At 36.2% G+C, this 62,867-nt stretch overlaps 1 protein-coding gene across 3 annotated transcripts; it reads left to right on the top strand.

The window, feature by feature from the left end:
- The first annotated feature begins 30,962 nt into the window (after positions 1-30,962).
- LOC121371155 (protein sel-1 homolog 1-like) lies at positions 30,963-57,031 on the top strand. 3 transcript variants are annotated; one of them, XM_041496829.1, is made up of 20 exons: positions 30,963-31,093; positions 37,160-37,407; positions 38,047-38,100; positions 42,472-42,537; positions 43,356-43,419; positions 43,634-43,796; positions 44,299-44,352; positions 44,822-44,881; positions 45,439-45,520; positions 46,152-46,306; positions 46,847-46,903; positions 47,263-47,331; positions 47,817-47,894; positions 48,672-48,822; positions 49,290-49,438; positions 50,918-51,083; positions 51,770-51,865; positions 55,412-55,584; positions 55,954-56,079; positions 56,843-57,031. In XM_041496829.1, the coding sequence occupies exons 2-20, from the start codon at positions 37,203-37,205 to the stop codon at positions 56,972-56,974; spliced, it is 2,100 nt and encodes a 699-aa protein (XP_041352763.1). In that variant the 5' UTR covers positions 30,963-31,093; positions 37,160-37,202; the 3' UTR covers positions 56,975-57,031. The 3 variants fall into 3 exon arrangements, with proteins under 3 accessions (XP_041352763.1, XP_041352762.1, XP_041352761.1); XM_041496828.1 differs by having other exon boundaries at positions 38,047-39,636; positions 51,791-51,865; XM_041496827.1 differs by having other exon boundaries at positions 38,047-39,636.
- The last annotated feature ends 5,836 nt before the right edge of the window (positions 57,032-62,867 follow it).

Raw genomic sequence — 62,867 nt, 5'->3', positions numbered from 1 at the left:
AACCTAAAATAGCCCAATGAGCTCACCGACGGGGATCGATCCCAAACCGACCGCGTATCAAGCGAGCGCTTTACCACTGGGGTATGTCCCGCCCCAACATTTGGTAATTCTGAAATACAGTCTTCGAAAGAAAACCTGCTACATTTATCCATTAGTTGCAAAGGATCTTTGATATTCACCATCCCACAGACAAGATTGCACATATCATGACCTTTGATATACCAATCGTGGTGCATTGGCTGGAACGAGAAATAGCCCAATGAATTGCTGACGAGGATCGATCCAAGGAGCGATGGCGCATTAGGCGAACGCTTTTATTTAAAAAATGAGAAGTATATTGTTCTTATTTAAGAACCATTTTGTTTTCGTCATCCTAAGCTGATACTTTAAGACAGTAACCAGTTATTTTTTCTGTACAGAAGCCCAAGCTGTGACAAGTATCCAGCATTAAAAGGCGAAGAATGTGTTTTTTTATGATTCCATAATTGTCCAGGCATGTAAACCACCTTTCTAAAGTGACAGTTTATCACGTTTCCATGGGCTAATTGTGTGCACTTATCCTCATATAGAATACCTCATATCAATAATTTGATATAATATCAGTCGTGGAGCAATGATAATACTTACAGGGTGAATACCACCAAATCAAATCGCATAGACGACAAAACTACGATGTGCGACTAAAACGGATACATGCAGCGATTCAATCAACATGTACACCATGGATATAAATACTATCACCTCTTACTCTTAAAGTAAATCAGAACAAAAAATTACGGTTAAGCTGCTTTTTCAGACTACTCTAGTTCTGAAACAAAATTGCAATCCCACGTTTAGAAGGACCCTCACATGTTTCAAACACAATCATTTGCCACGAATTCAACTTAAATTACAGGAATTTACTGGCCAGATTAGAAACAACATTTTACTATTTTATGATAACAAACCATGTTTTATTTATCACAATGGCAGGACTGGCAGCGTTAACATGAAAGCTGAGTACATCTCGAACTTTGACCCGCTCAGACACTATTTGGTGAAGTGCTACCAACAACACTCTGGTTTCCATTGGCCACCAATTCAACTCCGATTAGAATTCAGTGTGATATATCCATGGGTATAAAAACAGAAATGGTGATGACCATCATTATCATATAACATACATATGCCTAAATTCAAAGTAAATACCCTCATGATTTTATCTTCAAAAGCGAAGTTAAATTAACACGTCAGGGTGGAAAGGAAACCCGCTGCTACTCTGACATAGTACTTTCTTTATAGACAGGGCAGCACATAGCCTTTGACATATCAGTAGTCAAGAAATAATACTATCTGCAATGCATTCTGTTTCTTAATGAGTGCGCTTTGTACTGTAATAATACTACAATATGACGGCTATCTTTTTTTCCAACGTTTTCGCAGAATGTGAAGTTTAATATACGTCTCAAGCTTGCCTTAAATTAATTCCTTATAAATTAGTCTATACATTTTGCATGTCTGCTATAAAGCATACGACATCCCCTTTCATTGTTAATTTTCAGGCCGTAGATGGGGGTGGTAAGGGACACCTGCGCCCCCTCTCTTTAAATTACTAAAATGACCTTCTTCCAGTTTAATGCAACCCTTTTTATAATTTGTGGAAAAAAACTATATATTAGCGTGCCGTGATTCTATTTTATTATTACTGTCGCCTAGTTACATTAGGCTAGTACAGCTTCTGCCAGACATACATACGGTAGATATCCATACTCCATAGCCCAGATTGAGCACGTGCCGAGTTTAAAATCAATTCGTCTTCTCTGCCAGAACGAGAAGCGAGAGTGAATCTGACGTTGAAACTAGCCAACATATCAGTTATTCACATTAATAACTTCCTATTAGTGATTCTACTCACGATTCTACCACATTTATTATGGCTGGAATGGGTTATAGCATCTGGAACTGCTCGTTAGTCTACTGAGTTGCACTAAAACCAACACACCACGTGGATAACAACAAATAGGTTTTTTGCATATTTGATAAGTGAATAAAAACATCACTAATGGTATTGACGGGTTATCGAACTCCAGTGACGTGTTTACATATATTATATGAACTGACACAGGCGGGCTTTACTCACGAGTCGGAAACGTTCATCGTAAAATGTTTAAAGGTAAACTACAGTCTTTGTTCTGAAATGTTCAATTTTCTAATCGATGAGGAGGCGAGGTTGCCTGTCCAATTTAAAATTTGTTTTTCTTTAACGACACCACTAGAGCACATTGATTTATTAATCATTGGCTATTGAATGTCAAACATTTAGTAATTATGACATATAGTCTTAGAGAGGAAATTCGCTAAAAAGTGTCCATTAGTAGCCAGGTATATTTTATTATGTACCATCCAAAAGACAGGATAGCACATACAATGTCCTTTAATATACCAGTTATGGTGCACTGGCTGGAACGAGAAATAGCCTACCGACGAGGGTCGATCCTAGACCGACAGCGCATCAGGCGAACGCCTACCACTGGGCCTCGCCTGTCCAAGATTCCCGTAACCTATGTTTATTGTAGAGAGTTTTTTCCCCTGACTACTAGTATCTAACCAATGGACTCTACCCATAATAGACTTTTGTAAGTAAGATATTATGATAGGACCGTGGGGACGATATCTGAAATAGGGAGGGTAATCTGTAGTGGAAGGGGAGGGGCACAGTCTCTAGTGTGGAGGGAGCACAGCCGCCCCACCCAGTTCCTACAGGATTATATGGTCGTGTTGGATTCAAACTGTCAGCGTCGAGACCATGTGAAGAAATTGTCCATCGGGTTTCACTATAGAACGATACTACTTTAAAACACTTAAAGGGACATTCCTGATTTTGATGCAATTTTTAAGATGTTATCGACTAACAGAGACTTTTTAACGATTGTAATTACATATCAAATATATTTTTCTGCATAAAATATTAGTGGCTGTATATTAAACGTGTTTCTGGTCGTTCTAATATTTGTACTAGGTTAAATTTCATTTTATTTACTCAAATATTGTATTTTCGTACGTACGAAATTATTTGAAGACAAAATCCAGTTTGGGCTTCGTAAGTTTAATCGTAGAACTATTTTATTAGTCGGAAACATCTTACAATGCAGCAAACTCAGGAATGTCCCTTTAAAATAAAACAAGACTTTCTAAACCTAAAGTCGGTGAAAGTACATAAATTGTTTATCTTCCAAGATTAGTCCACGCGAAATTCAGAGAGAGAGAGAGAGAGAGAGAGAGAGAGAGAGAGAGAGAGAGAGAGAGAGAGAGAGAGAGAGAGAGAGAGAGAGAGAGAGAGAGAGAGAGAGAAAGAGTGCGTGCAAGATCACAATTTTCTTTGTACAGAAATAATCATGGAACGAGCAAATAGCGAGACGAAAAACACGTTTTCAAATGAATAATTTACACAGTTCTGCAAATTATCCTTGTTTAGTAGATATTTACTCATCTGCTGCCCAAACATGGATACGCATCTTTAATATTTATCCCAAAAGTTAATAACACGCCATTGATCACGAATAATATAATTATGTTTATCTAATGGACACCTCAGTACAGAAATAATTAACTGTAAACCTGGTGGTGAAGGTGCGTCCACTGTTAGTGTCTTAATGCATATTATAATCAGTGTTCCGCGTTGCATCCACGAGGGTTCGCATCCAGGTACCGGCTCCCACCCAGAGCGAGTTTCAACGACTTAATGGCTAGGTGTAAGGCCACTACACCGTGTCACAAGTCAAGGTTGTGATCTAGATTAATTATGTAGTTGGGGGTCTCTTGTGACAAGAGGCAGGTCTATCTGTATATTTCCAGGTATAATATGTACATTGTGGGTTTGGACTTGTGGCAAGTCTATCATTATTTTGTTAGCGTGTATTATGTACATTTCTCCAAAGTAAAGGAGTACTGAGCAGGAAGGTTGGGTTGCACGGGCGTATCGCTTGAGGCAATCTTGCTGCATTGCAGATAGTGGGTTAGCCAATGGGAAAATAGGTTGGGTTAGTCCCAAGGTATAAAAGTAGTTACAGTATTAGGGTAGAGCACCAAGCCAGATATTATATGCCTATAAGAAACTTGGCTAGGAAATGGCTCTAGTAAAAAAAAAAAAAGTAACTGAAAAATTCAAAATCCCAGGTTACACAACCTACTATAAACATAGAGAAAATAGCACTAGAGGTGGAATAGCCACACTCATTAAAAGTACCATACCACATAGTGAAATTAAATACAAAGCCCTAAACCTAGAAGTCCTAGGACTTACCGTACTAAATGATAAAATGCCTATAGATGTCATCAACGTATATAGCCCACCGGGAACAGCTCACAAACAGTTAACTATTAATGATTACAATAAGCTTATAAAACCAAATAATAATCTAATCCTAGTAGGAGATTTCAACAGCCATAATCCACTGTGGGGAGGTCAGCACTCCGACGCACAAGGAGACATATTGGAAGAATTCATTAACATAAATAACCTAGTATGTCTCAACGATGGCAGCACCACCTTCTATCACGACCAATCACCAATCTCATCTGCCATCGACCTTACCATAACTTCCAATAACATAGGGGCAAACGCCCAATGGGAGGTACTAGATTCTCTTAATAGCGACCACCTCCCTATCCTAACCAACTATAAAAGTAATGTAGAATATGCAGAGCAAGAAAAATTCATACCCAAATTCAAATTCAGTAAAGCCAACTGGGCAGGCTTTACAAGCGAGTGCAGCAAAATTAAACTAGAAGCTAACATAGTTATCGATGAAGCTACCACTAAAATTACCAACGAAATAATTAAAATAGCGGAAAAATAATATACCCAAAATTAAGCAACCAAATAAAAATAAACCTGTTAGTTGGTGGACGGACGAAATTAAATCAAAATGCGGCTTCAGAAACAGGATGCGAAAACTCTTTCAAAAAACCCAGGTAAACCAGAATACCATACCAAATATAAAATAGCAAAAAGTGAGATAGGCAAACTAATTATCGAAGCTAAACAGACCAGCTGGCAGACATTCTGCGGGGAAATTAATAACAGAACATCTATTACAGAAATGTGGAAAAAAGTTCAAGCTATACAAGGACAACGCACGATCAACACAGTCCTTCAAAATAATAAAATAGCTACCACAAATAAACAAAAAGCTGACCTTCTAAGTAAAACATTTAGTAAAAACAGCAGTAACGAAAACTTCCCTAAACAATTTTTTGATAAACTTAAGAAAGATAATGCCTTACCAACAACCGATACTAAGATAGATAAACAACCTAACACGGATAACTTAGAATTTAATAAACCATTAACACTAACAGAACTAAAAGCGGCCATTAAAGCCAAAAAAAGCACCGCCACGGGGCCGGACCAAATTAGCTATACTCTACTAAAACACATGCCAGATGTAACCCTAGAAGTAGTGTTATCGCTCTATAGCAGAATCTGGGAGGAGGGCCAAATGCCCACGGCATGGAAACATGCAGAATGCTTTAGCCTCCCTAAAGCGGGAAAGGACCACTCCCTCCCGGAGAGTTATAGACCGATAACACTCACATCGCACATGTGCAAAACGTTAGAAACCATTAGTAATAAAAGACTAAACAACTACCTATTAGAGAATAAACTAATTACAAACGTACAAAGTGGATTTAGATCTAAACATTCAACAACAGACCAAATAGTCAGACTCCAAAACAGCATAAACGACGCCTTCCGCAAATCTAACAAAGTATTAGCAATCTTTATAGACATTGAAAAAGCTTTCGATATGGTATGGCGACAAGGCCTACTCAGTAAACTAAAAACTAACGGTATTAAAGGCAATATGTTCAACTTCATTAATAACTTTATTCATAACAGATCAATATCAGTCAGAGTAAATGGACACTACTCAAATAAAACCGAAATAATTAATGGTATTCCACAAGGATCGGTCCTATCACCAACCTTATTTAACATATTCATTAATGACATAAACAAAGCACTTAATGCTAAAAGCAAAATTAAATCAACCACTCCGTTAAACACAGCACTGTTTGCCGATGACTGCGCCATTTGGCGCACAGGTAGAGTGATCAAAAATCTATTTAGCCTAATGCAAAATGATATGAATAAACTAAATAAATGGGCCCTGGACTGGGGCATTAAACTATCGGAAACTAAAACAGTTTGCATGTTATTTAACAAATTTAACTCACCAGATAACCTCCAAATAACCTCAAATAATAAGCCAATCCTAAGAGTCAAAAAAATTTAATTCCTAGGAGTCACCTTCGACTCTAAACTAACCTTCAGTGAGCATATTAACAATATTGTCAGACAATCTAAAAATACTCTAAACCTACTAAGAGCAATCTCAGGCACCAGTTGGGGAGCGCAAACGGAAGCAATGCTTATGGTTTACAAAGCATGTATACTATCCAGGATAGACTATGGAGCCCAAGCTTACAGCTGCGCCTCCCCAAGACTTCTGCAAAAATTAGACATTATCCAAAACCAAGCGCTCAGAACAATAGCCAAAGTTCCAGCTAATACTAGTGGTCAAAGCCTAGAAGTAGAATTTAACATCATGCCACTTAAATACCGCCGCAATATTCAACATCTCAACTACCACCTTAAAATCCATTCACTTAAATTAGATCACCCAGTTCAGGAACTTACTCCCATAATAGCTAAACCAGGACTAGAATTTAAAACAAATAAAAAACTTAATGATTCGTTTGCCACTAGGGCCAGTAAACTTGAAATAGAGGTAGGAATTAATAATATACCAGTGGCTCTATACCATCTCAACCAACCTATGGATTGCCACACTCCATATCTAATTAAAAAAGCCACCGACCAAACACCCTTTCCGCCATTTAAGAAAGTCCTGTTTGAAGCCGCAGCCAACGAAAATTACCCCGAGCACATCCATATCTACACGGATGGCTAAAAACCCCAGATAACGGTAGGGTTGGCTTCGCAATAGTTGAAGAAAAAATATCTAAACATTCTAAACTTGTTAAATACGCTAGGCTGTCAGACAATCTATCAGTCTACACAGCAGAACTGACAGCCATTTACGAGGCACTAATCTGGATTAAAAATAAACAATATTCTAAAAGTGTTATCTTTTCAGATAGTCTCTTCAAACTAACAAATCCACCAGACCAGACATCCTCTCAGTTATCCACAATAAACTCCACGAACTAAACCAACTTAACCTAACAGTAGTATTTGAATGGGTCCCAGCTCATGTAGGGATAATTGGCAATGAAATAGCAGACTATGGAGCCAAAACTGCACTCTCAATCACTAGTACAATTACTGCACTACCGCTAGGAATAACAGAACTAATGTCAAAAGCAAAAAAACACTACATTAATCAATGTCAGGCTAACTGGGACCTCTCAACCAACACATGGCACTATAACATCAAGCCACTAGTCAACTCCATCAGACCTAAACACCTAAACCCCCATGTGGATAAACTAATCACTAAATTACGACTAGGTAAATCCTCACAGCTTAATAGCTGCTCCTTTACCAAACTAAATCCTGAATGCGATTGTGGCACCCGGGAAGATATGAAACACTATCTCCTGGATTGCACGCTACACAACAGTCAGTAAAAACTAATGTTAGAATCAATAATCGAAGCCAACCACAGTAAACAAATCACGCCTAACTTCCTACTCAACCCGGATAAATATTTAAAACATAAAACCTTCAAAGCAGTTTATCAATTCGTCCAGTCCACCAAACCAAAGCTATAAATATGCGCCACCGACTTACGCTTCTCGATTCGCCTGTGACTCCCCGGAAGGAAGAGCGACCTTATGCATTCGACCACGAACATTCACTCCAACCCGGGGAGAGAACGGCGCAACGACAAAAGCATAAATATACCTATAAACAAGAACAATAATAATAACTTCCAACTACTCAAAACCGCCCGCCTGTACACCCCTTGGATGGAAGAGCGACCTTCAGCAATCGACCAAACAGGCACTTCAACCTGGGGGTCAACGGCGGGAAGGCAAAGTAGTAGTATAAACCACTAGATATAAACCAAATTAGCAATCATTCAAAACCACCCGCCTGTACATCCCTTGGATGGAAGAGCGACCTTAAGCACCCGACCAACAAGCACTTCATCCCAGGGATCAACGGCGGGACGGTAGCGAATGATAATAACAATAATAATAACTTCCAACTACTCAAAACCGCCCGCCTGTACACCCCTTGGATGGAAGAGGGACCTTAAGCAATCGACAAAACAGGCACTTCAACCTGGGGGTCAACGGCGGGAAGGTAAAAAAGTAGTAGTATAAACCACTAGATATAAACCAAAATAGCAATCATTCAAAACCACCCGCCTGTACATCCCTTGGATGGAAGAGCGACCTTAAGCACCCGACCAACAAGCACTTCAACCCAGGGATCAACGGCGGGACGGTAGCGAATGATAACAACAATTAAGAGTTTTTAAATGTAAATATTTAATATGTTTTATATGTTCTAAAAATCGTGTTTGGCAATTGGTACATAACACTCCCAAATGTTCTAGTGTTCGAGATTGCAGCAAATCAATTGGATAATCAGTTAACCAATCAACTTAGCCAAGCAACCAACCAGGATAAGACCACTAATTACCATCTTCTCTTTTACAGCACGCTCATTGGTCCAATCCAGCCAACCACGATCCAGGAAAACCACATGTATATACCGCACAATTCATGCACTCGCACCATGCACTTTGTTATTAGTGAATGAAATTAGCAGACCACGGTAAGTCACCTAGGGCAGAAGAACAGCTGAACACCAGAGAACCAAAGACAGACCAAGTAAGACAAATAAGCCAGTATTAAGGGGCATAAGCCTAATAAATTACTCCATACTACAAACAACTACCAACATAGATACTATTCATTTCACCCAATCATTTCATTTCCATAAAATAATACTATTTAGGGGGCGGGAATCAAAAATAACTCTTACGCTAGGAATGTGTGTGTCGCTCGAATGTGTTACTGTGGCTAGATTGTTCATTAATAATAAAGTTAACCATGCCAAGCACTAGACTTTTTAACCAATACATACACTATAAGGGCTCGCCCTTCAAATTAGATACCTAGATTAGTGTAATCCCCCCCCCCCCCTGCCATTGTGTTAATGCTACACAAAGACGGAGGGGGAGGGGTGGTCATGATGACCGTTGGATTCATTAGAGTAGGGACGTAAGACAATAAGTACAACCTTAACACCAAACTAGGATTACATACAGACTACACGCTCACCGCAACAGTACACAGGATGCATTGACTAATGATAACAATGCATCCGCCCCCCCCCCCCCCCCCCCCCCATTTAATGGCCCAGCACGTGCTCTAATAAGGAACCGGACAAGAGAATACCAGTTCCGAGTACACAATTGCAATGCACCCGGGGGACAAAAGAATATCAGCCTCCCCCACCCAATCCCCAAATACTTGCTGCTGGAAACTTGTACTTGGTGCCACTAAGGAGAAAATGGAGGACCATGCCAACATCAGCACGTCGACCACCCCGGAACAAAACGCCTTGCCTACCAGTGTCTACACAATTACACGAGTCTCCTCTGGGTTGTCATGCCACGACCAGAAGAGGTCAGGTCCTTATAAGGACCCTACGGACAAACCTAGGGAGATAACCAGCATCATGAAGGTTGTGACGGTACATGCTCTTAATTTTGTTTTCGCCTGTGGCGATATTAATTGTTTTAGAAGGCCATGTGCAGTTCCAAATTGCACTTATCCAGGTGGGCAACTTGTTCCGTAATACTTCTGCGCGACGGTCCTCGATCGGTACGCCTAATACACACCCAGAGCAGGTGTGGAGGCCATGTGGCTAGTAGTTACGTAATATCTCCAGTAGTGCTGTTTATGGCCAGGGGATCGCTCGCGGTTGGCGACAGCCAGTCTGGCGATCTAAGAGAAAGATATGCCGTCTTGGTCGCTGTGGAAATTCAGATGATACGTGAGGTACCGCCTTGTACCCCCAGGCGATTTTCTGATTTTATAATAAATAGCTAGGGTTTAGAGATATCTGGGAGAAGCAAAAAGGACAGAACGATAGGAAGGTATCCCGGGGGAACGTTAGTCCGGTTGGACTTTGGTAAATATTTTATTTCTGCTCTGTTGTATAACCTTGATGTGATTGATGTGACTTTTAAATATTTTAATACTGTATTATACCATTATTCTTTAGACAGTGTCTTCGGTCATCTGACGAAGTAAATCGTAGACTTTTTGTTCTAACATTATACGAGTATTTGGTAATATAAAGCTTAGCCAGTCATCCTAGAAGACCTAGGTAAACTGTAGGTTATTGTCTTTATTGTGATAGGTACCAGTATTAATTCTGTATTACAAGGTTACTGAATGAGTAGTTAGGGTTAATTAAAAATTAACCAGTTAGGAATAGAGCTGTAATTCCTTTATTAATTAAGTTCCCCTGGAAGCGTTTCTCAATTATCACTCGTGTGGGTGTTGTGTCACGGTGAAGTGATTAGCATATTGTGTAAACTAGACACCTAGAGATTAACTAATTGAGTGATCAGTTCTGGGTTATTATTATTGTTGTTATTAATTAACTACTGCGGCAGTACATTTGTCAGCGTAGGTTAATACAGATTCCAAAGTGTATTGTGTTTTGTTGTGTTTTCTAGTGAACTAAACGTGCTATAATAATATATACTTTATATAAGATCGTATCTCTGATCATACCTAGACGAGCCAACGCGGGTATATAACTGCCTGTTACAGAGAGATCTAATAGATATACAGTTAGGAGAGATATTTGGATAATCGTGTTTTATTCAGTTACGGGTATTATAGAATCCCCGTGACAAAGGTCTATAATTAACGAGCTACTCTCGACCCACTAACGAGCTACTTTCGATTCAAAACCTATACTAGCTCGACCATTACCTTTTGACCGATCGTTCAAAACTGCGCCAAATTTCCTCAACAAAACTGCGCACCTTTTCTCTTTGGCATTAACAGCTCCATTCAAATTCCATAGCACCCCCCCCACCCGCCTGCTACCGATTCAATCGGGCTGCTGGTGCTCCCTTGCACCTGCCAGTGTAGGCGGTCCCCCCCCCCCCCCCCCCTTTCCTGTCATGGACGGAGGAGGCGTGCGCTACAACAGCTTGCTCTGAATGTGCACGTAAAACCCTATGACCTGACCTGACCAGAGTAGAGCGTGCACTACATAGGTCAGTGAAAGAAACGTACCGGAGCAGGTTATCTGGGTTAGAAGTAACCGTGAGTAAACATTAGTATTGTTTTGTGTGTATACGCTGTTGATATAACTTGATATATAAGTTGTGTGTTTATTTGTCCAGTTTGAATATTGTGTATAACCAAGATTACCAGATTGTTATAAAATGTGTATAGAATTGTGATGAGAGTTATACTATTACAGTGATGAGTTATACTATTACAGTGACCGTCGAGGGGACCGTCTGATGCCTGAGTGGAGGGGTGCATAGCGCTGTGGGTTGACACCGGCCCATATGATGGTAGACGGTTGGTGACACAACGTAAACGTCATCGCGGTGGATGACAACATAAACGTCGTCGCAGTGGATGACAACGTAAACGTCGTGGTGGATGACAACTTCGTGGTGTAGCATGCGAAACCAAACGTGTTTTGAACTGTTAAGAACTAAAAGGGACTAACTGACGTAGTGGATTTTCTAGGGGTTGTGTAATTTGTTTGTGATTAGCGTTAAAGTATAGGGGTATTTTGGGATTTGAATGGAAGCGAATGAATGGAATAGATGTATGCTTGTGTGTTAGGGTAAGTGGGGATTTTGTTTGTTTAGTGTAATAAATTATATTTTTTTGAAACTTCGTGTGTTGGTGGTCTTTTTTAAGTTATCAGTTCGTGACACATCAACTTCTCTCTCAGTAACCACTAACAACTAAACACTAATCCTCTAACCTGGACAGACAACCCAGATAGCTGAGGTATGTGCCCAGTACAGCGTGTTTGAACCTTAATTGGATATAAGCACGAAATGAAATGAAAAATGACAATGGGTAAGCCACTACGCCGATTTCTCTCACTAGCAATTAATAATTCCAAGGCAGCGAGCTTGAACCTTGAAAATAAGTATAAATTAAATGAAATTAGTAAAATGCATCCACGAATAAAGCATATACTTCATTATAGTGTTAGTTATGTACACGTTAAAGTTAGTTTGTTTTGTTTAATGACACCACTGAAGCACATTGATTTAGTAATCATCGGCTATTGGATGTCACACATTTGGTAATTTTGACATAGTCTTGGAGAGGAAACCCGTTACATTTTTCCATTAGTAGCAAGGGTTTTTTTTAATGCACCATCCCACACGCAGGATAAAATATAACGGCCTTTAATATATTATACCAGTCATGGTGTACTGGCTGGAACGGGAAATCACCCAATGGGTCCACTGAGGATGATCGATCCCAGACCTACCGCACATCAAGCGGGTGCATTACCACTATGCAAATAAAGAACTTGAACCACTGGGCTACGTCCTGCCCTTACCTCATTATAATGAAAGTCGATATATACACGTAGTCGGGTTGACTATATATACACGTAGTCGGGTTGACTATATATACACGTAGTCGGGTTGACTATATATACACGTAGTCATGTTGACTATATATACACGTAGTCGGGTTGACTATATATACACGTAGTCGGGTTGACTATATATACACGTAGTCGGGTTGACTATATATACACGTAGTCGGGTTGACTATATATACACGTAGTCGGGTTGACTATATATACACGTAGTCATGTTGACTATATATACACGTAGTCGGGTTGACTATATATACACGTAGTCGGGTTGACTATATATACACGTAGTCATGTTGACTATATATACACGTAGTCGGGTTGACTATATATACACGTAGTCGGGTTGACTATATATACACGTAGTCGGGTTGACTATATATACACGGTCATGTTGACTATATATACACGTAGTCGGGTTGACTATATATACACGTAGTCGGGTTGACTATATATACACGTAGTCATGTTGACTATATATACACGTAGTCGGGTTGACTATATATACACGTAGTCGGGTTGACTATATATACACGTAGTCATGTTGACTATATATACACGTAGTCGGGTTGACTATATATACACGTAGTCATGTTGACTATATATACACGTAGTCGGGTTGACTATATATACACGTAGTCGGGTTGACTATATATACACGTAGTCGGGTTGACTATATATACACGTAGTCGGGTTGACTATATATACACGTAGTCGGGTTGACTATATATACACGTAGTCGGGTTGACTATATATACACGTAGTCGGGTTGACTATATATACACGTAGTCGGGTTGACTATATATACACGTAGTCATGTTGACTATATATACACGTAGTCGGGTTGACTATATATACACGTAGTCGGGTTGACTATATATACACGTAGTCGGGTTGACTATATATACACGTAGTCGGGTTGACTATATATACACGTAGTCGGGTTGACTATATATACACGTAGTCGGGTTGACTATATATACACGTAGTCGGGTTGACTATATATACACGTAGTCGGGTTGACTATATATACACGTAGTCGGGTTGACTATATATACACGTAGTCATGTTGACTATATATACACGTAGTCGGGTTGACTATATATACACGTAGTCGGGTTGACTATATATACACGTAGTCGGGTTGACTATATATACACGTAGTCAGGTTCACTATATATACACGTAGTCAGGTTGACTATATGTCACAAAAAGTTGCAAGTTATTTCAAGATTGTTTTGCCAAATTAGATTTGTCCGTTTAAATATTAGGGTCTCTATAGACAGAAAACCGGTAATGGCACTTATTTATTTTTTATTTTTTGGCGTGGATGGGAAGAGTATCAGAATTTGTATTGAGGGTCACAATGTTAACCACGCTCATTTGCCAGTGATTACAAAAGCATTACGACAGCAGTCGAAAGCATGTCGAAAGCATGTATATCCACCAGTCTTGTCCAGGTGACATTTTGTGAATAGCAGGTAATGGCAATATACTCTTAAATGAACCATTAATATATTGTCAAAATAACGGTCATTAAAGGTATTAGAGTAAAGCAAATTACACATCCTTCCTGATTTGGGGCCTACGACGAATAAACCAAATTTCCTGGAGACATGTAACTATGTATATAGGCACATGTGGAAAACCTGCGACAAACCAGTCCAGAGGTGTACGCTAAATGATACGACGAATAAACCAAATTTCCTGGAGACATGTAACTATGTATATAGGCACATGTGGAAAACCTGCGACAAACCAGTCCAGAGGTGTACGCTAAATGATACGACGAATAAACCAAATTTCCTGGAGACATGTAACTATGTATATAGGCACATGTGGAAAACCTGCGACAAACCAGCCCAGAGGTGTACGCTAAATGATACGACGAATAAACCAAATTTCCTGGAGACATGCAACTATGTATATAGGCACATGTGGAAAACCTGCGACAAACCAGTCCAGAGGTGTACGCTAAATGATACGACGAATAAACCAAATTTCCTGGAGACATGTAACTATGTATATAGGCACATGTGGAAAACCTGCGACAAACCAGTCCAGAGGTGTACGCTAAATGATACGATTAAGAGCTCTGAGGTCACCATTAATAAGATTATTTTATTATTATTGTAAATATAACACTTGGAATGATCTTAAACTAGTTTTCATAAAACATTTAAATAAAATAATTTAATTTACGACAAGAACATAACTAATTTTGTTGACACGTCAATACAGGGCCCCACAGTTTAAGCGTGTTATGGCACGAATTTTTGGCACAATTCTTTAAAGCCGAAGAACAGCTATATGAAGTAAAATGTGTTCTGTCTACTTTCTATTTTTACTCCGTATTCTTGGAGTATGTGGAGTAAATTATCAACTCTTATCAAGTTAGGTGTGTATTATTATTACCCACCTGGTGACTGGCTGGGGGTGTCGTGTAAATTTCGTATGTGGGTGTTGGTCATTTTTTGGCATGCTTCTATCGGATAACTGTTCAAGCACGCCTGTCGTGGGCACAACCTCCGACTTCGCCAGAGTTCTGTCCATGACATGCAAATTTCGTACGCACCACCAGGTGATTATTGACAGCTGCGTTTTGATTTGTTAACAGACTAGAGTCCATTCTGATTGGTTGGACAGTAACCCTATTGGCATAACGGAACTATTTTTTCCATGTCAAGGTCCTTAAGGTTCGACAACTTACTACAAATTTCATTGGCGTAAAACTCACTGTTACGAGAATTTAGATTAAACAGAAAACAAAATGGAATAAACATTAAATACATTTATTTTCACAAAAGAAAAGCATAATAAATGATTAAAAAGAAATTACAAGCACAAACGAAAAGCACAATAAATGCTTAAAAACAAATTACAAGCACAAACGAAAATGGTAATAAACCGAAATCAATAAACAGAATAGAACAACCTGTAACATAATCTAATTGGCAATGAACACACTATAACATAAACCAACAATCAGAACTGAACCTACTGAAACTTCTAATAATGAGGAATTAACCAACTGTAAACAGAAACGAATGAGAACTGAACAGACATGCAGACACCAATAATGAGAATTGAACAAACTGTAACAGAAAACAATACTGAAAATTGAACAACTAACATAAACCAGTGATGTAAATTGAAAACATTATAAACGAAACCAATAACGCGAATTGAACAAACTGTAACAGAAACAAATAATGTTAACTTAACAAACGGTAACAGAAACCACTGAGATCTGACAAAACTGTAATAGCAATTAACAAACAGAACAAATTGTAGCAGATACCAATAATGAGAATAGAACAAAGTAACATAAACTAATGAGAAATTAACAAACTGTAAACAGAAACGACTGCAATCTAAACAAACTAACATAAATCAATATTGAAAACAGAACAAACTGTAAACAGAATCGACGAAAACTGAACATACTATTAATGAGAACTGAACAAACAGTAACATAAATAAATAATGAGAACTGAACAAACTGTAAAAGAAACTAATAATAACAACTGAACAAACTGACAGAAAAAAATGAAAAATGCACAAACTGTAAAATGAAACGAATCGAACTGTAACAGAAATCAATAATATAAAAAATAAAAAATAAACATTGTGACATGACCTACTGAAAAATGAACAAACTGTAAATAGAAACGAACGACAACGGAACAAAATGTAACAGAAATCAATTGTGGGAACTTTACAAACTGTAACAGAAAACAATAATGTGAACTTAATAAACTGTGACAGAAACCAATGAGATCTGAGAAAACAGAAATCAGTGAAGAGAACAAACTGTAGCAGAAACCAGTGATGAGAACTGAACAAACTGTAACATAAATTAAACAGAAATAAACAAACTGTAACATAAATCAATATTGAGAAAAGAACAAATTATAACATAGACTAATGATAAATGAACAAAGTGTAAACAGAAACGAAAGAGAACTGAGCAAACCGTAACAAACTAACAACGAGAACTAAACAAATTGTAAGAGCAATCAATAATGAGAACCGAACAAACAGTAACAGAAAGTAACAATGAGAAGTGAACAAATTGTAACGTAAACTAATAATGAGAAATGAACAAATTGTAAATTTAAGCTAATTCTGTCCTGGACACTGGCTATCCAGAGACGTGGCCCGCGACAGACATGCCTGAAACCTTAGTGGTATATGGGCATGTTAAAAATACTCACTCACACTCACTTAAGCTAATTAGAAACGATGGAGAATTAAACAAACTTTAATAGAAATCACCGATGGGAACTGAACACACTTTAACAGAAATCAATAATGAGAAGTGAACAAAGAGTAACAAACACCAAAAATGAGAAGTGAACAAATTGTACCGTAAACTAATAATGAGAAATGAACAAATTGAAAATATAAACTAATGAGAAATGAACAAACTGTAAAGGGAAACGAATGAGAACTGAACAAACCAACAAAAACCAATAATTAGAAATGAACAAACTGTAACATAAAGCAATAATGAGAACTGAACAAATTGTAACAGAAACAAGTAATCTGAACTTTACAAACTGTAACAAAAATCAATGAGATCTGAGAAAACTGTAATACAAATTAATGAACAGAACAAACTATAGTAGAAACCAATAATGAGAAATGAACAAACTATAAACAGAAACGAATAAGAAGTAAACTAACTGTATCATAAATCAATAACGAGAACGGAACAAACTGTAACATACAATGTAAACTAATGAGAAATGAACAAATTGTAACATAATAATAATGAAAACTAAACAAACTGCAACAGAAATCAATAATGTGAACAGAACTAACTGCAACACAGTAATGAGAAATGAACAAACTGTAAAATAAAACACCAAAAACGAATGAGAACTGATTAAACTGCTAGAAACAAATAATAAGAACTGGACAAACTGCAACAAACTGCAACAGACATGAATAATGAAAACGGAACAAACTAATATAAACCAATAATGATATCTGAACAAATGGTAACGTAAACACAACTTAGGACAAATGGACAAAGTGTAAACAGAAACTAATAAGAACTGAACAAACTGTAGCATAAACCAGTAATGAGAACTGAATAAACTGCAACAAACCAATAACGAGGGATGAAGAAACTGTAACAGAAGTCAGCAATGGCAACTGAATAACAACCATAAGAACAGAACAAAGTGTACCAGAAACTAATAATAAGACATGAACAAGCTGTAGACACGAATGCGAACTGAACAAAGTGTAGCTGAAACCAATAATGAGAACAGAACAAGGTATAACAGAAATCAATAATGTCAACAGACAAATTGTAACATGACCTAATGACAAATGAACAAACTGTAAACAGAAACGAATAAGAACTAAACAAACTATAACAGAAATCAATAAAGAGAACAGAACAACCTGTAACAACCTAATTAAATATGAACAAACTGTAAAAAGAAAGACAAAAAAAAAGACTGAAAACTGAACAAACAATAAAAGAAACCAATAATGAGAACCGCATGAACTGTAAGATAAACCAGTAATGAGAACTGAACATATCGTGACGTAATCTAATGATGAGGAATGAACAAACTGTAAACAGAAACGAATGAGACCTGAACAGACTGTTACAGAAACCAATATTGAGTATTGAACAACTGTAACATAACCAGTAATGTAAACTGGACAAATTATAAAAGAAACCAATAATGCTAAGTCAACAAATTGTAACAGAAACAAATAATGTGAACTGAACAAATTGTAATAAAAATCAATAAGGATATATGAGCAAACTGTAAGAGAAATGAACGACCAGAACAAACTGTAGCAGAACGCTAATCTGAGAACTGAACAAACTGTAGGAGAAACACCAACACTGATGACATCAGAACAAACAACAGAGACCAATATAGAGAACTAAAACAATGGTAACAAAAAACAATTATGAGAACTGAACGAACTGTAAAATAATTCAATAATAAAAACTGAACACACTACAGCAGAACCCAGTAGTTCGAAGTGAACAAACACGTAACAAGTGTTAAGAGAAATAACTGTAATAGAAACCAGTAATGATAAATTAACACACTGTAACAGACACCAGTAATGAGAAGTGAACAAACTAGTAGAAATCATTAAAGAAAATTGAACAGACGAAGCTGAGCAAGACATTCGAACTGAACAAACGTAACAGAATAAATATCATTTTCTGAAGAACAAAAAATAGAGAGAGGGACATCAAACATAACGTGCAAGGCCAGTAGGCACTGACAAATTAGAAGGGAAAACAAAAATCAAAATTAAAAACAATATGACTACAACTACATTATCGTAGACAATTAACAATAAATAATTGCATAAACTAGTAGAACTGAAATGTGGGGCCGTTCCCCTCCTTCTCCACCGATCGACGCCCATGAAGCTTACTAGAGTTATAAACATCCATTGATGCTTGCCTAAAGTTTCAACAGTTCATTCAACACATTTACTATGGAGAAATGTAAATGTTTTTATCACTAGGTCTACTATACCCGACACTGCAGTTATCAATGTTCGTAAAATTACAGCTTTCTTAAGATCTGACAAAAGTGAAATTATCCAATGGATCCCTGTTCACGCCTAGGACAAGCATATTAAAATAGTCATATTCTTGAGTTACCGTAATATTATTATCTACATGCGTTATCTGTGGGATCGATTAATTTAAATCTATGTATCACAAATCAAAGTGAAAATATCGAAATGTAGCACTTATACATTTGAGATGGTCCCTTGTAGTTGGGGTTTTTTTTCTTACATACGCGGAAAAGGTAAGAGTAGTCCCTTACCGCCTCGGATAGCTCTAGTAGCCTACTCTGACCGTAAAAGAGCAGGACGGACATTTGGACAGTTATCACACTGGTCATACGGATAAAGCAATAGCGGTTGGAAAAATTATGCCTCGTTTTTAGCGCCAACTTCGGAAATATGTATATGTATATGTATGTGTATATGCATATGATCAAATCCATTGTTACGGGTGTTACATTTTGAGGGGGTTAAATGTTTTAAAGTGAAGTTGCAGAGAATATTCCATTATTAGAGTTTTATACAGTTAACATAATTTAAAATTCTATGTACTAATTAAAAGACCTACCAACTTCCGTTGCGGGTGTTATACTAAATGGACACATCTTTTTTTCAAGAACTACATTTTATCAAAATCCTATGATGTGTATGGGTAATTTTAATAAAACTTGTATCATATGGGTAGGTGGCCTTAGGTAATTACTGGAATAGAACCTGGTTCCATTGCTTGCTAGATATTAAGTCAATTATGCACAGTGATAACTGTTACGGGTGTTACATTTTTGTCCGCCATATTAAAAGCAACATGCCAACTACTTCAGCTCTCATATTTCGAATATTGTATCCGTGTCAAGTTTAAACCTAATAATAAAAAAACATTATTCAATCAAAGAAAAAAAAAATTAAATAATGTATAAACTTTATTGAAACATATTTATATAGATACATAAACAAAACAACGATGATAGGTTTATTAATGTAATCACCAACAAGAATGACTTGTTTATACTGAGAGTAGAGGACATTGTTCACCATGGAATTTATGAGCTTTCTGAAGTATAGCCTTAGACGTTCGTCGGCAAACAATGGTTGACTTATCTGTGGCTGTATAAGAGTGAATGCTCTGAATCTTGGGGATGGCACTGATTGACTTCCACAAATCTTGTACAGGGGATCTTTTGAAACATTGATCCATGTCATTTTGTGTTACTTCCTCAACTTCAGTATTGATATTGCACATTTCTGCAGCCTTAATAAATGAACTTGCATCCTGTACAATCACTTTGCGGGTTCGAACACAGCATTCAACAGTACGCTTAACAATACCACCAATCACATCAACGGGACCTTTACCATGGAAAGAAGCACAAAAAAATCAATTCCACTGTGATGCCGAATGTTGCCTTTATAGTCGTTAGAAATCTAAATATGAATTTGTTTTTGAACTGTGATGCTGCTCCATCACTAAATATTTGGATGGTCGTTACATCAGGGTTTGCTTTCAAAACTTTGTGAATGAGAAGTGTAACATATGAAAAAACAGTTTCTTTAAAATGTGTGAGATTATCGCTGGCAAACACACACGATTTCTTACCACCAACAGTCCACACAGCGGATGTGAATAATGAAACTTGTCTCTGATGCCAGTGAGCAGACTTGATTTCGTCAGCATACACACAGGTATAATTCTCTGAGAAATCAACTTGAAGTACTGCATGTGATGGATCAGTTACATGTTTTACTTCCTCAAAGAATTACGCCTGTTCCCTCTTTACATGGGATGAATGAGAAAGTTTGGTAACTTTGACTTCAACAATAACATAGCTTCACCTACAGTACCCTGCTGAAGTTGTTTCTCAAACTTTGCATCAACCTTGACCCACTGATACCATGAAGCTTCATGATCTCGGGTTATTCTGGTGACCTTCGATTCAAATGCCTCAATAAATAGTTTCCCATCACAACATGTTTCACAGTCATTATTCATTCATGTCTTTGATGTTGCATCACAAACACATCGAGCAATGACATCCTGTGAATATGGATGAAAGACATTTGAGGCCTTCTTGGCCAGACAATCAAGAATCATAATGATATTCTCGTGATATAAACAAAGGCACTGGTTTTTTGGCATGTCGGCTGCTGGACGCACGTGAATAGGATGGAGTTCAAAATATTTTGTACGCCCAATAATGACTGCAGGGTTATCTTCTTTGAAACATGAATACGCTTTGCCGAATTATTATTTTTCTTGTTTGATTTATCAATGATAACATCCCTTTTACCTGGGGCTTGTCGTGAGATATCATCTCTCTCGAAAAATCTGCAGACAAGAATGATGGCTTCATCTGGCAGTTTTGAACATCTGTGGCTGGATGTAGGTTTCGGAATCAAAGTTTCAATTGTAGCCACTGGCCGACAACACTTTTACGCCTCCTTGGACTTTTTGGAAGAATGGCTTTAACTCGTGCAACTGCTTTTCCAAGTGCTTGTGCAGATTTGTATACTGGCACCTCATTCTGTTCGTTTACCAAATTATTCAGTCTGTCTTTCTGACGTTGCCTGCAGAGCTTCACACGTTGTCTAATTTGTTGTCGCGTTTTAATTTCTTTATCAGATGCATTTGCCTTTTTACACAGTCTTCTCCTTTTATCTCTTATCGTTCCTTGTTGAGATAATCAAGTTCCTTGTTGAGATAATCAAGTTTCTTGTTGGGATCGCTGCGAATTTTTGCTCGGTATGTAGCTATTATTTCAACTGATGTCTAGTGGCATGGCTGAAAAAAGGCAAAGTAGACTTTAATATTTGATATAACTTCAAATGTTTTTTAGTTGTAGATTGCTTTAAAGTTTGTTTTAACTACACCACTAGAGCATATTGATGTATTAATCATCGACTAATGGATGTCAAACATTTGTTTTTTGTGACACAGTCAGAGGAAACACTACATTTTTCCATTAGAAGCAAGGGATATTTTATATATACTTTCCCATAGACAGGACAGTACATACCATGGCCTTTGATATACCAGTCGTGGAGCACTAGTTGGAACGGGGGAAAAGCCCAATGGTAGACATAGGTTGGATCCTGCGACCGTGGCACCTCAAGCGGGCGCTGAACTGACTGAGCTAGATCTCGCTCCCTTAGTACCATAATATAAAAGTAAAATTTAAAATATTTTAAAAAGGAAATGTTAGGTTTAATTTATAATGTATTGTGTTCTCCACCGATTGTCGTCTTCCCCATTCAGAAAGGAAAATTGAAAATCAATCATAATTATTAAATATTCAAGAATTATGATGGGTAGAAAATGTTATTGGGGAGATAGGTGAATTATGTAACATTTAAAAAAAAATGTCTTAAAACTGATTATTATTATTATTATTATTATTATTATATAAAATAGGTACTTACTTTGAATACATGTTGCTGGCCACTGGAAGAATGGTGTTTCTGTATGCTAGTCCGTTTAATAGTGAATAGACTGCCTTGGTGCATCATATTATATATCATTATCAATTTCACCACAGGTGTTTGGTTGACACTTTGACACTTTGACACTGGTGACATCAAGCATGCAGCTGCACTAGTTACCAAACCTTACTTGAAAGTTTTAATGATTGACAAGTGTCACCTTCAGGACTCACCAAAACAACATAATTTGAAAGAAACATTAAAATATACTGAACTGACATATAAACTGCCTTGTCGTTAAAGGGACTATCTTGAGTGTTTAGATATTTTGTAAAAAAATTCGACCAATATAACCTTTCATAATTATTATATTGTACTATATACTTACATTTTCTTGCTTAGAATTATAAAATTTGTATGACCAATTCATTTCGGATCATGCAAATGTTTTGTAGTAGATCAGTATGGATTTTTGCACACAATAATTTCATATATATCAGTTTATTTTTTCTTCCAAACGCCATTGTTGATAGTAAGCTACAATAATGCAAACAACTGTACACATTTATACATAGTTATGAATTGAACATTTATTTTTATGATTTTACTTAAGTAAAAAGTTAAAATGGCATAATGTGTAACACCCGTAACGTTTGAAATATGTAACACCCGTAACGCTGGAAAATCAATTCAATTTGACAGATAATTCCTGAACTCATTTCATATTAATAGTAATCAAGAAAATAAAGAAGAAATAAAATATTGTGTTTCTACCATCAAAACTTAATAATATAACACAACTTGTGTTCTTTTTCCGTTACGTGTGTTACATTGGTCGGGCTACATATTTATGGTCAAATTAAAAAAAAAGTAAATTACTAACATTAATAAAATGTTATCATGATAAAGTAGCAACAATAACCATTCTTTAACTCAGCAATATTTTATTGGTTTACATCCCCCAGAGATACTTCCTTCCAATGCCATAACATAAAAAGTTTGATTATATATGACGATTTTAAAAATGGCCCTATGGGGATATTTACATGGATTTGACCATATGCATATGTATGTGTATGTGTATATGTGTATATGTGTATGTGTATGTGTATGTGTATGTGTATGTGTATGTGTATGTGTATGTGTATATGTATATGTATATGTAAATTATATACTCTATAAATTGTTTAACCGCTAAATACTTTACTAAAAGAAACCCGTCACCTTCTTTGGAGGAAACATTGATTTATGTTGTGTAATAGTCCACATCATTATTACTAATCTTTATCTTTAAAATTATGTTTGCACTAACTGTATACTTAATTGTTTACAGGTGCATGTTATATATCACTACTTATGAACGAAAATGCAGTCAACAGTAGGTATTTATAAATATATTATTCTATGGACGTAATATAGCTTCTCTCATTTCAAATTCCACATTCTTTATCTTAATATTATAGACAAGAACAAATATACTGACTCTACTCGCTAAATTATTTTTATTCAAATATGGAAGTTTTCCTTGAAATCAACACTACGTATCTTACTTCCGTTTAGTAGCGTGCAATCTCGTAAAACCGCAGCGTAATTTATCAAACCGTTTTTCTTTATCCGTATGACCAACGAGTACGCGGGCTACATTCAGAATTATGCAAACAAATGAACAACAAAACAAAGACATACAGTGTTCAACAACCGAAACACATAACTGACACACAAAAACAAAAAAAAACAAAAAAAATTATTCAAATATTAAAATATAAACGTTCATTAAAAACACGCACGCGTAAACAAAAAACAAACACACCAAAAAGAAAACAGCTACAACGACGACGACGACGACGACGAAGAAGAAGAAGAAACCAACAACAAGAAGAAAGCCGGCCCATAGAAACCGGGAAATGGGGTGGGTAGTTCATCAAGATAAACGTCTCCAGCACGATATTTACTATAGTGATGTTTAGGAGCCTATTGTTATGTCAATAGATGTCAAAATGTTTTTTTTTAAATTAAAAAAAAAAAAAACGGACCGTAGATGTTACCTTGGTGAACTAGGGGGTGGGGCACAGACACTCCAATTTGAAGACGAATGTTTTTGTTATTATTATTATTATTATTATTATTATTATTATTTAAAGATAAACATCATATTTGTGCTCCCCAGTAGAGATGATGCCTCCTCACCCCAGTTCAGATATCGTTCCTACGGCCTGAAAAGAAGATGAAAAGGAAGTTGATACCATAAGAAAAACTCACCGATCTGCCAAGCGATTCCATAAACTTATCGTAATAATCATGTGACGTCAAATGATTGATGACGTCAACATCGTTGGTGGGACGAGACGTAGCCATGTGGTAAAGCACTCGCATGATGCGCGGTCGGTTTGGGATCGATCCCCGTCGGTGGGGCCATTGGGCTATTTCTCGCTCCAGCAAGTGTACCACGACTGGTACATCAAAGACCGTGGTATGTGCTATACTATCTATGGGATGGTGCATATAAAAGATCCCTTGATGTTAATCGAAAAGAGTAGCCCATGAAATAAAACATTTCCTTTCTCCCTTCAACCCCTGCGTGTGCTGTAACCTCACCGTGGTGCAGGGGTGTAACATTCTCTTTGAGAATGGCCAATACAGTACAAAATTGAAGTTTTTAGTAAAATTCAGTATCCGTAAAATTCTGTGATATTTGTGTTTTTGCACAGTTCTTTACACTGTTTTTGTTTAAGTCTTGAATTTTTATATTGATGTTGATCTGACATCACTTTATTTATTAGCATTACCATAGTTTGACACCCAATAGCCGATGTATTTTTCGTGCTGGGGTGTCGTTAAACATTCATTCATTCATTCATTCACTTTATTTATTTGCATTACCATAGTTTGACACCCAATAGCCGATGTATTTTTCGTGCTGGGGTGTCGTTAAACATTCATTCATTCATTCATTCATTCTCCCTTCAACATCGTTAGTAGCCAAGCGGATGTTTCTAAACGAAATGAATTTCATCGTCAGTACCTCCATCTTCGACTAAGTATCAGGTGATTCATACAAAACCAGGCGAGTTCGACCACCGAACCACACCCTCCCTTGACCGAATATTTCTGTCTCTTTAAAGCTACATTTCGTATTTCATATTTAATTTTTAATTAGTTGTCAATTTTATATTTATATCTTATGTTCAATGGTTTTACAGAGACTGAAACAGGGCAATTCGGAAAGTGAGAGACTCCGTCATCAAAATAATGATTTTTGTATTTTCAGGCTGGCTTTTGCCCGAATTATGCCTAAACGAAAATTCCCGAATATGGATAACAACATTTATTCATATAAGCATTACTTCCAAACAGCTATATAGGATTGCAAACGAATCATTACACCTTTTTACATGAATTACAACTAATTTTGAGGGTAGAATGATGGAAATTCATGGTAAAAAGGTGTCTAGTTAGCATATTTTGCACGAATATCTCTATAATTTTTGCTCGAATTTGAGGGTTTGCTCCATCACTGTCTCGTACGCTCGTGGTTATCGCCTGTTATTGCGAATTTCACTAAAAACCAAACCGTAACAATCCATTCGTAATAATTTTGCTCCTATTGAATTACCAACGATCACCAAACGTCGCATGTAGGAATGTCAAAAGAGATTTTTGTTTTTCATTCTACTACTTTCAAATGCAAAAGTGGTATTCACTGTACTCTTTCATCTGATAGTAGGATTAACTACGAATGAGGCCAGTTCTCCGAAAATGAGAAAATTAAATATCAAGAAAAAGTTTGCTCGTTAATTTCCTTAAGGGGCTTTGTAAAAAAAATTAAAATGCCAATAATCCAAAATATAGTTGGATGTGGGTGGGTGGGTGAATGGTCAATTTGGAATAATAGTAAAAACAAATTGAAAAGATTTTTATTTTTGCAGTGGAGTTATATATTTATATATAATTATTATTATTATTATTATTATTATTATTATTATTTTTATTATTATTTCTGTTGAAATTGCTGTACAGAAAGTCTAACAAAATAATTAAACAACAATATATATTAGTAATATTACACATAAAGATAATACCACTGGAATTTGCCAGTGCTACTCAAAGCAAAGCAAAACAGAATGAAATAATGATTTGCCCAGTTATAAGAAACACGTAGACCTGGTGAGTACTTGGCGATGATTTAAAAAAAAAAAAAAATGAGAGAGGAAACCCGCTGCTGAAACTTAATGGGCTACTCTTACCGAAAAAGCAGTGCGGGATCTTTTATATGCACTTTCCCATAGACCGGATAGTACATACCACGGCCGTTGGTACACCAGTCGTGGAGCACTAGTTGGAACAGAAACAAAACAACCAATGGTGGCCTGGACCACCGAGAAGATTCAATCCTGCGACCCAAGTACCTAATTGGGATTATGTCTACAAAAGGCCAAAACAATTTTTTTTTTTTTTTTAAAAGAGAAGAAAAAAGAAAGAAAAGTATATTGACGGCAAATGGGTATTTGATTAATTGATTGATCGATGTTACTGAATCGTCTGGAACACGAGAAATACATGTACATGTACCAAGTATGAACAGTAAACAAACCAACAGCTGCTGAATGTAGATGCTATTTGAAAGGGAATACGTAACAAAGAAAAGAAAGGAAATGGTTTGTTTACTGACGAACTCAACACATTTTATTTACGGTTATATGGCGTCTGACTTACGGTTAAGGGCCACACAGATATTGAGAGAGGAAACCTGCTGTCGCCATTTCATGGGCTACTCTTTTCGATTAGCAGCAAGGGATCTTTTACATGCACCATCCCACAGACATGATAGTACATACCACGGCCTATGTTAAACCAGTTGTGGAGCACTTGCTGGAACGAGACATAGTCCAATGCGCCTACCGACGGGAATCGATCCTAGATCGATTGCGCATCAGGCAAGCGCTGTACTACTGAGCTACGTCCAGCCTCCGGTAATACGTATCAATGACAGACAGATACATAGACTAATTGACAATTGCTGAATGTAGATATTTGATATATCTCGTCTTGATAATATGGTTGCAGGAGATACATAATTTCATACCATGCCCAATTAAAGGTCGACGTTCATGGTGCATTACTGCATGGAATAAACGTAATTTTTTTAAATAGAAGGAGAATAATCTGCTCTTAGATTATATGTATATGTATGTGTGTGTTTGTAATTCGAGGACTCGTACAGTCAGCGAATTTAAGAACATAATAAAAAATATAATACACCTATACATAAAATACGAACTTGCCGTTTTTATCCACAAATTTAAGTACTCAGCTGTGTGTGTGTGTGTATGTGTGTGTGTGTGTGTGTGTGAGTGTGAGAGAGAGAGAGAGAGAGAGAGAGAGAGAGAGAGAGAGAGAGAGAGAGAGAGAGAGAGAGAGAGAGAGAGAGAGAGAGAGAGAGAGAGAGAGAGAGAGAGAGAGAGAGAGAGAGAGAGAGAGAGAGAGAGAGAGAGAGAGAGAGAGAGAGAGAGGAAAATCGTGAACATTTAAACCAAATAAATAAAGGATTACACAGTAGTTTATTAAAAGACCTCGTCTGAATTATAAGGCCATAGTAATTGGTAAATGGAGAAATTGTATAACGTGCTTATTTCCAATTAAGGTTGACGCACACCGACCCGTCACGTGGCCTCTGATATTGCCAGCGACTAATTCTGTTACAGAAGTGTGTGTGCATGTGATGAAGTTGCTGGACCAAGATACAAACTTTCATATAATGGCATAGGCATTCCTATTCCAATATATTCTGGCCTTATAGTGGTAGCGCCATCGAACGCTAGGTTTATAGGTGCTGGGTTATCACTCCTACACCGACTCTCACCCTGTGGGTAGGTGTAAGCTATAGTCTGTCCCATATCCTCCTCCTATATTTATATTTATAGGTGCTGGGTTATCACTCCTACACCGACTCTCACCCTGTGGGTAGGTGTAAGCTATAGTCTGTCCCATATCCTCCTCCTATATTTATATTTATAGGTGCTGGGTTATCACTCCTATACCGACTCTCACCCTGTGGGTAGGTGTAAGCTGTAGTCTGTCCCATATCCTCCTCCTATATTTATATTTATAGGTGCTGGGTTATCACTCCTATACCGACTCTCACCCTGTGGGTAGGTGTAAGCTATAGTCTGTCCCATATCCTCCTCCTATATTTATATTTATAGGTGCTGGGTTATCACTCCTATACCGACTCTCACCCTGTGGGTAGGTGTAAGCTGTAGTCTGTCCCATATCCTCCTCCTATATTTATATTTATAGGTGCTGGGTTATCACTCCTATACCGACTCTCACCCTGTGGGTAGGTGTAAGCTATAGTCTGTCCCATATCCTCCTCCTATATTTATATTTATAGGTGCTGGGTTATCACTCCTATACCGACTCTCACCCTGTGGGTAGGTGTAAGCTATAGTCTGTCCCATATCCTCCTCCTATATTTATATTTATAGGTGCTGGGTTATCACTCCTATACCGACTCTCACCCTGTGGGTAGGTGTAAGCTATAGTCTGTCCCATATCCTCCTCCTATATTTATATTTATAGGTGCTGGGTTATCACTCCTATACCGACTCTCACCCTGTGGGTAGGTGTAAGCTATAGTCTGTCCCATATCCTCCTCCTATATTTATATTTATAGGTGCTGGGTTATCACTCCTATACCGACTCTCACCCTGTGGGTAGGTGTAAGCTATAGTCTGTCCCATATCCTCCTCCTATATTTATATTTATAGGTGCTGGGTTATCACTCCTATACCGACTCTCACCCTGTGGGTAGGTGTAAGCTATAGTCTGTCCCATATCCTCCTCCTATATTTATATTTATAGGTGCTGGGTTATCACTCCTATACCGACTCTCACCCTGTGGGTAGGTGTAAGCTATAGTCTGTCCCATATCCTCCTCCTATATTTATATTTATAGGTGCTGGGTTATCACTCCTATACCGACTCTCACCCTGTGGGTAGGTGTAAGCTATAGTCTGTCCCATATCCTCCTCCTATATTTATATTTATAGGTGCTGGGTTATCACTCCTATACCGACTCTCACCCTGTGGGTAGGTGTAAGCTATAGTCTGTCCCATATCCTCCTCCTATATTTATATTTATAGGTGCTGGGTTATCACTCCTATACCGACTCTCACCCTGTGGGTAGGTGTAAGCTATAGTCTGTCCCATATCCTCCTCCTATATTTATATTTATAGGTGCTGGGTTATCACTCCTATACCGACTCTCACCCTGTGGGTAGGTGTAAGCTATAGTCTGTCCCATATCCTCCTCCTATATTTATATTTATAGGTGCTGGGTTATCACTCCTATACCGACTCTCACCCTGTGGGTAGGTGTAAGCTATAGTCTGTCCCATATCCTCCTCCTATATTTATATTTATAGGTGCTGGGTTATCACTCCTATACCGACTCTCACCCTGTGGGTAGGTGTAAGCTATAGTCTGTCCCATATCCTCCTCCTATATTTATATTTGGTAAATAATTTCAGTTTTGTTTGACGTAAAAATAAAAGTAATTAAGTGTTTTGTAAATAACAATTTTTTTAACTATTTTTTTGTGCAATTTAGAAAACAATCGGCTCAGAAATAAATAACTTGTAGTAAATTCCATAGTATGAAAAAAGGCGTTCCCTGTGGGACGGACTATAGGTAACTAAACCAACGAATTTCTTTCTCATTCACACCTAATACCCATATTAGTCCACTGTCCAAGACTGAAAGCGTGCTTGAACTTAATAATCCATTTCATACGCCATTGATACATGCACGTGCTCTGTAGCTATATGTATTTATTGTCTAACAAAAAGTTTGTTTTGTTTAACTACACCACTAGAGCACATTGGTGTATTAAAAATCGGCTATTGAATGTCAAACATTTGATTATTTTAACATATATTATCTTAGAGAGGGAACTCGCTACATGTTTCCATTAGTAGCAAGAGATTTTTATGTGCACCATTCAACAGACAGGATAGCACATATACCACGGCATTTGATATACCAGTCGTGGTGCACTGACTGAAATATGAAATGGCTTAATAGTTCCACCGATGGGGATCAATCGCGCATCAAACAAGTACTTTACGACTGGGCTGCCGCCCATATTGTCCAACAAAGTCTGTTGATAACGTAACTAAAATGTGAAATATCAGAAAATGTTAACATTTGAACAAAGGGAACTGAGTTGATGTCAAGGAACCTTCTAAAGATTATTTCCCTTGTAGAATTTGTAAAAGATACTGTGATTGGTTGTTTTGCCGCAAATATGACCAATGACGTATAAGAACATAAACGGCGACCTTATTTGACCTAAAATGGCCGTATTACTGCAAAGGTTTGTTTCTTTAATCTTACGTGGCACAATATAAATACATTGTGTTTTTATGCTTCATAATATCTAATTGAATATGCTGTTAAAAGAGCACTAGTTCTCTTTGGAAGTGAGTATAAGACTCCGATACATTTTTAATGCATTTGTAGTAGAAAGATACGAAATGAGTTGACAAGTGTTTGAATTGAAAGTGGTAATTTCAACATCAAGGATGAAAGGAAAACGAATATTATTTTAACGTTACCTCAGCTCGCATTAAAGTACCATTGTTTGGTGTTTAACGTATGGCTACTTCGAGATGTCCTTCTACCTAGCAACATTATGTATTGTCAAAGTCAAATGTTAAACATTGTTTTAACGTGACTAAGGCCGACGACAGTCACTTTTCGCACCCTTGTTTTAATCGTAAGATTTTCTTGAAACACATTCAGGTGCATTAGTAATGTTAAAAAAAAAAACCAAAAGTTGGAATTGCAGCATTCTTAAAACAGAAACGTCATATATAATATAATGATATATCGCCAATTGTCGAAAACCGTATGAAATCGAAAACCGTATTATTTTACTTATGGGTATTTTGTAATATCTGTGCATGTTCGATCATTGACACGACAACAACGTCTTGTCAAGGAAGTACACTTAAAACAAATTTCCTTAAAAATGCGAAAAAAACGGTAAGAATAGGTTTTATGCACAATGAAATGTATTATTACAGTTAATTTGTAACCTTTAATATTATGGAATGCAATGCCAATGCATGCCTAAACAGTAACAGATGCACAACGGAATCCACACAATCAAACACATCTGCTAGCACCGCCGATTGGGTAATGACTGGTCACTTCCGGATAGCCGCTTTCAGGTCACGTGATTGTCACATGACTTTTCGTGGGGGGTGGGGGTGGGGGGGAGAGCCGATTTTGTGTTGTTGCCATTACGTTGGTAACATCATAGTACGGTTTTCGATAATAATTTTAAAATGACATTTTCTTACCACCTGGTGCAATTCTTGATAGAACAGAAATAATATGTGATTATATACTTACCTTTTTATACATTTTATTTCTAAATTGAACAAGGTAAACATTAATGTTGTTAGATTGATAGCCTGACATGATTGAGCATGCGCACCAGCCATTTCCTCTTAGTCGTACGGTTTTCAATTAAACGAGGATACCCAGTTTATGGTTATTGTAATGAGATGCAAAGTGGCTTCATTGGAATACTGATGTCATTCAGATTCAAAATTAGCTATTATTATAGGGGTCGAAAAGTATTGCCTTCGGTTTAATAACAAAAATTAGGGCACGAAGGCAAACTTTTTATTAAAAAGAGGGACACAAAGACAACTTAAAGTAATTACTTTCTACCAAGTTTCTTAGACAGTAATTATTTCACCTTATGGCATTGGACTCTAGCCTAGATGCAATTTGTTGGATACAGATGCAATTTAATAAAAGTAGAAATGTGATAGACAGCTGTGTTTAAACTTTATACCAACCTGTACAATACAGTAAAGAATGGCACCCACGTGAAATATTTTAATAGTATTATAATTAACATAAATAACGTTACTTTTTATGGGCATTTGAGCACGTTTTATTTTAGATCCAAGTATAAACAACCTGTCACTTTGTGTGTCAACAAACAAGCTTCATGTTACATTTTGTGTCATCGCTAAATAATAAAATGCTGGGTTTAAAAAAACCACATATATATATGGAATATTTCAAATACCTGCATAGAATATATGTAAACATCCTATTAAATATATGTGCCCATCCCTTAAATGGGCAAAGTAATTTACTTTTTCTTTCTTCTTTTTTTCTTTTTTTCTTTCTTTGTTTATTGGCTGTTTATTTAAAGTTACCACCCGAAAATAGGGAAAATAGCTACATGTATGGTATAGACATACCAAACATTATTCGAAAAAAAAAGATGTGACGTTGTTTTGTATAATTTTTTCAATTTGAACACCACACAATCGTAGTAGGTGAAAAAACAAGGACGAGTAATTATTCAATGGTCCTTTTACTTTTTGCAAATTTTTAATAATTTTATAAACCTTATTGGAAAAAACCCCATCATAGTTAATGCTATTTGAGTACAACGTCCTGAGGTGTAGCCAGAGAGGAAAAAACGCCAATGGAAACCCAGACCTGTAAAATAAATATCAGTGTCATGGGAAAAAATTAAATAAATCTGGGGAAAATCTGCCCACGCTGGCTACGTCATTGACGTCGTATAAATATATGACCGTCGCAGACAGAAGAAGACAGCGGAGGCGGTTACCACTGCCGTTGAAATTATAGAATTTATCTTTGTACACAATATTGTACAAAATGCGGAATCGGGTAAGAACAAAGATGAATGTCGGCAAATCAAAAGAGAAGCAGTCACAATGATAGGAAATATTAAACGATCTTGCTTATTATATAGTTCTTTATTATTATATCTATAATAATAATTATTATTATTTTAAATAAAAATTATTATTATTATTATTATTGTATTATTTTGACTTAACCTTAAAGACATTTACGTATACCTGTAGCAGGAGTTAGACTCAGTGATAAGGATTCCACACTTGACGCGTCACAAACTTTGCAGTTACTCCTATGTCAGGTCCGGGGAGGCTGTCCAGATTTCAATGGCTCTGTTGATGAAAATAAAGATGACTTTTGCACTCGTTTGGAATTCCCTTTTTTCAAGACTATTCCCTTTTAAAACTGAAACACTTCTCCAACAATGATGTTATGTTCAACTTTTAACACATGATAACAAAAACTTTCTTAAACACCGTTGTTTGAAAAATACAATCCTTTCATTTGTTTGTAAATACTCGGCCAACACTTGAAATGTTTTACGTTTAAAACTTTAAACAACTAACTTACATCATACCTCAATATGACGTCACTTATAACAATGTGATGTAACGTCACAATTGACAGCACACAAACCTTAATAATTTGTTATTTTAAGCCTCTGAATATGCATTTATTACAATAACTAAGAGTCAATAAAACAATTTAATTGGCAAATAATTATATGTTGTTACTTTGATAACTTCATTTAATAAAAAAGATTAAATGTTATTACTTTTCAATAACCACTAGCAATGGGTCTGGTATATATCTCCTCCCCCCCCCCCCCCCCCCCCCAATAAAAAATGCACTCATATCTATAATACCGGCCTCGGTGGCGTCGTGGCAGGCCATCGGTCTACAGGCTGGTAGGTACTGGGTTTGGATCCCAGTCGAGGCATGGGATTTTTAATCCACATACCGACTCCAAACCCTGAGTGAGTGCTCCGCAAGGCTCAATGGGTAGGTGTAAACCACTTGCACCAACCAGTGATCCATAACTGGTTCAACACAGGCCATGGTTTGTGCTATCCTGCCTGTGGGAAGCACAAATAAAAGATCCCTTGCTGCTAATCGGAAGAGTAGCCCATGTAGTGGTGACAGCGGGTTTCCTCTCAAAATCTGTGTGGTCCTTAACCATATGTCTGACGCCATATAACCGTAAATAAAATGTGTTGAGTGCGTCGTTAAATAAAACACTTCTTTCTTTTTTCTTTCATATCTATAAAGAAGTTGGTCGCACATTTGGTTGCTGCTGACCCAAGCTCCTTTTTTTTTTCAAATGTTTCCTTGCCGGGGCATTTTTATGTTCAACAACAAAATACGTAATTGAATGGCGCTTACGTGAGTATGGGATTCGGTAGTTGCAATATATCAGGAGTATAATCTGATGTTAAATTTTCACTTGGAGTAATTGCCCTTTCATCTGAGTTGGGGTTAGTTTCTTTCACAGTTTGGGTAATATGTCAGACTATTTTAATCAAATTAATACAAGGAGACTTTAAGGGCAGTACGATACCTAATTAATATAAAGCCAAATTATACTAGTGCGAGTTCAGTCAACCGAGCAGAAACAATGTTCCGCTAGACTGGTTTATATGTTCTTCACGGTAAACCAAATGGTCACATCGGGAATGTTTGCTGGCTGAACTTGGGGCTGACCTTGTTCGACGATCACATGATCACACATACAGGTGCGTCCATGATGCGGTCACCTATTGTGTAGCCTACTGGGTTATTGTTCACAGAAGTTGAAACGCAGATGAATTTTAAAACAAAACTTCGAAAAAAATATGGGTGTGTTTACACTTTTTGTTTGAGATGGTCAGTAAAACAATGCTATGGGACATGGAAGGATACATATACAACATGGAATGTAAGAGAAGGGCACAGTGGCAAACCACGTAAGGCAGCCGCAGTTTTCAGCTTTCTTGACGTCAACGCCGTAAGATTTTGGGGACATTATAATGACAATTATGGAGGGCAATTGCTGTCGGTGCTGTGGTGAAATTCAAACCCGGTTATTACAATGCTTAGTCACATTAAAATAAAAACTGATCTACAAACGTTAACCCATGTCAAATTTCTATAACAAGCAGACAACACTGTTTACAGGTCAGTATTGTTTTATTTTTCATAATTCTGGACAAAATATTAATTTTAAGTTTTAAAAGGTGAAAGAAATAAAAAGTACCTTTTGTCAAATATAGCATATCAAAAAATTACCATAGGATATGTTTTATTTATTGTGTACGAAGCCAAAACAAGGGTCAGAAAAGTGACTTTCGTCAACCTTAGAGCACCTTTTTTTCTTCTTCACCAAAGCAATCATGCCATACATGTGCAAAGTGGTAACATGCCATGATGGTATCCTATATACCCTTTATTCTAATTAATACAATTACTAATGTATACAACTGTAAGTGCGACACCAATTCTGTGGGTCCGAAGATAAGCCCTTTCCCAAAAGAAAGTGTCACTGAAAATTCCCAATTCCTTAGCTTGAGTTCCTCTAGAGTTATTCTGTTATATGTGAGAATAATGCTAGAGATGACTGTGTGTAATGCTTGAGTAATCGTTGAGGACCAAATAGAAGCCAACTACTGTGTCTGAAATATGCATTTCCCCCTAAATCTGATGCCACAGATCTTTAGTTCGATTATTCCTCAAGTTGAATCATGATATTAACCTTACATGTTGGAAACTGGTATTGACATAGACGAACAAACCCAATGTCCTTATGTGAAACTCCATTATTGAGTGTTGATTGCGTGAACCGTGCACAAGAAAACAAACCGATCAGAGTTTGAAGCATACATTGGTGATATATGACAAACTGTTATCTTTTTTTAATTATTTAAAAATATTGCACACGTTTGCACATTAAAGTAAAAAATTACTTAAAAATATAAATAAAATAAATAGTAAAACAAAATAATTGCATCCCTAATTTAAAAGTCTGAACCACAATGTTAACAACTACAATAAATTTACCTCCTACCTTTAATTACCAGTAGATTTTTCCAACATTTTGTACAGATAGAAGTCTTGAAAAAAGACATTACAATGACACAGATTCCACATATTAGATGATAACCATATCGCCTATATTGACGTCAGTGATATTTCCTCTAAAAAGCATGTAATTTTATGCCAGCTACCATTTTGCCTTTTTATTGAAAACTCTCCAAGAGGGGTGAAAGGATGAGACGTAATCTAACAGAATCATAACATGCATTATGTGGTATAAAAGCACTTCTGATGATGTCACATACCGGTACTCCAGAGGCTTCCACCCCTCTTGAAGAGTATATCATAAAAAAGTAAAATGCCAGACAGTGAAAAACTGCATGCTTTTAAAATTGATGTTTTTTTCCTAGGAGATCTTAGCAAAGTTGAGATAGGTGACATGTTTATCATCTAGTATGTGAAATTTATGTCATTGTAATGTTTTTTTCACAATTTCTGTCTGGACAAAATGTGAGTAATTAAAATCTATCATTAATTAAAAGTAGGAGAATAATTTATGGTAATTTTTAACAATGTGGTTCTGACTTCAGATTATAAAATACTACTATCTTTAATATCAATGTTAATATTTGTCATTTTATTGTGTTATTTTAATTTTTTAATTCACATGCTATAGGAAAGTAAAAAAACCAACAAATTCTCCTTGAACTAGTCTCGGAGGAATGTTGTGGAAACAAAGTCATCGATCCCCTAAAACAGCAATATCTGTATTGGTGTAACTCAGTTGATCATGATATCGAAATCTGACTGGTATTTCAAATGACTCTCTGTTTTTCTTCCAGAACTATATATTTACTGTGAATAAACGTAGAGAGTTCTACTACCATGTATAGACAGTCGAACTCTGGAAACAAAATTGTGTACAGTGTGCTAAGATGTGTTGTGCTTTTGCTGTGTGTGCTGTTGATATGTCAGGCTAGTCCTGAGCCTCCCAATGTGGACCAGCGTGAAGAGGATATAGAGGCACTGCCAGAAGAAACAGTTCATCAACATCATGCTGATCTGTCAAAGGACACGGGCAAGACTCAAGGTACTTTATTGTCACAGATTGGCAGGCTCATCCTGTCACCGACTAAATTATTGTACTAAGTATTCATTACTAATTTAATTTAAAGACCCTTAGTCACTGGAATTGGAAACAAATAATTTTTGGATTGAAATTGTTTTTATATCACATTGATCAGAAAAAGAATGGAAGTTAACATCCATTTTCAATTTCTAGCTTGTTTTTATGTATGTATATTGTAAAAATGTAATAGGTTGTTTAATATGCAAAATTGTTTATGGGACAAATATAGCAGCACAAGAATGGCTCAATTTTGCTTAATATATATCAGGTACATTGTGTATGTACACACATTTTGTTATAAAATTAGGGGTGTAAAACAATGTGCAGTTGGTCTAGGATCGACTCCTTTTGGCCTATTTCTTCTTCCAGCCAGTGCACTATGACTGGTTTATCAAAGGTACATGTATGTGCTATCCTGTCTGTGGGATGGTGCATATAATTTATAAAAGATCCGTGGCTGCTAATACTAATGAAAAATGTGGTGGGTTTCCTCTCTAAGACTATACAGGTATGTCAGAATTACCAAATGCTTGACATCCAATAGCCAATGATTAATAAATCAATGTCATGTACGTACATTTTTTTCTTGTTTTTTGTTAGGTGAAGAGCAGAAAAATTCTGCAGAGTCTGTAGTTCATGCAGAAGATAAATCTGGTAAGTTTACCATTGATTCTGAAATAAATCTCAAATCTGATTCAAAACATGACCAAAATCTCTTAAATAAGGACAATAGGTATGAGCAGCAGCATCAATATAAAGAACAGCAGCAGGAGACTCACCACAGAGACCAGGCTCAACATCATCATGATTCTAAACAGACGGTTTCGTCACCGCTAAATAAAGAGGATAATGATTTAAAACAGCAGCAGCAGATTGATAAGCAGGTCCTGGAGAAGCAACTTAAGGATCGGGAACAACTTTTAAATTCACAGCAGCATGAACAACAGAGTCCTGGTAAAGACAAGTTTGACAAAGGACAGGAGAACTTGCAGTATTCACAAGAAGATGTTAAGCAGCAGACTGAGTCATCTGTTCTGGAGCAGCATCTTGGGGATGAGGAACAACTGATGCTTTCACAGCAACATGTAGAGCACAGGCCAGACCAGCATTTGTCCACAAAGGATCGTGATAAACAGGAACAGTGGTCAGATTCACACCAGAATGTAGATCAGAGTCATGATCAGCAGAATGCAGCTCAGTTAGATTCACATCAGGACCTAAAGATAAATACTGATGAACTGCATAATAGGCACCAGGAGTCGCGACAGAAGCAAGTTTCATTAAATCAAGAGCAGCATTCTTCTTTGCATCCGGGGCACCATGAACCAGACCTGCAGCAACAAGATCAAGAGCAGCATGTGTATGATGAACCAAAATATCGGCACCATGGTTCACAAAATCGGGTTCCAGTGGACCAACAGCAGCATATGTATGATGAACCAAAATATCAGCATCATGGTTCACAAAATCAGGTTCCCTTAGATCAACAGCATCAGGTGTACGATGAACCAAAATATCAGCACCATGGTTCACAAAATCAGGTTCCAAATGACCAAGAGCAACATAAACCGAAGCATCAGCTTGGAGATATCAGAGAGGAACATATTTCAGATCATCATGAGAGACCACATACACCACAGGAGGGTCTACAGCATACACCACAGCATGACCAGCAATCTCATAAATCTTTTCAGTCTGTGGATAACCAACAGCATGAAGAACATGTAAATCAACCACAAGAAAAACAACAGGGACATGAAAATCAGGTAGGTCCAGGTGACCAAAAGACAAAAGAAAATCAGAATAAGGAGTCAATAGACTTTCAAAATGAAGAGCTAGGTTTGCCAAGAGATAACTTGAAAACACAAGACAAAATTGATGGTGATGATTTGACAAAACAGTTTAACAGAGAAAGGAAAATACTGGAAAGTCTGAAGGAGCCATTTGATCGAAGTCTTCTTGACATGAAAGCTGTAGAAACCATTTTCAAGGAGGTGGACAACACAAAGAAAATAACAATTATATTATATAAACCTGATGAATTTGGTTTTGTTAGATCAACTACTTACGTCCAGACCATGATGGCTGATAACAAAGTGCACACAGAATCTGAAACAAAGGTTGTCAAGCACATACCAGAGCTTGTCACTCACAAGGACGTGCTTGAGAAGGAGCTGGCCAAGATGAAAGGTAATCTACTTTGTGTTTGTGTTATCTCTACAAAGGGTCTGGGAAACTTCACTTTATTCAAGATGCGTCATACTATTTTACTAGCAGTGTATGTTAACAACAGTTACTCATATCAGAGGATGTGATTGCTGGGCACAAACAAAATACGGATCTATACCTACTTTGTTTGGATTTTTATGAATAACCTACTTATAATTATTTTTTATGCTTTTTAACTTTAGAAGCAGATTTTTTTCCCATAGGAACATGCATAACAAATAGGTACTTGTTAACAAGTTTCCCAAGCCGCTTGGTGTGATGTTTTTGTGTTAGAGCAGCTTCACGTTTTATCCTGTGTCTGTTGTGGAGCTACATGTACAGTACAGTTGTTCAACAACCACAGCTGAGCACCACTTGTACACTTACACAAAGGGCTTGAAATTAATATTTACATTTCACTTATTAGTCCACTACTGGTTCAACTGGAGGGGACTACAGGGAACATTCTGTTCAGTATCGCATTGCGATTCGCTGTGCTAGTTTCAGAGATTGCTACACAATTTTAAAATATGAAACAGTAGTTGCTAATCAATTTGCTAGAAATATTGCTAATCAAGATTTTAAAAACAAAATGTTCCCTGGATTATAGGTTTCGTCTATGTCCGTCTGTCTGTCCCACATTATATTTTTGACAGTGATATGGCTCTTGAACTTGGAGATAACAAAACATGTTTAAGCCTGGTATGGGACCAGACTTATATTGCTTTAGCAGTACTCTCAAAATGCTTTAGAGTTTAGTAATTAACATGGTTGTGTGCACAGTCAAAATTATATTGATAAGAAATTATGTAAGGGAACATGCAAGAAGTGGCCATTTAATAAAGTTTGACCCTGAAGACTAATCTACACATGTATGTAATTTACATACCGGGTACACGTGTGTGTGTGTGTATATATACAGTGGACTCTGTCTAAACTGGATTCTGTGTAATCCGGATCTCTGCGTAAACCGGTCCATTTCTAAAGCCCCGTCCAGCTACCGTTTATCTCTTAGGTATAAATCTCTGCCTAATCCGTACTCTGTCTACTCCGGACACCAGATCAAAAATCAAGAATGAAAGAACCGTTCATGCATTAATTACCTCTGTCTACACCAGACTGGGATTTGACTGGACGACGGGCTGCTTAATGAGCTGAAGAATGATAGTCAATTGTCAAGTAATCAGGACGCCATCGCAAGATCAAATACAAAATGTAATCGCACTCGTGTGAAGTTTACTCTTATTGCGGTAGGCCATTAGAGTGTGTGTGTTGATACCTAACTGATTTCACTGTTATGAATTCGGTGAGTTATACTTGTCAACCTAACGCATGTATAAATAGGTGCGAGTCGCACGTATATTTTGTGTGTCTTATTTCATTTATAATGGCGGAACGACCCAAAAAACGGCAACGTATCGAACTTTCATTAAAAACTAAAGTCAAATTAATACAAGAATTTGATTCAAATCCACAGTCAAAACAGAAAGACGTTTAATATGCAGACATTAATATTTTATGCAGAAAAATATAGTTGATATATAATTACAATCGTTAAAAAGTCTCTTAAAAATTGCATCAAACTCAGGAATTTCTCTATATTTATAAGTATATTTTTTATGTCTGAAATAATCGATTGCAAGTCTGGCTTGTATGACTGTGTTTCCTAACCATCCATGGGTTCAAATGTCATTGTTGATCATTCAAGAACCACAACTCTGGATGAACTCTGTCTAAACCGGTCCTCTATGTAAACCGGACTATTTCGACGGTATGAAGTGAGTCCGGTTTAGACGAGTCCACTGTATATATGTATGTATGTATGTATGTATGTATGTATGTATATATATATTATATCATATATATACACACACACACACACATATATATATATATATATATATATATATATATATATATAATCATACATACATATAAGTATACATGTAGTGTTTGAAGAATCTGGGTTGGCGATATACCACCTCCACCCTCTCAGGATTAGTCAGGTGATTGGTAGGCATTTTCGAAAATAGGAATATTGATATATTGTAATTTTCAGTTTGTTTAGTTTTTCAGATCTAGTGATTTTTGTGTCTAATCCCTCCCCCACCCAAAGTTCGATTTGTAGACATGACCATGCTGGGTTTGACCATTGTTCGTTGTGCTAGATTGGCTGTGCATGCAGATTTTGGTGTTTCTGGTTTTAGTACTCTTACTAGAGTTTATTGGATATTATTTCGTTATTAACATTGTTGTAAATTATTGGCATCACAGGAGAATATTTTTCTGCAGGTACTACATGCTTTTAGTTGTTAGATATTTCATTATGCTACAGTCCAAGCACTTTACTACTGTACATGTATTTGTGTATTTGCACCATATTTTTATGTTTCCATATTTTGTGAATTTCTTTATTATATATATATATTATATTATTTATATATGCATTTTTCACAGATACATTGTTTTATTTCTCACAGTATTGGTATCTATTTTAGGACTTAAATACATACACTTTGTATCTACTTACCAGTAATTAGTATGCAGAATGTAGTATACACATGTACGTACATACTAATCAATGTATTACATTTACTAACAAATATGTACAGAATAGTGTAGCATAAAATTTCTGTAGATATTTTAAAAATTAACTGAGACAATTTGAAAAAAAATTACAAGCTATATACTGTAGGAAAGGAATCAATCAAAGGTTGGGATTTTATTTTATTTTATGGGTTTTTTTGTGGGGATTTTTAATAAAGTTTGATGAAAGTGATGCAGAATTTGACTGATGTTCATGTTATTGTTTTTCAGATAAACCTGTTAGCCCTGAGCCTCCCCCGGTTGCAGAATCAGAACTGACACCTCAACAGAAACAGGGTATGCACATTTGATCGGTGGACATGTCTCAGTTTCTGATAAACTATTTATCATTTATGAACCTCATTCAATATATAGACATGTACCTGTTGGTATTGAATTTAGGTACAAGAGTAGATTGTATTATTAATCTTCAGCTATTGGATGTCAAACATTTGGCAATTTTGACTACAAGTACAATGTATATATAGTCATGGAGAGTAAACCCACTATATTTTTCCATTAGTAGCAAGGGATCTTTTATATGTACCATCCCACAGACATTATTATCAGCTATTAAATATCAAACACTTGGTCATTATTGGCACATAGTCTAACTGTCAGAGTAAACCCAGTACATTTTTCCATAAACATCAAGTGGTCTTTTATATATGCCATTATATAGACAGGACAGCACACCTTCTGTAGCCTTTGATATTCCAGATTATAAATTCCACAGTTAGAGCATAGTCATTATAATACATGAAAAACATTCAAACATGTTATTTTCTAGCTCAAGAAAACATTTATTAACAATATATATATACAGTTCAATCCTGTTGGCTCGAACCCTGTCGGTGCTAAAGAAAATGTTACACACATTGGGTAGTTTGACGTAACCATTCGGTCAAAAACATGCAAGTGTAACTCGGGACTTCATTTTTGGTTCAAGCATTGCGGTGTAAATTGTATTCGACCCTTCCAAGTTTGACCCAATGAGATTCTACTGTAGATAAATATTTTTTTCAATAGCAGAAGCATGTACTATATTTATGTCGATAGTGACAATTAAAGGAAATACATGTATTTTTAATTCTTCTATTTTCATGTCCTTTCAGCTCAAGAATTATTTTCTAAAGGAGAAGCACTAATAAACTCAACTTTTGTCCAAGATTACAGTCAGTAAGTTGTATTTGTTACTCATTGAACACAGTTATTAGACATTTTAGACAGCCAATAGGCCTATTGTAAGCCTCAGAAACTTCAGTCTTTTCACAAAACACCTAAAATCGTAAGCTACAAGGTGATATAAATTAACTAGACTGACACATGTATTCATTAATTTTAAAACCCCACCAACCATTGATGGTAATCTATCTGATGATTTTTTTTTCAGGGCGTATCTGTATTTTCAACAAGCTGCAGACCTCAATCACACCAGAGCCCTAGAGTATGTTAGCTTTGGGTATTTGTTTGGAGATTATTTGCCACAGAATATTACAAAGGCAAAGGAAATCTTTGAAGATTTATCTTTGAGAGGTCACCCAAGGGGTCAGCTGGTATGTATACCTGTATATCATAAAGAATAGAATATTTTTGTCTTATGAGTTAAAGATTCACTATTTAAATGTTAATTAGTCTATTAATATTGTTTTATCTAGTTATTATATTAAAAGAAAACAATTCTTCTGTAGTGAAATTTATGGGTATCTTGTTTTTTCTTCTTTTTTTTGTAAAGTAGTGTTGAGTTTCAGCATCAAGAAAAACATGAATATCCTGGCATGGTCTATTTCTACTTATTTTCTATTGATAAAAAAGTTAAAAGTTAAACTTTACCACTAGAGCACATGTTTTATAGAGATTACATGTATGTACGTAGAGTTGCAGATCCCACATGTTCAGGGGAGATAAACTCTGTATGCATATGTGTTGAGCTGGACTTAATAAACATCTGTCATTTCGATTTTAAATACAGAATTAATGCAGTAGACACAGTGTAACTGGTCAGTTTGTATTTACTTTTTCAAGTTCCTGAACATTTAGTATCTTGTTGTCTTTCAGGGTCTAGGATTTCTGTATGGTGCTGGTTTTATTTTCAACTCCAGTCAAGCACGGGTAAGATGTTTTATTTATTCATATTGTTTATGGTAGATTGTTAAATACTTTTGTTATTCCACAGTTGCCATTTTATTTATGGTCTATCTTTAAATACTTTTGTTATTACACAAGTTGCCTTCATTCAGTGTTTTGTATTTCATGGAAATATTTTATCAATATCAATAAAAAAACTAATGATAACAAAAAACATTTTTCTTATTAAATTGATACATTTCATTTGGAAGTCGTCTTTTGTTATACACTTCCTGATTTGTTTTGTTTATCTGTTTGCTGTCATACAAGTTTTATTAATATGCAATTTTTAGAATATGTAAGCTTGTTATTATATTGCTGTAAACATACTCCATTGCTGTCTAAGATAATACAGTGTCTTACATTGTGCATTATCTGTCTTCAGTTTGAGTAGAACATTGTTTCGGAGTATTATGTTTGGTATGTTGAAATGCATGACCTCTGTTTGTTTCAGTCGCTGGTGTACTTGACATTCAGTGCTCTTGGTGGAGAACCTTTAGCTCAGATGGCTTTGGTGAGTGTTTATAATATTATTTGTGTGTTTGAATGCTTCTGAAATACTATAGCCAGTGTTCGACAAGTACACTAGCCCTCAGTCACTGCTAGTGAATGTTTGGTCTGTGCTAGTAAAAATTATCAGCTGTATTACTCTTAATACATACGGCATCAGTCAAACACTTCTGTGTGAGGGCTAGTGACTTTTTCAAACATTTGTCAAACACTGCCATGACAGATGTTTTATTAGTCGTTTATTGATTTGTTCTTTTTGTAAATATATAAAAGATTTCCTTGTTTTCTTAAAGACTTGTTAATAAAATTGCCATGATAATGTAAATCTGCCTTGTCCTGTGAGTCACTATAAGTCCTTCACAGTGACCCGAGTACGCTTAACATGTGGTTCATTTTTTCAGTGTCCTTTCACAATAAAGTAGTTGTATTTCTTGTTCTATGTATTATTTTGTTACAATGGCCACATGTTCTTGTGCATAGTTACAGTAAAATCTAGTCCACAAGCCAGTGTTATTGGTTTTTAAATTTTCTCTGTACTTTTAATGGTTGTTTGTGTTTCAGGGTTACCGCTACTGGTCAGGTGTCGGAGTGGAGATGAAATGTGAAACAGCTCTCACTCACTACAAGAAAGTAGCTGCTAAAGGTAACTCCAGTCATTAATACAGTCACTGTCAACTGTAACATGTTCTTGGTTTTCATTATAATATTCTGTCTGACCATTTTTCATGTACCTTGATTGTTGAATAACATTTATGATACCTCAGGGTTGTTCAAGAATTGATCACATGGGGATGTGGTTGGTGGAAGCCAGTTCTGTACCACAATAGATATTGTTTTATTTAAACCATGTAAAGACAGGCACCAGGGCACAATTTCACAAAACATCGTAAGCCTTGTTTTGTACATAAATGTAAATCTATGACTAAACCACAATTCCAGGGCTAGCTCTGCCACTCGCCAAATTCACCAATTGCAAATTTTAAAAACAATTGGCGAATTTTATTTTAATTTGGCAGAAAGAATGTAATGTAATTATTGATATTTTTTTGGAAAATAAAGTGGGTTTTTTTACCATTATTTAACTCCATCTCCTGTAATGATGTAATTTTCTGGTTGAAATAGTGTATAAATGCTAAATACATGTAAATGTATGACTGATATAGCTGCTGTTCGCCGACACAAATTTAAATTTTGTGAAACTGGCTCCAGGCATATTATAATAATTATGGTACATTATTGCAGTAGGGTTGAGATATTTTACTGTGTGTTTGCAGTTGCTGATGCAGTGTCCATCAGTGGAGGTCCCACAGTTCAGCGTATTCGTCTACAGGAGGAGGCCGAGAGTCAGAGTGGAAACAGTCCACTGCTGGACGATGATCTGCTGCAGTACTACCACTTCCTGGCTGACAAGGGAGATGTTCAGGCTCAGGTATTTGTTAGTTAATCTCACAGTTTCAAGACATTACAGGGATTTATCCAGTATTTTTCACCAGGGTCCCATGTCTGATGCGATTGGAAAAATTAGCAGCAGTAAATCACACTTGGGATATTTTTTCAGGCCACCGAATGATGCAGTATACTGCTGTTAAATTAATTTAGTAGAACAGACACAATTAAATATACATTTTTGTAATTTTTAGTACAGAAATTGGGAATTTTCAGAGACACTTTATTTTGGGAAGGGATCTATGTTCAAACCCACAGAACATCTTGATAAATCCAGGCATTATTTGGTGTATATGTTAATGAGTATGTATGAACAGTTCGGACACATGAAACATGCACTACTGTGTTCTAAATCATAGATTAACATTTCTTTTAGTCGTCTGTTTTTTTTTAATTTGCTTTATTTTTTTTCCCTCAAATATTAAGACTTATGGATATAAATATCTGAAAAAGAAATGTTCTGGGATTGGTCAAGGAAATAGTTGATTGCATGATATTTATAATATAATTTTCTCATGTCCAGGTTGTACTGGGACAGCTGTATTACCAGGGAGGTAGAGGAGTACCAGTCAACCATGAGGTAAGTGTACTGTTATAGGTTTTTCTCTTAACTAGTTGTGCTTGTTTTTTTACATTCTTAGCCACTTTCTCATGACTGGTATATTAAAGGCTGTGGTATGTTCTGTCCTGTTTGTTGGAAAGTGCAATTAAAAGATCCTTTGCTACATATGAAACAATGTAGTGAGTTTCATCTGAAGACTACATGTTAGAAGTTTCAAATGGTTGACATCCACTAGGTGATGATTAATGAACAGATTTAATTAAATGGCCCCGTACTGTTATTATTAATAAGTGTTTTGAATGGTTTCAGTGCTGTAAATGTTTTTATTGCTATCATAAGTAGGAACTGCTAATAGTGTTATATGTTATTTCTTTCAGCAAGCGCATCATTACTTTCTGATAGCTGCCGAATCAGGAAATGCTAATGCTTTAGCCTACTTGGGGAAGGTAGGAATCTTTTATCTACAACACTTCTACACTTACATGTGACGACTGAGATTTAGCTTTGTGGTAAATTGATAGTACTTTGTCCTCTTTTTAACCAGTGTGTGTCATGACTGGTTTTTCAAAAAGGCATAAAATATTGTTTTGTTTATAATTGAAAACAGGTAGCATGTCTAGCAGTAATGGCATTCATCCCTTAAACTCTAGATCACGTGTCACAGTTACTAGTCACACTGAATCCTAATTATTGCTGATTAACGTGTACAGTCTCTATTACAAATATTTATCTTTGAATATTCATTACTGTGTTAACAGTTTTTGTCTTCACACAGCTGAATATGTGTTGTGTATCAATTTTTGTTATATCTAATAATCACTGAAAATTCAGTGTTTTTGCTGTTTCAATTTTACTTCATACCATATCATGTATACATACATTAAGTTCATTACAGTTATTTTATTTGAAGTAAATGTCTTTGTGTGTTTAGATGCACAGTGAAGGTAGCCCGGTTGTGAAGCAGAGTAACCACACAGCCATGAGCTACTTCAAGTTTGCAGCTGACAAGGTTAGTCACATGCAGATGGGGAGGCGTTATTTAGTGAAAATAATGAACCTCGTCTCCTTTTCAAAAGTGCATTAGATGTGTAACATAACATCATATTCTTTCAGACATTTTTACATTCCTGAAATTTGATCTGTTATTACTACAATTTATTTAAGATTTTTTTTTTTGTAATTGCATATCAATATTATCAAATGTTTGTGATAATGATTAATTTTTATGTGGTGGCTTTTCCCAATTGCCTGAAGTGAGGTGGTATTTCTTCCTTATAGTTGGTATTAGAAGAACCAGTTGTCACATTAGGCCGCAGTTTCATTGCATCCACACCAGGGTTTCTGCCTGAGGGTAAAACTTTAAGTTAACTTTTTGACAAAATTAATTACTCTTATCATTACTGTATGATTTTCTTTCTGGTGGAGGCCCTCCATACCCATACTGTCGTTGCATTCAATTTTATAGCGCCATACCCATAAATTTCTTTCTGGCAGAAACATTGCGCACAGTCATGCATAAAAATAGATCAGTGTATTTATTATGAATCTTTTTTCACTGAGCATGCACTTCAATGTCCACCCGAAAAAAATAAAAAATAATAATAATAAAAATTGTCCACAGTGAACAAAAACATTATATGTCCTTGCATCTTGTAATTTTTTATGTCCATAACATCGACATCTGTGTAGAGGCAGTGGAATTGCAGCGTTACTTGTTTAGTTACTATGCACACACAATCAACATGCACTATATGTCGTATTACTAATTTACTGAGTCTGTTTGTAGGGCAACCCAATAGGACAGAGTGGTTTGGGCCTGATGTTCCTGCACGGTCACGGCGTGGAGAAAGATCCCACCAAGGCGTTCCGCTACTTCACACTGGCTGCCGATCAAGGCTGGGTCGATGGCCAACTTCAGCTGGGAATTCTCTACTTTAGTAAGTTAAAAACAATATTGGCAAGTTATGTATTTGTTCTTGGCTGTCAACCCAGATCAATACAAGTTGAGAAATATTTCTTGTTCATTTGTATTAAAAACATATTCTGTGTTACTTTCAAGTCGAATATGCCATTCGACTAGTAAGCAGTGTTAGTATATTTATTCTAAACATACTTTACTTTGACAATGTCACGAAGTTAGATATATATAACCAGGGCTAGCTCTGGCACTCGACAAATTCGCCAGTTGCAAATTTTAAACACAACTGCCAAATTTTATTTTAATTTTGTGAAATAATTTTATGTAATAATTGTTTTGTTAGAAAATAATTTTTGAAGATTTAACTAATAATTTGGCAAAATTTCATTAATTTGGTACTTGCCCTGATAACCTTTTACAGCTGTCACCTTAGTTAACAGTAAGCATTGAAACTGAGAAATCTTGTCGATATTTTGATTATTACAGGTGGTATTGGAGTTCGTCGAGACTATAAGATGGCAGTGAAATACTTCAATCTGGCATCTCAAGGGGGTCATGTGCTGGCCTTCTACAACCTTGCTCAGATGCACGCCACAGGAACCGGCGTCCTCAGAAACTGTCACACAGCTGTTGAGGTAGATATAGAAGTAGAGAAAACGTGGATCATTTTCTCTCTTCATGGGGACGGGATGTAGCACAGTGATAAAGAGCTCACATGATGCACAGTTGGCCAAGGATCGATCCACATTGGTGGTCCCATTGGGTTACTTCTTGTTCCATCCAGTGCATCTCGACTGGTATATCAAAGGTTGTGGTATGTGCTACCCTGTCTATGATTGATGCATGTAAAAAATCCCTTGCTACTAATGGAAAAATGTAGCAGGTTTCCTTTTTAAGACTACATGTCAAATGATTCATAAATCAATGTGCTCTAGTGGTGTTGTTAAACAAAATTAACTAACTTTTCTCTTTTTCTGACCTAATGACATTTTGCCTTAGTTATATCTTTTTATATGAAAATTTAGAAATGATGTACTAGTAGTGTAAATCAAAACACAGACTTCAGTAAGGATGTAAGTTTGAAGTATTCTCTAATTCTATTTTTTGTTGAGGTTATTTCCCTTTCTTTTTTTAATTAGTTACAATACTTTTACTGGACTTAACATCTGATATGATCACACATAAATGCTTGCAACACGGGAGTAGGCCTTATAAATATCTGTAAATGTAATACTGGGATGTTGTTTTTAAAAGTGGATAAGCATATTTTGAACTATGGCTGTACATGTATTTAACATCTGGTTATTGCGAAACTTGGTCCAGATGGTGAAGAAAAACTGGCTGCTACAATACATGCCATTCATATCAAATATCAGGAAGGCATATATTATATGTACTTTCCTTCTGCATTTGTTATACCAGTTGTGGGGACTTGTTTGGTTATGATAAAAAAAAATGTAATGGATCCACCAGTAATGGTCAGTTCTGCAGCCTAGTGTGCATGCTGGTTTACAACGCTACATCCTGCTACTCAGTTTGTTTTTTATCACCACAACAGGACTCCCGATCTAAAGCATGATCAATTATAGCTTGAATGCAGAAGAAGAAGCTACTCAATTTGTCCAAGTTATGGCAATGAAATTAAAAGATTACCTGTGTTAAATATTATAATGTGACTGGTGTATTCAGAAACATATATTGAACTCCATTGATATTGCACTAGTCAGATTTGTAGTTGTAAAAAGGATACAAGAATAAATAAATAAATTTGACCAATTTTGGCTAACTGGGTGTATTCTGGTAGGCAATTAATAACCCACAAATGGCATACAAGGATTTTGGTAATTGTGGGTTTTATTGCAATCTCACATATGTGATAACAATATCATTTTAAAATTGCCTGGTGAATTTTCAGTGGAGTTTGTTATATTAGAGAACATTTTGTTCAGTTTCAGAGATCACTACAGATTTTAAAAACATTAAACAGTAGTTGCTAATAAATTTTCAGTTGAATAGAAATATCAAGATTTTGAAAAAAATGTTCCCTGTATATTTTGTAGTAGTAGTTTTTTTAATTGAAAACTCCATGATTGATTTTCAAATTTAATTTGTAGCTGTACAAGAATGTAGCTGAGCGCGGCCGGTGGTCGGAGATGTTGATGGACGCTCACCGGCTGTACAAGGATGGACACGAAGACTCGGCCGTTATTAAATACATGTTCCTCGCAGACCTCGGCTTCGAAGTGGCTCAGTCTAACGTGGCTTACATCTTGGATCGAGGTAGTTGAACGAAAACTTGTTTTTTTTTACTGTCTTGCATGTTCCAAGTTTTGAATATTTTATTTATATAGCCAGTGCCATAGGCATACGGGCTCCCATTTTTGTAAGGGGTGGGCTTTTGCCTGAATTAAACGAAATTGCCTGAATCTGCATAACAACATTTATTCATATTAGCATTACTACCAAACAGCTATATAGAGTTGCAAATGAATCACTACGCATTTTTACATTATTGAATATGAATTTGTACAAGTTTAGTATTTTATGAAAACAATTTTTATTTTATTAATGAAATTGAAGAAAACTTTACTTTATTTTACCATCTTGCATCTTGTATGGATATTATATTTACATAACCAGTATTGAGAAGTGTTTCTATCTATTATGGAAGTTGAATTTGTATTAGCATTTTTTGTTTTTTAATTTTATTTTATTAATAAAGTGATTTAGTAAACATGCTAAAAGCCTGTAGAATTTCTTCTCGACAAAGTTAATGTATTTGCAATACAAACAAGACAATATTGATATGTTTACAGTAAACCTCTATACATCAGAGTTATTCTTACAGATTTCATTGTTTTAGAAATTACTAGACATTCAAATCATGGGACTGAATAGTTGTAATATTATATGTGACTAATGCATTAATAATATGTAATAATATACTCAATGATTTTGTTTTCTAGTTACCAGTGTGTTTGTTTCAGGTGAAACTCATCAGTTTCCACAATATGAAACTTACCAGAGAGCTCTACTGCATTATACTCGAGCAGCCAGTCAAGGTTAGTGGTGGTTCGATTAATTGAAATTATCGAAGATTGGTTGGTAAAATCCAAATTCCAACTAATCAATTACAATTTCTGGTAATTAATTATAAATGAACATACACACACCTCATGCAGCAGGAATTGCCAAAGTGACCCGAATGGTATCTATAAAAATGGTAACTACAAATTTCAACTGTATTATTTGTGGATTGATCAGTGAAATGTAATGTTTATACGGCATTACCATTTTACATAAATACATAATATGCATTATACCTTACAATTTAAAATAGTTAAGTCAATTTTGTGTTAATTTATCTTAAATTTATTTTAAGGAAGATAAAGTCGAGTTTAATTTTTTTTTAGCATTCTATTTGCAACTTGCGAGATCCATGCTTTCACCAGTAATCGTTATTTTATAACAACCGGTTGTTCTAGATGCTTTTGAGTGCATATCAAAAGTTCCAAGCGAACCGGAGCATGTGGACATGATGATTTAAAAAAAAGAGAACGATAAGTTCTTCCTTTAACTTGAAAAGAAAGTTTATTTTGAGATAAAAAATAAAAGTGACAATACGCTTCAGTGATGTCGATAAGCAAAGAAACTTACATATTTTTAACCTTGAGTACAAAATGTTTTAAAATGTCAACTGATTACAACCAATGATTGATTGGGTTAACTAACCAATCATCACACATGAAAATCCAATCAATTCCCACCACTAGTCAAGATAATATTCATTGGCTTAGCCACAGGAGTGCCCATGGTGTCCATACCCCCTCCTCCACATATCTCTGGGGTTTTTTCTCACCAAACATTTCATAATCAGGGCCATTAGAGCTGGAGGGGAGAGGGGGGTGCTATGGCTCCCACTTTCGAAATGTCACTTAAATTTTTAAAAATAATGTTATGTTCATATAGACACAAACCACAGATAGAGATGGATATTGCCCAAATTTTGTATTTCTATACAGGAACCTGAATTGCAATACGTACCACGATATATTGCGAAGATCAATTCTCAGTTATTAGAATTTATAAAATTCTTTTCTTAAACTAGTTTTTTGTTAGAAAATATAATACGTGTGCATTAAAAACATACAAAATACATGGCTGTTAACTGTCCGTCGTGAGACAGATTTCCGTCGTCAGAGAAATTGTGGAAATTATTTTTTCAGTCTTTTTTTTTTTTTTTTTTTTTTTTTAAAATGAGAATCACTTCGGCCGTTTTCGGTTTCCGTAATGTCAACCCGATCACTTCGGCCGTTTTCTTTGCCCCACTGACCCCCCTTTAGGTACCTATCGGATGGGTATAATCTACCATACATTTTGGGGCCGATGAACGGCCCCATTCCCCTAACGTAAATTCCAAATCCAATATCAAACCTTTTCCCAATTACGACCCAACAGTTTCCCAATAAAGATTCCCAAAGTTGCTCTTATCGCGGATACTTGAACTCATAAAAATTTTTTAAAATTTAGCTAATTGTATATTTTTCGATTACGAACACGTGACGAACAAGTCTGACCTGGATATGCAAATTAGTTTTATCCTATTTTGATACAGTCTGTTGTGTCGTAGTTTTTAGTAATAATGACACATTGTCTGATATAATACAGTTTTGGTGGAAGAATACAACTTTTTGTTTTAATTTATCCATTTGCGTTAACACATATTTGGGATCTATCGCAACACGTCCAATCCGCTATTTACATAGTCCAAACGGACGTAGAAAGTAAAGTATTGACTTATTGTGCACCCTGCACTATCATTTGCTGTGCTATTTTAAGCAGACGATCTTATTTTGTAAAAAGGTGTGTACATATGTTTCGTACTTTTTTTTCCAAATATTTTATTATTATTATTATTATTATTATTTAAAATCATTTTTGGTATGGTTTTTGTAATTAAAAAACAAACAAAAAACGTTACTACAGTAGTTGTAAATTAAATGAAAAAAAACCCACCTTTAATTTAAATGTGCTACTCACTCCCTTTGAAGTAATGGCCGTACCCGATGTCACACCATGTGATGAACAGCACGTGCGAGTTTGAACACTGTTACAATGTAATAGTTCTGCTGGGAGATATTAGATTGCATATTATAGATATTGAAACTTAATTAAAGTTGATCCGGTCAAATATAACATTTACCGACCAGCGGTATGTTACTTCTTTATTATTTACGATTGAATAATGGGGTCATTCGAGAACTACGCAACGTGCACCAAGGAGAGTGGGAATTATGGGATGTGACAAAACATAATTGGGGAGTGGGGTTGTGGTGGTGGTTATTGTGCAACGTAATGTTAATTCATAAAGTAAAATGCAACCAGTCGTTGCCATTTTGTTTTAACATATATGTATTACTAAAGACCCCAAAGTAAAATATGACACGGTCACAAAACGTTACAAGGGGAGAGGGGTATTGAAACTGCAAGATTTTGCGTTACGTATTGTTAAATGACACAAAGATCAACAAAGGACTTTTCAACATTAGCGTAATGCAGTATCAGACATTGGCTTTTACCTCAATTTTTAACGACTCCCTCCCCCTCCCCCTCCCATAATGAATTTGCAATAACACAAGGGCCACCTGATGTAAATGTATTTGAATATTTGATTTGCCGTCCATCAGCTAGCGGTCAAGCCTAAATAAATAATATCAGGTAATAATGCAAACTTTAAAAAAATGCCCGTAGCTTATGAAAGAACACCCTAGCAAATGTCAGCCTAATAGGACTATTTCCCAGTGGTGTAGCCCGGGGTGTGTGGGGGGCAGGGGGCCATGCCCCCCCCCCCCCCCCCAAATCACGGGAAATGTTTACCTTTTCGCTTATTAATAACTTTAAAAAGGTTTCTGTGTCATATCCCACTACACAAGTGCATATCCCACTACACAAGTGCCCCCCCCCCCCCCCCCCCTACAAAATCCTGCCTACGCCACTGCAATTTCCATTAATATAGGTTCACTGCAGGACCCATCACATTAATGTTTTTGTCCAATAAAAAAAATAACAGGGTGTGGAATGGGAGAAATACATGTTTAAAGTGGACTACAATTGTCATATAAAACATTACCATTTTGAATGCCCTGTACCTTGAAATTTCAGTCACAACATTTTACTTTTGTTAACAGCCATGAAAATATATAAGCGCAATATACTGGTATGCTAGAACATATTTGCAATATATATTGTTTAAAATTTATAATTCAGTATATCGGTTATACCACACATCTATAACAACAGAATCCTTTCTTTGACAACAATATGTAAGTCTTCCGGTCTATGTAAATCATCTTGCAAAATAATTATGATATGTGTTTTGTTCTTCAGATCAAGATAATAAATGTTATTTGGCAACCCAAAACCATGGTATGAAAATTACTTTAAAAGCAACAGGAAATGTGCCAGGATAGTGCCAAATTTCATAATTTATTACTAAATAAAAAAAATATGTTACCATTTCTTGTTCTTCATGTCAACAAAAACTATTTTTTTAAATTGTTCTTTCCACAAATATTTATGAATGTTAATTTACGTATTTTTATTTCCAGGCTCAACTATAGCCCGAGTGAAGATGGGTGACTATCACTACTATGGGTTTGGCACAGAGATAGACTATGAATCAGCTGCCACCCACTACCGGGTGGCTTCAGAACAGCAGCACAATGCCCAGGCTATGTTCAACCTTGGCTACATGCATGAGCGAGGACTGGGGCTCAAACAGGTGAGAAAGTCTAAATCACAGCTATCACAGACTTTGCCATTTAAGAGGAACTATCAATCCCCTCAGACTAGTTCAAGGAGAGTCATGTTTTGTGCTCCCTGTAGCATGTGAATTTATATCATATCTGGTATCAGTATGGTAATATCTTATATTCCAAGTTAGGTGAGCAATTAATCACTCTCCTCAGTTTTTTTCACATGGAGGTCTTGTAATTCATGAATCTTTCTAATAATTGTTATAGACTTTCAAAAATTACAGGTATCATTGACTGTATTTCATGAATATTTCTAATAATTGTTTATTTTAAGCTCTGCTATAGTTTTCATCATGTAATCGTGATATAACCTAACTACTTAACCTGTGTTTTAGGATGTTCATCTGGCAAAGAGGTTCTATGATATGGCTGCGGAGACCAGCATGGATGCCCAGATCCCAGTCACCATGGCGTTGGTCAAACTTGGTCTCTTTTACGGTTCAGAGGTCTTCAGCAAAGAGGTATTAATGCTCAAGAAATTGTTTATATGATGCTATTACTAATATATTTTTAATTGAGTAATGTTTTTTCGGTGTAGTTTTTTAATATTCATATAGACCCTGTTGGTAGATGTACTTACTTTAGTATTATGTCTTAAAGGTTAACTTTATAATAAAATTATGAACTATGAGCTGTGTGGTTTAAATTCATGATGATGAACATAGAGCTTGGTGCATGTACAGACATTTCCTTTCGGTTTCCACACTAATGCTGATGCATAGCTTCTGTACTCTGACTTCAGTGGACTTTGTTTGACTTTGGAGTTTTCCTTTTCCTAGGAGAGTTTCCTTACTGGGATTCTGAACCTCTCCAGCCCAGTTTTGATTTTGGAATTTGCTTCTCCTAGACAGTTGTCTTTCTTGACTCGCGTCCTCTGTCTGTCCATTCCATATTAGTCTAGTATCTACTCTTTGACCAGTCCAGCTTGGGTGAGCCTACCAGGAGCTGATGCTTCAGCTGGCATAGCTCTCCGAGTCATTGAGACATGCAAAGTACCTCACCATGGCAAGGAATGGACCATGATATAGGGTTTAAATTAATTTCACTGTGTACTTTGTATTCACAATAACGAGTAAAAAGTGTTATTCCTACTTTTACTTTCAAGTGCTGCAAAGCATCTTACAACATAGCTAAACGTCCCAAACTTTATCTGAAAACAGGGACCATAGTTTTAAATATGTGCTGAGGTGTTGTTAAACAAATATTCTTTTCCTTCTCTTTCAGTTTGATGGGTACAGTAAAATGGTGAAAGGACTGGATCCACGACTCTTCCTTGGTCCAGACTGGGACTTATATTTAATTACATTTTTATCATTAGTTTTAGGTCTTATCATATTACTAAGAACGGTGAGGTGACACTAGGGAGTAATGTGATATTTATATGTTTCACTCTTGATTAAACAGTAGAATATTGGGGCTGTTTATCTTATGTTGCTAATGTTGTTTTATTTTTCTACATGGTGTTTTTAATTCTTGATTTGTCACTTAGTTGACTGCATTTTCTTCTTTAACAAATACACATGAACTGTACCATAATTTGTTGACAGAAACTTACAAATTTGGGGAATATCTTTTAAAAGTATTTTAAAGCAAAAGCAAAATAACAAAACTATTTTTCTTGTTAATATAAACACATGCATTCATGTGATATCTAGAAGAGATGTGAATTAAAATAATTATATTTTAAATATTTTTAAGTTTACAAATTAGGTTACTATGTTTCTGACACATACATGTACCAAATTTCAAAACCATTTTTTAAAAATGTTTTGATCCTGATGTTTCATACATTAACACCATACAAATTGCATGCTTTGAGAGTTTGGAAGTTTAGTTTGAGACTGGAATCTGTTAACTGTGAATACATTTCATGTGTGATCAAAGAAATGTCATTCTAGTTTTATTTTACTAATATACTGTAGCATTTACATTTAGTAATATAAAAGCATAATAGCACCTATTCCATATTCCAGATTGTTGTCTTATTTATGTTAGCTTGCTTGCCGTTTTTGGCCGGGATAGCTATCCACATATTCAGGGGAAGGTAAAATTATGTTTTCTGTATGACATGGGTTGCTGTTCTTGCATTTAATTGCACATAGATTTTTTTTCTTTTCTTAAGGTATCTGTGAATGTTGGGGGTGGAAGCAAAACATTCTGCAACTATCAAGTATGGTATTGATATACCTAACATTCTGTTACAAGCAAGTATGCCATGGACATGCCTAATACTTTGGTTACCTGTTTATTTGATAGGATCCAGGCAATATGAGAATTGAATACAGTTAGTGTATTGAATTTGTCACTTGCTCACGGGGTGGGAATTAGCTCAGTCGGTTGAGTGCTCGCTTGATGTGCTTGCGTTACAGGATCGAACCACCACGGTAGATCATTCAGCTGATTGTTTTTTTTCTTGTTCTAACCAGTGCATCACAACTGTTAAACGGTCATGGTATGTGCTTTCCTGTCTGTGGGAAAGTGCATATAAAAGATCCCTTGCTGCATTAAGAAAATGTAGCAGGTTTCCTCTGATGACTGACTATGTGCCAGAATTACCAAATGTTTGACATCCAGTAGCCGATGATTAAATAATCAGTGGGTTCTAGTGGTGTTAAACAAAACAAACTTTTCACTTTTTGTCACTTGCTCACTGTTAAAATACATGTAGGCAGTGTCAGAAATTTAAAATTTTGGGCAGTATCCCAGATGGATACTAACATTTCAAAATCTGGTATCCCACCTGAGAATTTAGTATCCCACTTAAATGAAGTTCATAAATAACATAACAAACTTGGATGACACTGTTCTCGTTCCCAGTCTATTGCAATGCCGCAATCGAAATCGCGGAATTCGTAAAATTCGCAATCAAACGGAATCGGCAAAGCATTTACTGCATCTATTTTTGAGTAATACTGACATAAATTAATATTTAGCAGTAATCTATAAGTGTGTCTGACATTACTAATGATAAATCTACCGGTATCAATTTTCTGCAGATGTGGAATCAATATCTCAAATAAAATTTGAAGGGAGGAAACATCCAACAAAAACAATAGCTGCAACAGTATTGCTGCAATGTAGCATTAGACTGGGTACGAGTTGGGGGAGGTATTGTTACGGTGTAGCATTAGACTGGGTACGAGCTCCAAATACAGTTACTTAACTTCACCAGTAAATGACGACTTTCTTTGTTTCAGTGAAAAACAAAAATGCAGGATTAAAAAACCCAAACAACATTATATGGTATCCCGGTGGGATACTGGGTTAATGAAGTCTGGTATCCAAAATTAAATTCTGGTATCCCCGGGATATTGGGATACCGTTAATCTCGAACACTGGTAGGTAATAGTGTGAAGTACATGTACAAATGTCTTAATGTTACAATATGTAGTGATATTAAAGTGCTATAAATAATGATGCAGTATTGTACATATTGAGTGGTATCTGATATGCAATGGTAACTTGAGTGATAAGATTTAAGAGTCCAATCTTGTCTCTAAATACCTTGGAAATCAAATATTCTTTGTTCAGATGTTTAATTTAGTTTGTATTGTTATTATTTTTATTTTTATTAAACACATGCTTGTGAATATGTATAGTTACGTACACTGAATCCAGGGTTAATCATGCATTTAAAATAATACATTATAAATTTTAAAATGGTCCCTCAACAATTAACAATATAATACAGAACAGATTACACTGCTAGATGAACTGGTAGAACACAAATGTGGGTGGTTGCTTAAATCTGAAGGACAAAGTGGTAATACGTGGTCAGGGCATTTCTCCACAGTGCAAAGTTGAATGGGCATTTGGCAAAATAGTGGTTGATTCTGTGAATCTCTATCCAGTGCCTCGTCTATAGGAGAGTAACAACTCCGGAGGAAATCCTTTACTGGAAATTTCATCCCTATTGCACTGCCCAGGCTAGTTTACTAAATCAAAACTAGCACTGGAGAGAGAGGGAAAGGTGTCCACATAAACAGATTTCTACCTACTAATCATTTCTTTAGACCTGGTGTCACAAAATTTCTCTTATGTCAAATGCTTTTCATATGCTTGTAAAATGTTAATTTTGCAATGCATCTCAACAAAATGTATTAAATATGTTGCATACATGTTAATTCTGTTTCATACAAATGTACTTGTATGTTTATGTAAATATGTTACATTAATATTGTTTATGTTGATGCATTGTAATTTTTTTTGCTACTATTCAAGCAATGTAACCAACAAATTGATTTCTTTGCATTTTATTATAGGTGTAGGTGAGAGAGAAAAAATGGAAATACTGAAATTTATATGATTAGATATATTTGATTACATTTCTACCACAATAAGCTCATGTTCTGCTTAAAATTTGTCGAAACAGTTCACTGTGTATGCATGTATTTGAAGCAGAAGAAGACCAATGATTAATAAATCAATGCACTCCAGTGGTGTCGTTACACAAAACAGTTTTAACTTGAAGTAGAGGAATGTGTTTATTTGTCTCCCTTCTAGTTATACTAATCAAAACATGCACGTATGAAGTGATTTGTGAAATCCCAGTGTGTATGTTGTATCAATTTATTAACACAAAGCATCACTGATAGTAGTTGTTTCATCATGTTTGTTTGTGTGTGTGCGTGCGTGCGTGCGTGTGTGTGTGTGGAGGTGTGTGCAACTTGTGTATCCAGTCAAATTTTGTTTAAAGGGCACTTTCTTTACCAGCACTAGCATATTCTTTATAAAGATCAATGACTGGCCTTGGTAGTGTAGTGTGGTTGGTCCCATTGGACTATTTCTCATGCCACCCAGTGAACCACGACTGTTATAACCTGTCTGTAGAATGGTGCATATAAAAGATCCCTTGCTACTAATGGAAACATGTAGCGGGTTTCCTCTCAAGTCAGAATTACCAAACGTTGACATCTAATAGCCGATTATTAATAAATCAATTTGCTCTAGTGGTGTCATTAAACCAAACACACTTTAATAGTGTAGTGGTGAAACCATCGTATCTGAGGCTGGTAGGCCCTGGGTGTGTACCCTAAAACCCTCTCCCATCCAAGTTAGTCTTAACTGTTAGGTGTAGATGTACAGCGACTAGAATAATGTATCTTTCATCAATCGGTAAACTCTGTCCTGGGCCCCTGCTTATAAATCTTTTTAGAGTCTAGAATCAATCTCTAATGACGTCACACACATGCAATTTGTATGGCGTTGCCATCACATTAAAGTCTCAGACTCTAAACTATAAGCACTGGACCTGGTCAGATATCCCAGATAGCTACGGTGTGAACCTTAATTGGATATAACCATGGGAATCAGTTGGTAGAGCACTCGCCTGGCGTGCTTTGGTCATAGGGTTGAACCCCTTTGGTTAACTCATTCTCTGATTTGGTTTTGTCCCATCCCAGCCAGTGTCCCACGACTGGTATATGAAAGGCTCTAATATGTGCCGTCCTGTCTGGTGAAGTGCATATAAACGATCTCTTGTTTCTAATGGACAAATAGAGCAGCTTTCCTCCGAAGACTACATGTAAGAATCACTATCTGTTGACACCCAGTAGCTGATCATTTATAATCAGTGTGCTCTAGTGGTGGTGTTAAACAAACAAACCTTTTTAATTTTGATCTTCACATTCCTATGAAGGTCACTGACATAATCCATGAGACAAATTGTGTGTGAAAACGACTGGTACAGAATATTCTGTTTTACATAAGACTTTATAGACGAGTTGGACTTTACATTTGTTTGTAAATGATTTATCCATCTGTGGACGCACATAAGTATATTGAAAGTACATGTAACTTCATTTCATTTCACTGTTTAAAAATTATATCTTCACTTGTGTCAGTTTGAGCAAAGTCTGTTTGTTTTGATATTGTAAAAATGTTTCATTGTGCGGATGAGAGTGAAAGAATGTAGTATGCAGAATTTAGGACTGACTGTAACTTTGTAGCCTTCTATTTATGAATAAATTGTTTTCAATCCATTTGTGATTTGTATATGTTGGTGACCATGTCATTCGTAGCAGGTTATTCTCCCACAACCTCAGATAGTGGCTAATAACATCAAATATTAAGATTTCACACTATTTGGGGAGTGGTGTGAGATAATACTTTGTGGAATATGTTCTTGTAGCGATGTTAAATTGATCGACTATAATGGCAAACTGATCGGTTGGGCCATATCGATGATGAACGATTATTAAAATCCATACTAAACATTTTATCAGGAAAACGTTTACAGGCGCATGTGCAGGAATTTATGAACGGAGGGGTCTAAAACTGGCGAGCGAAATGTTTGGGTGGCGGGTCGAGTCATGCACCTCCAGAAGATATATTCAAACAAAGATAGAATTTGCAAGAACAAGGGGGTGGGGGTCGACCACCGAAACAAATCGACATAATTCGCTGACTTTCGGCAAGAAGTAGTTTCTATTATTTTTTTTTATCAGTATACATCATCCCCGTAATTTTAATTGATGGTTTTGAATTTCGCATCCATGCGGCTAAGTTCTCAAGTCGGTTCTACACCGGAAATGACCGCAGGCTTTTGGTGTGTTCGACATTTGATTGAGACGTTTCCTTGCCGTGATATTTGTATTTACCGGCCTCGGTGGCGTCGTGGCAGGCCATCGGTCTACAGGCTGGTAGGTACTGGGTTCGGATCCCAGTCGAGGCATGGGATTTTTAATCGAGATACCGACTCCAAACCCTGAGTGAGTGCTCCGCAAGGCTCAATGGGTAGGTGTAAACCACTTGCACCGACCAGTGATCCATAACTGGTTCAACAAAGGCCATGGTTTGTGCTATCCTGCCTGTGGGAAGCGCAAATAAAAGATCCCTTGCTGCCTGTCGTAAAAAGAGTAGCCTATTTGGCGACAGCGGGTTTCCTCTAAAAACAGTGTCAGAATGACCATATGTTTGACGTCCAATAGCCGATGATAAGATAAAAAAATCAATGTGCTCTAGCGGCGTCGTTAAATAAAACAAACTTTACTTTGATATTTGTATTTGGATTGTTAGACGGAGACCGACAGAAAGACAATACAGTCTTCTTCGTGTTTCTGTTGATGACACAGTGACATTTTTGATGCCACTAGCTTACCCATGAACTGATCAATGACTCGAGTGTCCTTTTTGGCGGAAGACATTGGGTCGTTCAGACCGTACTTGCTCATTCGCGGATTCAAATAAATAAATAAAGGTTTAGGATATCATACACCAAGGAAGAGTCTACTCAAAGTGTTTGTTGCGT

The sequence above is a fragment of the Gigantopelta aegis genome, chromosome 4 (assembly GCF_016097555.1).
Source record: "Gigantopelta aegis isolate Gae_Host chromosome 4, Gae_host_genome, whole genome shotgun sequence".
Classification (NCBI taxonomy): Eukaryota; Metazoa; Mollusca; class Gastropoda; order Neomphalida; family Peltospiridae; genus Gigantopelta; species Gigantopelta aegis.
This window is presented reverse-complemented; position numbering and strand designations above follow the sequence as displayed.

Bases quoted from the DNA above. Each gene is read 5' to 3' on its own strand.
- LOC121371155 (XM_041496827.1), top strand. From the start codon at position 37,203: ATGTATAGACAGTCGAACTCTGGAAACAAAATTGTGTACAGTGTGCTA. The intron at 45,521-46,151 runs GTAACTCCAGTC...GTGTGTTTGCAG, and splicing joins CAAGAAAGTAGCTGCTAAAG to TTGCTGATGCAGTGTCCATC. The intron at 51,084-51,769 runs GTAGTTGAACGA...TTTGTTTTCTAG, and splicing joins GGCTTACATCTTGGATCGAG to TTACCAGTGTGTTTGTTTCA.